The sequence below is a fragment of the Budorcas taxicolor genome, chromosome 22, assembly GCF_023091745.1.
Source record: "Budorcas taxicolor isolate Tak-1 chromosome 22, Takin1.1, whole genome shotgun sequence".
NCBI classification, from domain to species: Eukaryota; Metazoa; Chordata; class Mammalia; order Artiodactyla; family Bovidae; genus Budorcas; species Budorcas taxicolor.
The window spans coordinates 42342639-42413865 of record NC_068931.1 but is presented as its reverse complement, the minus strand read 5'-3'; the positions used below and the strand labels follow the sequence as shown (position 1 = coordinate 42413865).

General features: G+C 46.3%; 1 protein-coding gene across 3 annotated transcripts; it reads left to right on the top strand.

The window, feature by feature from the left end:
- Positions 1-20792: 20792 nt before the first annotated feature.
- PPP4R1 (protein phosphatase 4 regulatory subunit 1) lies at positions 20793-69906 on the top strand. 3 transcript variants are annotated; one of them, XM_052660286.1, is made up of 20 exons: positions 20793-20863; positions 20956-21000; positions 39365-39449; positions 40258-40364; positions 44516-44658; positions 45102-45248; positions 47761-47868; positions 47999-48064; positions 48706-48864; positions 49440-49567; positions 56265-56776; positions 59420-59568; positions 60367-60462; positions 61820-62005; positions 63015-63176; positions 65410-65510; positions 67280-67400; positions 67511-67645; positions 67963-68104; positions 68813-69906. In XM_052660286.1, the coding sequence occupies exons 1-20, from the start codon at positions 20857-20859 to the stop codon at positions 68974-68976; spliced, it is 2763 nt and encodes a 920-aa protein (XP_052516246.1). In that variant the 5' UTR covers positions 20793-20856; the 3' UTR covers positions 68977-69906. The 3 variants fall into 3 exon arrangements, with proteins under 3 accessions (XP_052516246.1, XP_052516244.1, XP_052516243.1); XM_052660284.1 differs by having other exon boundaries at positions 20815-20863; positions 39314-39449; positions 56268-56776; XM_052660283.1 differs by having other exon boundaries at positions 20815-20863; positions 39314-39449.
- Positions 69907-71227: the final 1321 nt, after the last annotated feature.

Genomic DNA, 71227 nt, shown 5'->3' with positions numbered 1-71227 from the left:
TTAATTTTCATCGCGGTTCCAGGAGCTGTGAGATCAGGAGCTGTCCCAGAAAATGTGCCGTTGCGCTGCTGCTGGTTGCAGCAGAGATAAGGTGCTCTTTCTATCAACTCCTAGTGTCTCTGTTACCAAAAAATAGAAATAGGGCATGGAATTCTCTTCTCAGAGAATATGACTGGTAAACCATTTATATCCTGAGTGATTTTGAAAAGTAGTGTAATATGGTAAAATTTTGTCCAAGAAAGGGAACCAAAGAGGAGTTTTTCTAGTCAAAATGCAACTTGTATATCAGCTTGAGGTTGTAACTTAAATGATGGATATTATGAGACAGAGACATTCATAATAGACCTTCACATCCAACTGGGAAACATTAAATTTTTCCTACAGGTTTGGGGCTTATTTATTTTTAAAATGACACTTATATTTGAAATGATACTTGCTAGCATCATATCCAGAGAAGGCGATGGGACCCCACTCTAGTACTCTTGCCTGGAAAATCCCATGGATGGAGGAGCCTGGTAGGCTGCAGTCCATGGGGTCACTAAAAGTCAGACACAACTGAGTGACTTCACTTTCACTTTTCACTTTCATGCATTGAAGAAGGAAATGGCAACCCACTCCAGTGTTCTTGCCTGCAGAATCCCATGGATGGAGGAGCCTCATGGGCTGCTGTCTATGGGGTCGCACAGAGTCGGACATGACTGAGGTGACTTAGCAGCAGCAGCAGCAGCAGTGTCATATCTGCTCACATGATAACATTCTATGAGAGGCCAACAGTACGACTGTGAATTTATAGAAACGTTTCTTGGTCTTGTTTTCTGTACAATGTATGTTTTTTGACTTTGGAAGGATTGATGAAAGAGAAATCTAATAGGTTTATGGAAATGATTCCAAATGCTGAAGTGCTGCTGCTCATTCTTCATCCCTTAGGTCATTTTTATATAAGTGTATAAACATATGGGCAACACCCTGGCAACCACCACAGACACGTCAGCGGAGAGTCATCCGACGGCATTCCACAGGCCAGACCCCTCCCTGAGCGGGAGCCCGGAACACTGCCCTTCCTCTTCATGAAGGTGGAAACAATTAGACTATTTCTAACGTGCATCTAACTTATTGTGTAAGGGGAAACAGAGACACGAAACACAAACTCTGTGGCTTTAATGGAATTCGATTTCTCTACAGTTATAAGAGGCTTCCCTGGTGGCTCAGAGGGTAAGGAATCAACTTGCCAGCCCAGGAGAAGCAGGAGGCATGGGTTTGATCCCTGGGTCGGGAAGATCCCCTGGAGAAGGGAATGGCAGCCCACTCCAGTATTCTTGCCTGGCAAATCCCATGGACAGAGAAACCTGATGGGCTAGAGTCCACGGGGTGGCAAAGAGTCGGACACAACTGAGAGAGGAACAACACAACTCAACAGCTACAAGGGCAGAATTGATTATGGATATTTCTGAATTGTCAAAACTGAGAAAAGTCGTCACAAAGGAAACAAATGTGAGACATCTACTAATTGCTGAGTCAGTTAATAGACTGAGTGGATCCCTGCTGAAGGACCAACTTGACAGTGTTCACATATTATCCTAGTGAAGCATTTGCATCTTGATTGAGCATGCTAGAAAGTTAAATCCTCTCAAGATTTAAGGAATATGCCCCAAATAGTGGCCCTTCAGGAATTCTATGCCCTGAGATGACATGGAGCTATTTTTGGAAAGTCAGCTCCACACCCTCTACAGTTAACCACTATGAAGTCCAAAGGCTGGCTCTGAGAGTTCTCACTGAAGACAGATAGATTATATCAGTGATTGGAATGTCATTCCATCCATGTGAAAGATTCCATGCAGAACATACTTGAAGAGGATCTTCATATTTTACCTAACAATTGCTACTTCAATAACCCCTGGTCTTCAATGTTCGGGCAAGCAGTAAAATGTTTCAGATTAAACTGAAATGGAATTTCTGCTATGCATGTGGACTGCAGCCAGATTTGATCCTAGAAGCTATCCATGCAATATCCTGATGACACTTTACTAACTGCCCTTCTGATACCTGCTTAGTCCTCTCATCATGGATTCCCTCAATATAGTCTGTGGAGAGCACTTCCTCTGTCAGGCACTGCCCTTGTTACCAAGGCTACAGTTACCACGGTTACAACAGTGTGGGGACAGAAGGACCCTTGTTCTCATGGGTCTTACATTCTCATCTTGGAAAACAAGGAATTTACTATATTCTGTTTAAGGATAAATTTTCGATAAGAAGTTACAGGAAATGAAAGTGAAAGTTGCTCAGTCCTGTCGGACTCTTTGCGCCCATGGACTATAGAGTCCATGGAATTCTCCAGGCCAGAATACTGGAGTGGGTAGCATTTCCCTTCTCCATGGGATCTTTCCAACCCAGGTATCGAACCCAGGTCTCCTACATTGTAGGCAGATTCTTTACCAGCTGAGCCACAAGGGAAGCTACAGGAAAGGTGCCAATTAAATTTAGGTGCATATTTCTAACCCCTAAATATTTCTTGCGAGTTGGAAAGGTACAACATTGAATGACTCAGAATGGCACAACAGTAGGCCAATTTTAGGCAACTGCACAGAATTGTACAGAGCAAAACACTAGCTATCTCTTTAATCAATTGTTTTTGAAACATGGCAATGGTTAATTTTATGTGTCAATCTAGTTAGGCCCCAGTACTCAGATACTTAGTCAAACATTATTGCAGATGTTGCTGCGGAGGTATTTTTTTAGACAAGGTTGATGCTTAAATCAGTAGATGGAGTAGAGTAAATGACTCTCCAAAATGTGGTTGGGGCTCATCCAACTAGTCGAAGGCCTTTTCAGAACAAAACCTGAGGTCTTGCAGAGACGAGCGGATCCTGCTAGTCATGGCCTTCCACCTGCAGGACCATCTCCTCCTCAGTTCGCCAGCCTGCCAGCCCTGCAGACGTGGGCTTGCTGGCCTCCATAGCAGCCAGTTTTGTAAAATCTCTTCCTCTGTCTATTTGTTTCTCTGTGGGTCTCTCTTGGTCTTCATAGATAGATAGAAGGATAGATAGACGGATGGATGGACAGATGGGTAAATAGATAGAGTAGGACTAGACAGGTAGATTGACTGATAGATCAATGAATGGTAGGTATATAAATATATCCTGTTGGTTTTCTTTCTCTAGAGAACCCTGGTTAATGCAAGCACCTGCATCACTTTGAGAGATGCTGAGTCCTTTGCAATCTGGAGTTTATTTCAAGACTTTAAAAAGCCAAGTGCATAAAAAAGAAGGAGCAAAATTTGTGAGCTTTGCCCATTTACAGAGCATTTTTACATATGTATGATTAAATCTTCATGCAACTTTGAATTTCTCTTTATCACTAATTTTCTAATGAGGGACCAGAGCCTCAGAGAATTTAAATAACTTGGGTAGGCTCATATGGCTAATGTATCAGAAAGCTAGGAAACTAAACAAAATATTAAATCTAGTATGTTTTTAACCTTTTGAGAAAATTTCAAACATCAGAAAAGTGCAGAGAAGAATATAATGCAATCTATGCATTACCTAGATTTAACAATTAATATTCAATACGTTTTGGTCACCTGATGCGAATAGCTGACTCATTGGAAAAGTCTCTGATGCTGGGAAAGATTAAGGACAGAAGGAGAAGAGGGCGTCAGAGGATGAGATGGCTGGGTGGCATCACCGATGCAATGGACGTGAACTTGGGCTAACTTTGGAAGACGGTGAGGGACAGGAAAGCCTGTCTATGGGGTCCATGCTGCAGTCCATGGGGCGGCAAAGAGTCGGACACGACTGGGCGACTGAAAACAACAACTCAATACGCTTGCTGCATCTTTTTCTTTTCTTTTGTTGGAAAGTTTTCTTTTTTTAATAGACGTGTCATTTCACCTTCAGATACCTAGAATGTACTTCTGAAAAATAAGGACTTTGGGGGACTTCCCCAGCAGTCCAGTGGTTAAGACTCCATACTTTCAATGCAGGGGGCATGGGTTCAATCCCTGGTTGGGGAACTAAGATCCCATATGCCACGCAGTTCAGCCAAAAGATTTTTTTTTAAGAAGTTTTTCTTACTTGACTGTAGCAGCATTATTACACCAAACCTAATTAGCAATAATTCTCCTCTGACGCACTAATACTCACCCTATAATCAAATTTCTACAACTGCACCAAATTGTCTTTGACAGGTGATTTATTCAAACCAAACTCCAACTGAGGTCATACCTTACATTTGGTTGCTCAGAAAATCTTTTAAAATTTCCTTTAATCTAGAACAGTATTCCTCCCCCTGCTCTTAACCATCACATTCACCTGTTGGTATGAACTGCTGCCCCATTTAATCTTCCGCTTTCTAGAATTCTGCTTTCTCCAGAGGCTGGGTAACCTGCTCCTTCATTCCCTGTAATTCCAGTAATCTGGAAGTAAGATGTTAATATCTGCTTATATTTAGGTTAAACACCTTCTTGTTCTATTATGTCACCCTGATTTTTCTACAGAAAGGTGTTACCCACACTAATGAGACATTTTGCTTTGTCAGTGACTTTTCTGTTTAAGGAAGTGGAGAAACCAGGAAATACATTCTTAGTGAAGGCGTTGGGTGACTCTGGCATGTCCAGTGCTCACCCAGGTTCACATCAGAAGGGTTTCTACCTCCTGCTGGGTCACCTACTGACTGAAGACCACTCAGGTCCTAATCACTTTGTATAATACATGAACGAGGCTCCACTTATAAGAATACAAAGTAAGTGCTACTAGTCTGCCAGCCAGACTTTCCCCAGACATTCCCAGAGGAAGCAGTGACGGACAGCTAGCTGCCTGGGATGAAGGAGCCCTTGTGGCTGCAGATTCGAATCCACACACCCCAGGTAGGGATATACTTGTGGTCTGGCTCTATTATAAGCTGCATTGACCAATCAGCTGAATTGACCGCTATTTGCAAAAGAATTTACTGAAAAGATAGGATTTCTGGAGTTTAAGGACTTTACCTTTCACATCTTTCTCAATTGTATGTGTGTGTTAAGTCGCTTCAGTTGTGTCCAACTCTGTGCAACCCTGAGGACAGTAGCCACCAGGCTCCTCTGTCCATGGGCTTCTCTACGCAAGAATATTAGAGTGGGTTGCCATGCCCTCCTCCAGGGGATCTTCCCAACTCAGGATCAAACCTGTGTCTCTTATGTCTCCTGCATTGGTAGGCAGGTTCTTTACCACTAGCACTACCTGGGAAGCTCCTCCTTAATTGTACCTCTACCAATATTTTCTTTTCTATGGAAATAAATTGTAATTTCACTTCTAAAGACTGAGTCAGCATGAGATGGAAAATGTTCATTCCATGCTTAACTCAAGAGACATTTTTGCTTGTTTCAAATATTAGGGGAGACTAGGCCACAGGAGAGAAAACTAATACGTACCTTCTTTAAAAACAGTTGCAAATTCCTCTGGACAATAGCTTCCTGAAAGTGTTAGATCTGAAGGTGCTGAGTTTGAGTCAGTAAACAGTAGAGTGCCCCCAAAGTGTGAGGTAGTTCATCAGGGGCTTTGTGGGGACTGCAGGAAGGCCTTCCCTTTGTAATCATGCCTGTGACCAACCACGGAGGACAGGATGCCCTGCCCAACACTGCTGGGGTGTGTTTCATGCAGGAAGTTCTTTCAAGTGGCTTTGTGAGTTGATGTCTGGTACCCAGGGAAGCCATTCCCAGACACTTTCACAGCTTTGTATCTCATTGGGCTCCCCAAACACCTAAAGTTCAGAGGGCCATGCTGCGGGAGGTCACAGCCATGGGGTGGCTCTTCATCAGGGGGCAGAGAGAGAAGAGCATGTGTATCCAGAGACTCTGGAGGTTTTCAGAACTTGGTCCCCGACAGCAGGGGCACCATGACCCCTATTTCACAAAGAAAGCTTGTTAAGTCCCTTTTATAAACAATGTTCCTGGCAGATACAAGTCCTTAATGCTGCTGCTGCTGCTAAGTCGCTTCAGTCGTGTCTGACTCTGTGCGACCCCATAGACGACAGCCCACCAGGCTTCGCCATCCCTGGGATTCTCTAGGCAAGAATACTGGAGGGGGTTGTCATTTCCTTCTCCAAAGCATGAAAGGGAAAAGTGAAAGTGAAGTCACTCGGTCATGTCTGACTCTTAGTGACCCCATGGACTGCAGCCTACCAGGCTCCTCTATCCATGGGATTTTCCAAGCAAGAGTACTGGAGTGGGTTGCCATTACAAGTCCTTAATAATGATGTTTTCTCAGTTAACCAACAGGTGAATTAAGGTCACACAACTGACAAGTCCCTGATGCTGGGAAAGATTGAGGGCAGAAGGAGAAGAGGGGGTCAGAGGATGAGACGGCTGGATGGCATCACTGATTCAATGGACATAAACTTGGGCCAACTTCAGGAAATGGTGTGGGACAGAGAGGCCAGTCCATGGGGTCACAGAGTCAGACACGACTAGGCGACTGAAGAATAACAAAGCTGATAGGTGGCAGACAGGGTTAGGGCCCCGCTGTTCTTTCAAGCCCAAGTTTCATGTGTTGATTATATATGGCCACAGCAGGTTGCTTGTGGTATTTAAACAGCAAGTAGCTCAGCCCCATTCCTTGATGTGTAGGACTCAAAGGAAGGCTTTTAATTCAGGGTGAGACCAACAACGTTGGGGATCTTCCAGGGAATTTTCTTCTCCTTTGACTTGAGATTACGCCCCATGACTGATGGATTCAATTCAGACGCTATGTCTCGTATATGAATCTTACCAGAAAGAGCACTAGCATTGTTCTTTAATTTGCAAAAGCAGATTTATTTGCTCCTCCCCTGCAGGGGAGGTGAGAAAGGCCAGATCCTAGATGTCACCTCAGCATCCCCACAGGTACAGATGCTTTTTATTTTTTAACGATGCTTTTTGAGAAGGGCTAATTCAGCATCTTTCATTTGCTGTATTTTTCATCTGCATTCTTTTTTAAAATTTTATTTTATTGAAGTATGGTCGGCTTACAATGTTTAGTTTCTACTGTATAGCAAAGTGATTCAGTTATAAATATATATATATTATTTTTCATATTCTTTTCCATTATGGTGTATCATAGGACATTGAGTATAGCAATATACTGTGCAATACAGTAGGTCCTTGTTGTTTATATGTTTCTGTTCTTAACATAAGGCTATAAACCCTGCTGTGAGATAGGGAAGAAGAACTTGGACCCTTGGTTCTGAACTAGGCCTGCAGCCTCTCCCAGCCTTTCTCATTCCACGGCTGCAGAGCTGGGTCTGAAAGAGTTCAGCTCATGGGCCTTTCGGTTTGTTGGTCCCTTTTCTTGAATTCAAAGGTGTCTCCTATGGAAACAAGCATACATTCTTATGACATGAAGTTGTGAAAATCTCAAGGTGCCCCTCCTATTTTTAAACTTTTTCACTGCACAGTAGTATGTGCTCAGCAGAGGAAGTTTGAAAATCTGTAAAGAAGCCATGGCTTTTAATAAGATAAGTCCACGCTTTCACCACAAGCTTTCTGTGTGTCATGGGTCCTCTAAGTGTGGCCTCTAGACCAGCAGTGTCGGAAATGCACATCCTCAGGCCCCACCACAGACCTAGTGACTCAGAAACTCTGGGGTGGGGCAGAGCGCTCTGAGCCTTGACCAGCCCTCCAGGGGATTCTTAGAAGTTACAGGGCAAGACCACTGATGAAAGAACCACGAAAGGCACTTAGCAGGCAGCAGGGCTCCCTAACCTGAGAGAGAATTCCTGTAAACCTAAGCATGTCAGTTGTGTACTCTACTCAATAGGATACTTGTCAAAATAGCTAATGTCCTTAAATAATCATCTCTTTAGTAAACAAAGAGGGACTAAATGCTGCTGAAGGACTGATGCTGAAGCTGTACCTCTAATACTTTGGCCACCTGATTCAAAGAACTGACTCATTGCAAAAGACCCCTGATGCTGGGAAAGACTGAAGGCAGGAGAAGGGGATGACAGAGGATGAGATGATTGGATGGCATCACTGACTCCATGCACATGAGTTTGAGGAAGCTTCTGGAATTGGTGATGGACAGGGAAGCCTGGCCTGCTGCAGTCCATGGGGTCACAAAGAGTTGGACACGACTAAGCGACTGAACTAAACTTAGTCAACAAAACAATTTAAATAACTACGATACAGAAATCGCTCACACCTCCTGGTGCTGGTCCTCTGGCCCAAGACAGATACAGCAGCGTGGCTGGCAGACGAGAGGAGCAGACACGGAAACACAGCCCAGGAACCCTCTCACTGAGTGGCCAGACCTGCAGACAAATGTCAGCTGTGCCGTTTGAATACGTTTGTCACAACAGGTTTTGACTTCGGTCAGTGATCACGGATTAACCAAAATATGCTGATAAGGAATCTCTTCATCCTGCCAAACTAGCTTTCCCTGGAGGCAAACCTATAAACAGACAGAGAACCAGGCCCTCGGTGAATTTCACTCTCCTTAAATCAGCTCCCATAGAGATGTTTATGTAAAATAAAAGGGAAAAGAATCACGCCAAAAATGTGTACCAGTCAGTCCAAAGACATTAAGCACAGATTGAAAGTAAGTCAGAAATGATGACCACTATTTAAAATTCAAAATTAAGAAATTCCTTCTTGCTTCCACATCGTCTATACACCTACTTTTGAACGTCTGCACCTACCTTAAAACTTTCGACTGAGTGGGAAGGGTTGGGTTTGTGAAGCCCAGAAGGACTCGGCTTTTTATGAATGATGCAGCTATGAATGTGAGTATGCAAATATCTGTCTGAGTCCATGCTTCCAGTTCTTTGGGGGTATATACCCACAGGAAGAATTGCTGGATTATCTGGGGATTCTTTGTTCAGTTTTTTCTGAGGCACGGCCACGTCGTTTCCCACAGCAGCTGCATCACTGTATATTTTCACCAGCAGTGCATCAGGGTCCCGCCAGTTTCACCATGCTCTTGTCAGGGCTCACATTCCCTTCCTCCTTCCCTTCCTTCCTAATAATAGTCATCTTAGTAAGTGTGAAGTGGTATCTCATTGTGGTTTTGATTTGTATTCCCCTAGTAATTAGTGACCCTATGGACTGCAGCCTTCTGGTGGGCTGCTGTCTATGGGGTCACACAGAGTCGGACACGACTGAAGTGATTTAGCAGCAGCAACAGCAGTAATTAGTGATTGGAGAAGGCAATGGCATCCCACTCCAGTACTCTTGCCTGGAAATCCCATGGGCGGAGGAGCCTGGTAGGCTACAGTCCATGGGGTTGCTAAGGGTCAGACACGACTGAGTGACTTCACTTTCTCTTTTCACCTTCATGCATTGGAGAAGGAAATGGCAACCCACTCCAGTGTTCTTGCCTGGAGAATCCCAGGGATGGGGGAGCCTGGTGGGCTGCTGTCTACGGGGTCACACAGAGTCGGACACGACTGAAGTGACTTAGCAGCAGCAGCAGCAGTAATTAGTGATATTGAGCATCTTTTCATGTGCCTATTGGTCATTCATGTATCTTCTATATCTGTTGCCCACTAAACATGTAAAACAAGTTTTATTTACTGTAAATCAAAGGAAGAGTTATGACAAAGCACTCCAATATTCTTGCCGTGAGAACCACATGAACAGTATGACAAGGCAAATAGATATGACACTGGAAGTTGAGCCCCTTCAGGCTAGATAGCATCATCAATTCAATGGACATGAGTTCGAACAAACCCTGGAAGATAGTGAAGGACAGGGAAGCCTGGTGTGCTGCAGTCCACTGGGTCACAAAGAGTGGGACACAACCTAGCATATGAACAACAACAAGAAGAGAACTCATTTCTTATAGCTCTTTAATACATAGACCATATATTTTCATCTTATCAGAGGCTATTGCCTCTTATCAACCCACATTGATTTAGGAGATGTTGAAAAATATTAAGAAACTGTAGACAATCAAATGGCACACGTTAACAGGCACACACACACCATGTTTATTCATAACGTACATTTGAGCAATCTCCTCAATATATATCATGGTCAAACACCCAATGACCAAATCTTAAAAACAACATTTTTAACCAAAAGTAGGGGAACTCCAACTTCACTCAAATGTGAATTGTTCAGTCATGTCTGACTATCTGCAATCCCATGGACTACAGCCCACCAGGCTCCTCTGTCCATGGGATTTTCCAGGCATGAATACTGGAGTGGGGTGCCATTCCCTTCTCCAGAGGCTCTTCCCGATCCAGGGACTGAACCCAGGTCTCCTGCATTGCAGGCAGATTCTTTACATCTGAGCCAACAGAGAAGCCCTAATGCCAGAAGATGACTATCACCATCACAGACTGAGTTTCTGAAATCCAAAAATACATGGCATGTTATTAAAAATTTAACTAGGATTATAATTTTATCCTTAAATAGTTTAGTAACCTGTATTTTAAACTTTGACACTTCAGCGTAGAAACAAAACTTGTCAGTGTCATCATCTGCAAAGTCACTTTCACAGTCACTCTGCTGCACATTTGAGACAACACTACTTTGTGCATGCGTATCTGTGCTCAGTCACTCAGTCGTGGGATTCTCCAGGCAAGAATATTAGAGTGGGTTGCCATTTCCCACTCCAAGGAATCTTCCTGATCCAGGGACTGAACCTGCGTCTTCTGCACTGGCAGACAGATTCTTTACCACTGCGCCACGTAGGAAATCCAATCTTTGTGCATAACAGAATTATTTCAGGAAAATGGTTTTCAGTGACATATTTGCTTGAAGGTATTGACTACCTAGGAAAATCTTAAAACTACCTTATATCTTCAATTACCAAAAAATGGCTGGCACACCATAGCAAATATTTTGATAGGCTTTTTGTTTTAATGTGTAGTTTCTATAGGCTTAAATCTATAAGGAATTGTTGGAAGTATTCTTGTAGCATCTATTTTTAAGTTTATTAGAAGAAACAATTTCATGCTGCCATGAAATGAAAAGACGCTTGCTCCTTGAAAGAAAAGCTATTACAAACCTAGACAGCATATTAAAAAGCAGAGACATTACTTTGCCAACAAAGGTCCATCTAATCAAAGCTATTTCCAGTAGTCATGTATGGATGTGAGAGTTGGTCTATAAAGAAAGCTGAGGGCTGAAGAATTGATGCTTTTGAACTGTGGTGTTGGAGAAGACTCTTGAGAGTCCCTTGGACTGCAAGGAGATCCAACCAGCCAATCCTAAAGGAAATCAGTCCTGAATACTCACTGGAAGGACTGATACTGAAGCTGAAACTCCAATACTTTAGCCACCTGATGCAAAGAACTGACTCACTGGAAAAGACCCCTGATGCTGGGGAAGATTGAAGGCAGAAGGGGATGACAGAGGATAAGACGGTTGGATGGCATCACTGACTCCATGGACATGAGTTTGAGCAAGCTTCTGGAGTTGGTGATGGTCAGGGAAGCCTGGCCTGCTGCAGTCCATGGGGTCACAAAAAGTCGGACACCAACGAAACTCTGAAAAGTTTGGAATCGCTGTATCATCACTACTACCCTGTATTAGTAATCAAATGTTTATAAAAATTTGTTGGCTTCAAAAGTATATGATGTTCTTTCTCTATCTAAAACAGTCTTTATAAAATAACAGCTTTCACAATATTTATTAACATTGCAGCATTGATTCTGGCAGTTATAAATGTATGCATTAAGAGCTCTTTGACAGAATTTCAACAGAGGAAGCATATAAGATTTTCCTCCATGTTTAGGCTGCTTAATTATATTTGAAACGGCATCTTCTGATGATAGTAACAAAACCAGGTCACCGTTATTCCAATTATTGACAAAGTCACACCCGATTGGAGGCGCACACGTGGTCACTGAGCAGCGCAGTCTCGGGGATGCCGGAAATGACGTAGGAGCAGCGAGGATTGCCCAACCCCCACCCTCACCCCCGCCCCCCATGCTGCAAGCCAGCCGAAGTTAAACACCACCAAGGCTGGGGTCAAGCGCCGTGACCTCCCCGAGATACGCTTCATTTATGTCTAAACCGGCAGAAAGAAGGAAGTGAGAGTTATGCCGTCCCCAGCTGCGTTAAACTGGGGGGCTAGGCGTCCTTTCCGTACGCGCAGAAAGGAAGCCCGGGCGCTCCCCTGGGTAGCCTCGGTGCCCCCGACGGCGGCGACAGGGACGCGCAGGTGCACTCAGCGGACGGGACCCGGGGCTCTCTGTGCGTCTCACCACGTGTAGACGAGGTCTCCGCACATTACAGGGATTCACTGCTGAGACCCTCACAATAGCCCGCGTGAAAGGCACTTGCAGGTTACCACTTGCACTTCGCAAACCTGGGAGCCACATCGGAAGGGGGTGAAGCGACCGATCCACCTCCACCGACCCAGGACGCGGAGCCCGGGCCTCTGGATAGAGGCGCGCGCCTCTCTCTCTCCAGTTCAAAGCTCGCGGACTCTCACCCGAAGGGCTTGTGGGGGAGGAGCGGGGGAGAGCGGAGGGCTGAGCATCCTAACGGGCGGCTGAGGGTCCGGACGGGAGGGGAGAAACTAGGGGCGCACGCGGTGCCTCTCACCTGCCTGGGAAACAGGCTTCAAAATCAAAAGTAGCACGAATAATCAAATTACATCAGGTAAAGGCTTCCTCTTTCACTTTCCCCGCCGTCGCCCCCACCCCGCTCTTCTTCCTGGTTTTCCTCCTCCTCCGCTCCCCTTCCCCACCCCCTCCCCGTTTCCTTCCTTTCTCTCCCTCCCCTCCACTACTTTATTTCTGCCTAAAGATGAAAAACTGAGAATATTTAAAATTCTTAGGTGCTGGGTTAGATTTTGTGACCCAAATTTTTCAGGAAGAGGCAAATTCTTTAATAACATTTTTTAAAATTGTGTGTAAGGGGAAGATATACAACGTTAAATTTACCATCTTAACCATTTTAAAGTGTACGGTTCTGAAGAGTTCAGTGTATTTAAAAGTAAATAAAAGTAAAGTGCTTTTAAAAGTAAAACATGCATACAGAAAAAAATGGCCCAAATCATAAGACATGGCATGAAAAATGATCACAAAGCATTCATGCACAGGCAACCTCCATGCAGTCTAAGAAATGGAATATTACCAATACCTGGAAACACTGCTCCCAGATCTGCTGTTCTGCTTTTGTCTTTCTCTTACTACCTTAGATTGCCACTGTTATCAGGCATCCACACACGTGGACCCACTGCTCAGGGCACAGGTCCATCCCTGGTGGGAAAACTAAGATCCTTCAAGCTGAAGGGCAGGGCCAAAAAAAAAAAAAAAAAAAGTGGAAAGATGATGAGTGAAAGTCGCTCAGTTGTGCGGCTTCCTTGCCACCCAGAATTCTCCAGGCCAGAATACTGGAGTGGGTAGCTGGTCCCTTCTCCAGGGGATCTTCCCAACCCAGGGATCAAACCCAGGTCTCCTGCATTACAGGCGGATTCTTTACCAGCTGACCCACCAGAGAAGCCCAAACAGTCTCTAATGAAACATGGGAGATCTGGTGGCGGGTCACTACTAAGGCACAGAACTGATACAAGCAAAACATTACATAAGAAAGATAATTTTTTGCATCCTTGGCCAGAAGAAATCGTAAAAGGCTAGTTAGGAAGTTGCTAGTATGGTTTTCAAGCAGCTTATCCCTTGGTTAGGGTGTTAGGTGAGAACAAAGGGAAAGAGTGACTTCTAAAATGTTTCTGTGGTCAAAATCAGCAGGGGACAGAGAGACGACCCAACTGGAGTTAAGATGATCCCAAGACTGTACATGTGAAATGACAGAGGCTTTCCTGAGGCTTTCCTTTTCATTCTCTTGACCAGCTTCTCTGGCCGAGAGACAAATTTGATGGAAAAGTCATGAACATGATGACATATAGATCCTATTAGCATCATTTAGAATTAGGATTCCATCATTTGAATTCCAACTCTGCTATTTTCTATCTGACTTTCATAAAATTGTAACATCTTTGAGCTTTGATTTTTAAAATGTAAAATAGGTAAATATCAATACCGACTTCGTAGAGTTTTGTGGATTAAATCTGAAAAGCACTTGGCATAATACCTAGTACATACATCTCAAGAATGTTTTAAGATGTACTGTTACCATTGGGGGAAGCTGGGGAAAGGGTACACAGGACCATCCTGTACGTGTTTTGCAACTTCCTATGAATCTGTAATTATTTCAAAATAAAAAGTTAAAAAGTGGAGTAGCTATCTTTTGTATGAATTGCATTGTGTTATGGCGCCAATGGACTTCCCTCCTGGCTCAGCCAGTAAGGAGTCTGCCTGCAATGCAGGAGACCTGGATTCAATCCCTGGGTTGGGAAGATCCTCTGGAGAAGGAAATGGTAACCCACTCCAGTATTCTTGCCTGGGAAATCCCATTGACAGAGGAACCTTACAGGCTACAGCTCATGGGGTTGTAGAGTTGGACACGACTGAGTAACTTCACTTCTGTCTCTGTCAGTCCAGTTCAGTTGCTCAGTCGTGTCCGACTTTTTGCGACCCCATGAACCGCAGCACTCCAGGCCTCCCTGTCTATCACCATCTCCCGGAGTCTACCCAAACCCATGTCCATCTAGTCGGTGATGCCATCCAACCATCTCATCCTCTGTCATCCCCTTCTCCTCCTGCCCTCAACCTTTCCCAGCATCACAGTCTTTTCAAATGAGTCAGCTCTTCACATCATGTGGCCAAAGTACTGGACTTTCAGCTTCAACATCAGTCCTTCAGTGAACACCCAGGGCTCCTTTAGGATGGACTGGTTGGATCTCCTTACAGTCCAAGGGACTCTCAAGAGTCTTCTCCAACACCACAGTTCAAAAGCATCAATTCTTCAGCACTCAGCTTTCTTCACAGTCCAACTTTTGCATCCATACATGACCACTGGAAAACCATAGCCTTGACTAGACAGACCTTTGTTGACAAAGTAATGTCTCTGCTTTTTAATATGCTGTCTAGGCTGGTCGTAACTTTCCTTCCAAGGAGTAAACATCTTTTAATTTCATGGCTGCAATCACCATCTGCAGCAATCTCGGAGCCCAGAAAAATTAAGTCAGCCACTGTTTCCACTGTTTCCCCATCTATTTCCCATGAAGTGATGGGACCGGATGCCATGATCTTTGTTTTCTGAATGTTGAGCTTTAAGCCAACTTTTTCACTCTTCTCTTTCACTTTCATCAAGAGGCTCTTTAGTTCTTCTTCACTTTCTGCCATAAGGGCGGTGTCATCTGTATATCTGAGGTTATTGATATTTCTCCCGGCAATCTTGATTTCAGCTTGTGCTTCATCCAGCCCAGTGTTTCTCATGATGTACTCTGCATATAAGTTAAATAAGCAAGGTGACAATATACAGCCTTGATGTACTCCTTTTCCTATTTGGAACCAGTCTGTTCCATGTCCAGTTCTAACTGTTGCTTCCTGACCTGCATACAGGTTTCTCAAGAGGCAAGTCAGATGATCTGATATTCCCATCTCTTTCAGAATTTTCCACAGTTTATTGTGATCCATGCAGTCAAAGGCTTTGGCATAGTCAATAAAGCAGAAATAGATGTTCTGGAACTCTCTTGCTTTTTCCATGATCCAGCGGATGTTGGCAATTTGATCGCTGGTTCCTCTGCCTTTTCTAAAACCAGCTCGAACGTCAGGAAGTTCACGGTTCACGTATTGCTGAAGCCTGCCTTGGAGAACTTTAAGCATTACTTTACTAGCGTGTGAGATGACTGCAATTGTGCGGTAGTTTGAGCATTCTTTGGCATTGCCTTTCTTTGGGACTGGAATGAAAACTGACCTTTTCCAGTCCTGTGGCCACTACTGAGTTTTCCAAATTTGCTGGCATATTGAGTGCAGCACTTTCACAGCATCATCTTTCAGGATTTGAAATAGCTCAACTGGAATTCCATCACCTCCACTAGCTTTGTTCGTAGTGATGCTTTCTAAGGCCCACTTGACTTCACACTCCAGGATGTCTGGCTCTAGGTGAGTGATCACACCATCACGATTATCTGGGTCACTAAGATCTTCTTTGTACAGTTCTTCCGTGTATTCTTGCCACCGCTTCTTAATATCTTCTGCTTCTGTTAGGTCACTACCATTTCTGACCTTTACTGAGCCCATCTTTGCATGAAATATTCCCTTGGTATCTCTAATTTTCTCGAAGAGATCTTTAGTCTTTCCCCATTCTGTTGTTTTCCTCTATTTCTTTGCATTGATCGCTGAGGAAGGCTTTCTTGTCTCTCCTTGCTATTCTTTGGAACTCTATATCTTCCCTTTTCTCCTTTGCTTTTTGCTTCCTTTCTTTTCACAGCTATTTGTAAGGCCTCCTCAGACAGCCATTTTACTTTTTTTATTTCTTTTTCTTGGGGATGGTCTTGACCCCTGTCTCCTGTACAATGTCATGAACATCCATCCATAGTTCATCAGGCACTCTGTCTATCAGATCTAGTCCCTTAAATCTATTTCTTACTTCCACTATATAGTCATAAGGGATTTGATTTAGGTCATACCTAAATGGTCTAGTGGTTTTCTCCACTTTCTTCAATTTCAGTCTGAATCTGGCAATAAGGAGTTCATGATCCGAGCCACAGTCAGCTCCCGGTCTTGTTTTTGCTGACTGTATAGAGTTTCTCCATCTTTGGCTGCAAAGAATATAATCAATCTGATTTCGGTTTCAACCATCTGGTGATGTCCATGTGTAGAGTCTTGTCTTGTGTATGGTACCGATATATATATATATATATATTTTTTTTTTTTTCAGTCAAATAAAGGAACCAACCACCAGCAACAGAGGACTTTTGTTACAAAGAGTTACACAGAAGTGAAATTGGAATGGAAACTCTTTCCTCTGTATCACAGAACCAGGGAGCAGCCATAGTATGAGAAAGACTTTAGAATTAAGACATAGTTTAATCATTGAGCTTATCTGGGTTTGAGTATGCGGTTTGCTTATGATTTTTTTCTGGCTCAACGTGACTCATCCATCCAGACTCAGAATAATAAACATTTCCTCAAGCACGTACTCCACCAGTCACCAAGGACAGGTTCTTCCACGTTGCTCTGAGCTTGATTGCCACTGGTGCTTTGCGCATTTTGAGAGAAAGTCATAAAGAAAACCAATACTGCCATTAATGCTCGCTATTTCACATCTTAGCTTTCCTAATGAAATTAAAATGTGTGGAACAATCTGGATGGGTGCCATTCCTTGGCTGGAATAGCTACAAAATTCCTTGATGCAGAATCCTTTTGGTTCTATTCATCTGGAGCGTGGTGAAAGAAATGGAGTCCTTAACATGGTGGATGAGAAACAGGGTTTACTTTCCTTTCTACTTGGTTACAGTAGTGGTTCCAGGTTGCACTGTTCTGCTCAGAACAAGCCTAGGCTGGGGAACCTGCGGCCTGGTGACCGTGGACAGAGCTGAAGTTCTGTGCATCTCAGGGCAGCCTCGGACCCCTATAAACAGGGAAAGGACAGCCTGAGTAGAGAGAACTCTGGCTCAGTTTTGTGGCTGTTTCCTCCCTCTCTTCTTTATTCTTTCTTTTCCTAAGGTGGTGTGAAAAAATGTGAATAAAAAGAGACCAGTGTCTTTGAAAAACAAAACCAAACTATGAAAGCTCTAGGAAAAACCAAGAACTCACAATTTGGAATTTCATCTTGACACAGAGCTTAAATGGGACTTAAAAGAAGCATAGAAAAGAAAGATAACAGAAACTTCACACAAATACTTATCTTTATACAATTTGCCAAAATATGTACAGGAGGCTTTGGGTAAGAGATTGGAAATTAATTTAAAAAAAAAGGAAAATATTTGTTCTTCAAATAGTTTTTGAAGAATAAACCTGGCTTAAAAAAAAAAACTCAGAGATGAATGAAAATAAAGGTTAAAAAATTTATTTAAAAGCCATTTTTATTGTAAAAGCATGTCTCCATTATCAGATTGATTCATTTATTATTATTCAAAACTAACTAAAAGATCTGCCTTTTACATACTTTCCACTTTAGGAAGGACCATCCTGAAGAAAAAGTAAACCGTTCAATTACCAATTCAAAAATTAATAAATGACATAGCAAGCAATGTCAGGTAGGTTTTTTATTAGCAATATTTTCCCATAATACTTATGTCTGCAATAATAAACATACTTATTAAGTTGTTTTAAGAGCCAAGTTTATCAATTTCCAAGGCTCCTTGGCTACTCATAAAAGTCTTCACTATCATTTGGAGGAGGACTTCTGAAAAATCCAGGTCTTAGTAGCCATGATTGGATAATACTTTTGAAAGCAGTGACGTGAATTCCCCCTGTTTTGCAGATTTTAGGGGCAGAGCAGGTGAAGGACGCAGACTCTGGGTTGTGCTCTGACCTCCAAACACACAGCTCGGCATCCACCGTCTACACTGTAAGTGCAGCTGGGGTAAGGCCATAGCACAACAATGACTGTTCTTTAAATGTCATTTACTATGAGGAGGAAGCACAGCACCCTTTACAAATACTGGCGTAAAAACCATTTATTGTATCTTTGAGCAAGGACTAGAGAGTGACAGAAAAATCACATGTGAAAAACGTGCTTGTGCTGAACCATGAATAAAAACGTCCTCACTGAAATGTCTAAACACTGAGCTGCCTCCAGGGACCTGCCCTAAAGTGGGATGCAGGTAAGATGATAATCAAATGCACAGCTCCTGCACAATTACACAGCCCTTCCTCCTTGGCTGCCTTCCCAGAGAAAGTGAGATAAAATTCACTGTGCAGCCTTGCTTACCCAAGGCAGAGTTTTAGTCGACCTATATATCCCAGGCTAGCATTTGGTTGTTGTTCACTTGCTCAGTCGTGTCCGACTCTTTGCTGACATGAACTGCAGCATGCCAGGCTCCTCTGTCCTTCTCTCTCTCTCTCTCTCTCTCGGAGTTTGCTCAAACTCATGTCCATTGAGTCAGTGATGCCATCCAACCATCTCATCCTCTCTCTCGGAGTTTGCTCAAACTCATGTCCATTGAGTCAGTGATGCCATCCAACCATCTCATCCTCTGTCACCCCCTTCTCCTCCTGCCCTCAATCTTTCCCAGCATCAGGGTGTCTTCCAATGAGTTGGCTCTTCACATCAGGTGGCCAAAGTATTTGTAACATAACATCTGTTTTATCACCATCACTGAGTCTTACTCTACTGGGTGGATCGCCCAGATGGTCCCCTTCACCTCCAAGTGTGTCTGGGGGCCAAAGCCTAGCTGGCACTGTAGAGTCTGTGCTGCTGCAGGGAGACCCCAAGCTAGTGGAAAGACCCCAGTGCCCTGCCCTCCCCTTTCCACCCAGGATTACTGAAATGGTAGCATTAGCAGGGCAAAGCTCTGATAGACTGAGTCAAATGACAGTTGTGAATTTCTAACTCCTTGTCATTTTGAGAGTATCAGCTGTATTTACATAATAGTGTCCTGCAAGGAAGGAGAGAACTAGATGGTGGCCATTTGGCTTTTAGTTTTAATTATTTTGTTAAACTAGACAGACACTAGAAAACTAGACACTAGAGTTAGAGATGCTATTCCAGTTTTTCTTGCTCTAGCAAAATATTAATAATACATACTATGGAATGCATGTTTCCCCAGTGGCTCAGACGGTAGAGAACCCGCCTGCAATGCAGGAGACCTGGGTTTGATCCCTGGGTTGGGAAGATCCCCTGGAGAAGGGAAGGAGCAACCCACTCCAGTATTCTGGCCTGGAGATTTCCATGGACAGAGGACCCTGGCAGGCTACAGTCCATGGGGTTGCTAAGAGTCGGGTCAGGACTGAGCGACTTTGACTTCTCTTCTTGAAATCCATATTGCAACCTGTAACATCTGAGAGAGAAGTATTTTGAATAGCTACGTGGGACCCATTTTATTATCCAGAATTACGTTATTTCAGAGGCTTTCTTTCACGGCATTAAATGTAATATAATGTCCTTGGTTAAGATCATCGTGCAGACCATTCGGAATTCCGTCTCCTCCCCCGAGGCCAGACCCCCAACGTGGCGTCATTTACACACGTCCCTGTGTAACGGTCATTCAGGGCATGACCATCCTGGAGGCCTTGGGGGACCGGGAGGTAGGCTTGAGTCCTGGACAGAGGCCAGTGGGCAGTGGGCCAGGGAACTGGGGCTGAGCCCCCCTCCATACTGGGCGGTTGCGTGCATCCCTGAGCACTTGTGGAAAGACGGAAGTAACAGAACGCGTGCTGCAAATTTCAGCCGAGCGCCTCGAGTGCTACGACAATTATTTAAATTATTTACAGACAAAAGCTAAGGCGAGGCGCTGTTCCCCAGCACCTGCGGGACGCCCAGTACTCGGTGCTCGGCTCCTGTCGTTCTTCCTTAATCCCAACGATCCCGGGGGCGAGGTTCGTTGGTCCTCCTGCAACCGGGCCGCACGCCCACCGCCGGGCCGGAGCCAGCGCGTGAGCCGGGCCGTCCCCGCGGCTTTGTTCGCCGCACCCGGCGGCCGGCGCGGAGGCGGCGCTTCACGCCCGGAGGTGGCCCCGGCGCGCGGCCGAGCAGACGGGCGGGCAGGTGCCGGGACCGGGGCCCGCGGGCCGACGGGCGGCGCCAGTGACCCAACAAAGCGCGCGGGCGGCCCCGCCCGGCTGAGCCCGGCACACTGCGCGGAGCCCCGGCGGCGGCGGCGGCGGCAGCAGCAGCGCTCGGACTCGGCGCACCGAGGGGCCGGCCGAGCCGAGAGCGCGCCGGAGGGCGGAGCGAGCGAGGCGGGAGGCGGAGCGGCTCGCAGGCGGGCGGGGCGGGCCGGGTCCGCCCGGCGTCCGGAGCCGCCCCCGGCCCGCCGCCCTCGGCCCGCCCCGCGCGTCCCCGCGGCGCCGCCCCCCGCGCGCGTCCACCGGCCGCCGCGCGCGCCGCCCCTGGAGCCCCGGGTCCCCGGGCGACGGCGGAGGAGGGGGCGCCGCAAGATGGCGGGTACGGGCCCCGCGGCGGGCGGCGGGCGGGGACGCGAGGGCGCGGGGCGGCGGGCGGCGGGCTCACGGCCTTTCTTGTCTCCCTCGGCGCAGACCTGTCGCTGCTGCAGGAGGACCTGCCGGAGGACGCGGACGGATGTGAGTGCGAGCCGGGCGGGCGGGAGGCAGGGCGCGGGCGGCGGGGAGCCCAGGCCTCGGCGGCTCGGGGCGGCCGTTCGGGCGGAGCCGCGGCGGCGGAAGCAGGAGCGCGGCGGCTGGTCGGCGGGGCCGGGGCCGCGGCAGGCAGGGCTCGGGGCGCCGCCCGCCGCCCAGAGCCCCGCCGAGGCCACCGGCCCGGGTCCGGCGTCCGGGCTGCGGGGTCCGGGGGGCCCGGGTCTGCGGAGGCGGAAGGGGCGGCCCGGGCGGGACGGGCCCGCAAGCATCGACCGCCTTTCTTCGGCGCAAAGGCTGGCGGCTTGGCCGGGCCTTCCCGCGCCTCCACGCTTGGCTTCCTGGGGACCGTGAAGTTTCCGAGCGGAGGAGTCTTGTGCTTCAGGAAAAACAAAAAGTTTGACATTGTTCCCGGAGGAGCGTCGGGAAGGAGGCGTCCCGCTCGCGTGCTCTGCTCCGGGGTCGGAAGGGAGCTGGGAGGCGGCTCCAGCGGGGGCAGCTTACGGGGACGTGGGGGCTCCGGGAACAGTGAGGTGGTCCGGGCCGCCTCGGGGGTGCCCCGGAGGCTGTACCTGGGCGTCCCTCCTGTAGGTGCCGGGAGCTGATCCCTAGCGTTGTCTAACGTGGTTTCCTTGCCCACATTAAGCTCAGTAAATTACGGGGTATTTTGAGTGACGTGAGGGAAATTGACTCTTTATAAGGAGCTTTTAGGAAAAAATATTTCTAAAGTGAGTGAACCATTCGTAAACTCGTGTTTGGTGCAGTCTGGGTTTACGGTTTTTTTCTTCTTCAGTAAAAAGGCTCTCTGAAGGCAGCAGTGCTCATGTAGTGAAGGCCGGCTCTCCCATCTCCTTTCGTGCTGTCCACTAGGACGCGCGCACCTGCTAAGTTTCAGGTGTCGGTTACCGCAGCTCTGGGGCTCCTGCAGGGTTAGCGTTGGAGAGGTTCGGAGAGTTGACTAAGGACTGTCCCCATGCGGGGCCTTCTCAGGCGTGTGTTTAGGCCCAAGGCTTTTTCTCGGTGGAAGACGCCCCTCTGCAGCAGGTGTCGAGGACTGTCTCATTCATTTACTGTCACTTGGGTACCCTGGATAATCAAAGCCTAAGAGATGAGCTGCAGTTTTCTCCTTCACCCTTAAGGAGCACAGTCTGAAAGGGGCAGCCCACCAGTGTGGAACTTGGCCTGATTTCTTCAGGACTCTCCAGACCGCTGAGGGGAGAGCAGCAGAGGCACTCACGCTCTGTGTCCTTCTAGCGGTTCCCAAGTAGCTTTGATGATATGTGACAGTGAGGTGTCCGGGCATCCCAGTACGGTCTTGGACAGACCGGGCTTAGGAGCAGGACTGCTTAGTTCCAGCCTTGGCGTCCTCAGTTTGAGCAGACTGCAACTCACTTGAACTTCTCAGTGCCAAATGTAGTCATTTATAAATAGGCGTAATTAACGTTAGCTACCTTAGAGAGCTGTTAGAGCCTTTCATAAATTAATTCACACAAAACACTTAGAATAATACCTGGTAAATAGTGACTACAATTTTTGGTGGTGTTATAAGGGAAGCTGGAAAGAGAGTGCAGGCAGGGGATACTGATGTTGAACATCACGCCACAGAATTTACATATTTACAGGTGCTGCTAGTGCTCTTAACTTTTTTAAGATCCTGTTTGTTCCCTCCGTGTGTGTTTTATTGAAGTACAGTTGATTTACTGTCGAGTGCTGTCGAGTGTGTTTCAATTTAGGATAAAATGTTCAACCTTAGAAGGTACAGGTAGCTTATTTGCATATTTATAGTTTGGTGGACGTCTTTGTTGGAATAATTGCTTATTTTTCTTAGTGGCTGCAGTTTCTACAGGTGATGGCTTTACTCAGAATATTCAGGAACAAGCCATCTTGGAACCTACCTATGGCCAGTTAAAGGACCCCTCACGGTGTGTTGTGAAGGCAGGGGGTGGGTGAGAGGGGAAGCTAGCCATGGGGCCTTGGTCCAGGGTGAGATGGCTGGGGAGGAAATGGAGAGGCTGGGCATGTCCTGGACAAGGGAGTGGACCAGAGATGTTGGGGTGGAGGAGGTGGGGGTTGGGCTGCCTGCACGGCTGGACTATGTCTCCGAGCCAGGTCTTCTGCCTGGGGCAGTGCTGGCGGAGGCTATCTCGGGGCTTGCCCCTTCAGCTACACCAAGGGCTGAGTCAGCTGCTTGAGCTCCAGATTCTTGGTGGCCTTTCCTAAATGCAGGTCCTAGACTTAAAAGAGAGTCAGTGCTGTTGTACAGGTAATGAGCAGCTGGGGAGCCCGGGGGAGGCCCCAGGTGAGATCCAGATCTTGAAAAGGGGCCTTCACCAGATCCTGAGATGAGAGTCTCAGGTCATTCATTGATTTGTTTCATTTTAAGCCTCTAGTCTCTATGTAGAATCAGTAGAAACGTGAGTAGAACAGGAAAGGGTTGGTCAGAGATGGACTTGACTGATACTCTTGGAGGAAAAAAACCCCTAATGTGTGAAAAATGGTACCTTGTATGTACACCTCAAAGGATCGTAGAGAAGAGAGAGAAGTAGAGTCTGTTAGTTGTGTCTGACTCTTTGCAACCCCATGAACTCTGGCCGGCCAGGCTCCTCTCTGTCCGTAGTATTTTCCAGGCAAGAATACTGGAGTGGGTTGCCAGTTCTTTCTCCAGGGGATGTTCCCAAACCAGGGATCGAACCCTGGTCTCCTGCATTGCAGGCAGACTCCTTATCAGGGTAAATAAATAACATCTTTGTACGGTATTATTAAGTTTAGGAGACTTGCCCATTGAAAAACTCAGTTTGCTTAAAAGTGATATTTCCAGTACTTAACCGCTGATGAGAGGCACTTTGAATTTCAAAGAGAAAGCAGAGCGACTTCCAAGCTAGGGAACCCTTTGTGTTCCCGGGATGATGGGTTCCAGTGTGGAGTTCCAGATAGACTCTCGGAGGAGGAGATTTTAAATTTCTGTCATCAGTTCTTCACAGACACAATTCTGGTGTACAGTTAAGTTGCTGTATTTCTAGGGTAGGTAAGATGGGACTTCAGATACAGTAGGATTTGATGAGTTAGTGTTTGTAAAAATAATTTCACTGAAGGAGTTTCATTAAAGTTTAAATTTTGGTTCAAGTAATATGTTGAAGAATATTATTCTAAAAGAAAGATGACATCGGGTTAGTGGCTTCCAGTTGCTCTCGTACGTGAGTTCTTCCTAGAATCGATGGGGTTTGTAGACTCTGGTGTTGTGATAATAATAAATATGTTAACTGATATGCATAGAGACTAAATGATTCTCTCCGGGGACAAAACTCCTCCAAGTACCAGCCAGAATTTAAGCCAAACCTCCTAATTCTAATATTTAGAGTATTTTTATATTAAAGACCATTTTTCCTTTAGATTCCTGAGTTTGCACCATCGAGCAGCCCCAGCTAGTGTAGGCAGTTTGTTTGAACCTGTACTTAGAATAATACCCTTGAAGGTGCATGTAGCATGCTGCCTAAGGTTTAATTTAACCTGGTAGGGAGGGGTGATTCGAATGAGGCTCGTGCGTAATACAGCTAATCTAGTCTTCATGTTAATTTCTCTCAGCTGTGACTAGCGTGCCTCGGACGGGCCTCGGAGCTGTGTTCTGGAATATGGCATAGCATGACTTTTTCCTGTTAAAGTTTTGGAATCCTGTTGCCCAATGCTGTTTTTCTGGTTTGAAGCAGTTAGTGATAGAACCAGGGCTGATGGGGTGTAACTACCCCGCCTCACTCCTTTCGGAGCCTCTGTGCCCACGGCTACTTAGGGAGACTGGGATTGATAAGCTTCTTGGGAGTCACATTGCCTGGGAAGGTTCAGAGTGTGTGTCCCCAGGTGGCCAGTCAGTGGGTCGCAAACCCCGAGGAAGGCGTCCTTGAAAACCATGTTTAGAAGAGTTGTTAAATGGGGATTTGGGAGAGTGAGTCAAGAGACTTGTAGCATGTTTCGACTGCTACCAACAAGACTGGACAGGAGAAGTCTCTATTTGGAGATAATATAGTTGATGTCCTAGGAAAGGGGCTTAAACATGGGTTTAGTGGCACCCATGTGCGTATGGAATCGGTCAATGATGCCTTGGATCATGATCCCGTTTGTGGAATTTCTCAAAGAAAGAGTCCTCTTGGGAGAGTCGTCTTTGTCCTCTGTAACCGCGCGCTGTGCCGGCCTCTTGGGCTGGTGGCTGCAGGATTTGGGACCCAGACAGCTACACGCGGGGCTTTCTGTTCGTTCTTATGCCCGGGCCTTGTTCCTCCTCTGGTCCAGACAAAGGTGTTGTATTTGTTTATTGAACTGTCGTTACTTCACAACACGTGCCTTATATTTTGGAATTTCGGATTTCTCTCTCCTGGTGACTGAGAATGTTTGCTGTCAGCTACGTGATAGGGTGGGCAGTTCCTACCCTTGAATTGGGAAGTTGTTGGGCTTTGAAGTTGGGTCTGAAAATACAGCTGTTTTAATGTTTTGAGAGAAGGGCAGGTGACACATCCCTGCACCTTGGGGAAGGTGGTGGAAAGGCCCGCGCTCCCTGGAGCCTGTAAGAGGGGACTTGAGCACAGGCCTGTGGGCCACCTCCCCACAGTCCTCCCCTCCTGAGTTGGTCTTTTTAGCCCCCTTCTCCCCAGACCTAGGGGCAGACTCGTTTTCCTGCCTGATTGGTACCAGTGTGGGTAGTCTTTGAGCATTTATCATGCTGCGCTTATAGCTGAATGTAGGGTAAGAAGCACCCGGCAACATAAAGCTCAGAGCTGACTCCAGGCTGCAGCCGTGGACCTTCACCTGCTGTATCACGATCCATACCATCTGGAGCAAGTGCCTACTTTCCTCAGCTGTTTCCTGACTTTGCAGTGTTGCTAGGCTTTGGGCTGGCTCCGCCACGCTGCTCTGAGCACTCAGGAGCAAGTCTCTTGGTGGACATACCCATTCCCTTCTCTCGGGTGTGTACCTGGGGGTGGTTTGGCTGCTGAGCTTTCTAAGGAGCTGCCAGCCTGTTTTCCAGAGTGGCTGTGCAGTCTCCCCCTACCTTTCCCCCCGACCCCAGTGTGTGGGAGAACCCAGGTGCCCTGCACCCTTGCTGGCACAACTTTGCAGTTTGAGTTTTCATCTCCGTCAAGTCTGATAATGCTCATTTTTTTCATGGCTCTTTCAGCATCTGTCTTTTTGGTGAAGTGTCTGTTCAGATCTTTTGCTCGTTTATTTATTGGGTTATTTGTTTTCTAAATTTTGAGAGTTCTTTGTATATTCCAGACACAGATCCTTTCTCAGATACGTGATTTGCAAATGCCATTTCCCATTCTTTGATTTTCCTTTCATTGTCCTAACAGTGTGTTTTGAAGAGCGGAAGTTTTGAATCTTGATGTTCAATGTATTATTTTTTCACAAATGCCCCTTCTCAGGTTGAGAAAGTCCCCTGAGTCTCCTGAGACCTTTTGGGAAATTAGAATTGAACGTTGGACTTTTTCAGATGCTTGTTCTGCATTTATGATTTTTTCTCTAGTCTTTTAATAGGATGAATTGCATTTTTTTTTTAAAGTAAGTACTGTTACTATTTTTAACAGGATATTTAAAAAATACACAAAAGCAAATGAACCATCATAAACCCACCACTCAGCTTTCACTTATCCACCTTCTAACACCTGAACTTTTGTAGGGGAGGCAGTAGAGTGCTTTAAGGCCATCCCAGGTGTCATTTATTTTAACTGTAAATCTTTCATGAGTCTGATGTTCTGCGGACAGAATGACATCCAAGGGTGTAGTGAGGTGTGATAATTTATGAAAGTTTAAGTGGTTAAATTCTTAAGACATTTTTCTTTGCATGTTCTACTGTAATAAAGCTCATGTCTATAACTACTAAATTCACTGTCATCTAAATACTGACTACCAGATTAAAAGAAGCAACATTTTGCTTGTTTGCTTGTTTTCGTCTTGCTAATAAGCACATTTCGCCCTTTGGGGTCAGCCTCAATGGTAACAAGAATATTGTAAACCTTCATGTTTTAAATTGGTTTGCTGTATCATTCAGAGGATCACATGGACGTGAGTTGTGCTGTGTGTCTCCTGAGCCAGTGGTTCCAGGATTATAGAAACCAGGAGCTAGAGGGCCGGTTATGTGTTCATTCTTTTCATGTCAAGCATGAAAAAGTGTAGACCCAAGCTCTTGCAGATGGAGATGGTGTGGAGGCAGGCTTTGCTGTCTTTCAGTCGATAAGTCGCGTCCCACTCTTTTCAACCCCAGGGACTGCTGCGTGCCAGGCTCCCCTGTTCTTCACTGTCTCCCGGAGTTTGCTCAGATTCATGTCCGTTGAGTCCATGATGCCATCTAACCATCTCATCTTCTGTCACCCCCTTCTCCTCCTACCTGGAATCTTTCCCAGCATCAGGGTCTTTTCCAGTGAGTCAGCTCTTCACATCAGATGGCCAGAGTACTGGAGCTTCAGCTACAATTCAGACCTTGTAGCTTTTAAAAGTTCTTTTCCTAAATATCATCTAACATAGCTCTTTAAATTTTTTTTTTTTTTTTTTTTTTAAGTAGAGCTGATGAGCAATGTTGTGATAGTTTCAGGTGCTTAGCAAAGGGGCTCAGCCATACCTGTGTCCATTCTCCCCCAAACTCCCATCCCATCCAAGCTGCTTCATAGCACTGACATAGCTCTTTAACTTGCTGCAGGAGGGAAGTGGGAGAAATTTCTGGAGTTTGTTCATTTTTGAAATCACCATGGATTGTCATATTGTGTGTTGGGCATTGTGCTGTAACCTTGCTGTCACTCCACCTGTGAGGTGTGTAGCCCCTTAAATTACTCACCACGGAAGTGGCACCTGATGAGGCTTATCTGAACAGTTAAGTGATTTGCTCTGTCACCTGTCTTGACAGGGTTAGGTCCCCTCTAGAGCTGGCTGACAGTCCTTTTTTTTTTCTTTGTCACAGGGCAATTGTATCTTGCTTTCAATCACCAAATGCCTTTTTTCTTTCTTTCTTTATTTTCAGTGGAAGGATAATTAAAATATTGTGTTGGTTTCCGCTATACATCAGCATGGATCAGGCATGGGTATACATGTCCCCTCCCTCTTGAACCTCCTTCCCACCTCCTGCCCCGTCCCACCCCTCTAAGTTGTCACAGAGCACCTTTGAGTTCCCTGAGTCATAGCAAATTCCCACTGGCTGGCTGTTTTACACGTGTTCATGTATGTGTTTCCATGCTACTCTCCATTCACCGCCCCCTCCCCATCTGCCTAAACCCCGACAGTCTTTATTATTGTGTTACTCCTTATTACTGTGCCTTTCCTGCCTGCCAGCTGTGACTTCCCTTCATTTATCACTAATTTAGGTCATCTGCCCTCCTGAAGGTTCTGGAGGATGTGAAGGTCATAGCATGTTCCAAGTATTTGGTGGGTAAACTCATTTGTGTCCAAGTAGCACCTGTCTGTCATGGGAATGTTGGAGGCACAGTATACCCTTTTTCTTTGTATTTTAACCCACTCGTGTGTAAGGGAGCCAGTCGTTGGAGCAGAGGTGGGAAGAGTGCTGTGTGATCCGATGTGTCTGGTTATCAAAGCGATCAGTCCAAACTCTTGTGGCTGGATTTATATTGAAATTTATATACAGCTTGGAAGTTGTATTCAGAGTCAGATTTGACATCTGTCAAGTTAGTTTTTGGTGGAAATAAACTTCAAGACGCAAGTAGATTCAGCGCTTCATTTCTGGGGATTGGTGGCAGTCTGGCCCTGGATTAGCTCGACTTTTGCATTTGGATTACATACAGAACGAAAGTATCACTAACTGAGCAATTGGGTTAGCACGACTGCAGGTGACACATCTGCTCGTGGAGGAACAAACTCCCCATCTATAATGCATGCGAGTCCATGCCTGCGAGCGCTCTGAGTGCCGCATCGCTGACCCGCAGATGCCGCACAGACAACGAGGTCTTGGTACCTAATTGCAGAGCAGGCAGACACACCCCTGCTTCTTTCATGTGTGTACTTTAGGGAAATGTTTTTTGAAATATTCATAGATTGAACTTTGGCTCAGTGTTGTTGTTGAGTCATGTCCGACTCTTAGCGACCCCACGGACTGCAGCACCCCAGGCTTCCCTGTCCATCACTGTCTCCCGGAGCTTGCTCAAACTCATGTCCATTGAGTCGGTGATACCATCCAACCATCTCATCCTCTGTTGTCCCCTTTTCCTCCTGCCTTCAGTCTTTCCCAGCATAGGGTCTTTTCCAGAGAGTCGGCTCTTCACATCATGTGGCCAAAGTATTGGAGCTTCAGCATCATTCCTTCCAGTCGATATTCAGGGTTGATTTTAGCACATTATTCCAGCTTAAATTCAATTGTTAAATTAAATATGCTCTAGGACAGACTTATTCTTAGGAGTAAAGATCATTTCTAAGAACTTTAATATTCGAAGAAAAGATTTCTGATAAGCATTATATTGTCAGAAATTGATACTGGATATAGCAGGTGCTCAAGGAGCTACATCTGGAGCCTTTAATTCTTCACCCATCGCAGTGCGCCCCCACACTGTAGGACTTAAGTATACACTTGCCGAGATAAATCGTGATTTTTCTGGTCCAGCCGAATAAGGCTGTAAACCTGACTTGCAGTAAAATAATGAACCGCTTTATTTTTAAATCAATTACTTGTTACTTTGAGAACTTTCAGATTTACACAAAGGTTGCACAGGTGTCATAGTTAATTCCTCAAACTCTTCACCTCTATTCAGCATTGTTACCATTTTGGCAATTTGCTCTTTTTCTCTCTACAGTTGTAATTAGACACACAACTGTAATATATACTTAATCTTCTTTGTTGCACCTTTTAAGATGAAGTTGTCTCAGTTCAGTTCAATCGTTCAGTCATGTCTGACTCTGTGACCCCATGAATCGCAGCACGCCAGGCCTCCCTGTCCATCACCAACTCCCAGAGTTCACCCATGTCTAGACCTGATCATTAGGCTGTATCTCCTGAGAGTAAGGCCAGGCTCCTCTGACAGCAAGTTCAGAAAGAGTAACTTTGACACTGATCAGTTATGTAATATGTAGTTCATTGTCAGATCTCAGCAGTGGTCCAATAATATCAATTATAGCAACTGTCTTGCCTTCCAGGCCCCTGCACTGCATTTAGTTGTCTTGTCTCTTTAATTTGGAAAAAGTTCTCAGCCTTTATCATTCATTATAGCGAGTTTGGAGGAGTCAACTTGGTTTTAATGTTTCCTCGTGATTTAATTCAGGTTTTGCTTGCTTCTTCCTCCCTCCCTCCCTTTCCAGGGATGCTATGTAAGTAATTCCCTTGTTTTCCCAGTGCTTGTCTCAGAAGGCACCCGATGTCAGTTCTCTGCTCTCGGTTAAAGTGTGATGCCTGCCAGCTTTCTCTACTTTAAGATTCTTTCCTTTTCCTTCTGTTGTTAGTAAGGGCAGTGATTTGACTCCAGGGGATTTTCCATCCCCAGGCAAGCCTTACACACCTCTTGGCATTAGTGTGTGTTGGTGACTCTCACCTGAATCAGTTTCCTCGCTGGCTTTCTGCTTTTCAGAAGATTTTGCCCTTCCTCTCTGTCTGTAGGTTTATTTGTTAAAATGTGTAAAACCCTAAATGTTAAGGTAGTTCTTATAAAAATGATTAAATCTGCATGGTTTGTCTTATCTTCCATTTTCTGATATAAAGGACTTGGGAAACAACAAAATTGGGCAAGTTTATCGTGGCCTTAGCATTATCAAGGGGAAGATGGAAGGGGAACAGTTACGAGTGAACAGGCATTCTTCAGGAGCATGAGACTCCATTGTCTGGGTTTGTTTGTTAATAAAAAGATTAGCAAACAGGCTTTGTCTTCTGGGACTTTATCTGTGTTTGGTTTGGAGGGCAAAAGGAAAGAAGAAGAAAATGAAACACTGCGACTGCTGGTGGAGAAAAGCACCGCCCCCCCCCCCCCCAAGAATGGGGGCAGTTCATGGGAGGAAGAGATCTTTATCAGAAGTAGGAAGTACTTCCTGGATGATATTTGTGAGTAGGTGAGTTTCAACTGCAATGAGGAAAAAGAGGGCAGACCAGGAGCAGCTTAGTACGGTAGAGCTTGCGGCACCTGCAGAAAAGAGCCCCCAGCGTGGGCTGTGGGGGGGTGGGGTGCATCCAGGTGGGTGGGGGAGGGGAGGCCGGGTAGCCTGGTTAGAATGAGGAGGCGAGTAGACACTTGACTGTTGTGATGGTGGAGGGCAGTGGTCTTCACACTTAACTACTGGATAGCTTCTAAAAATAATTTAGAAAACTCACATTTTTTAAGTTTAAAGGTATTTTCAAAATGAAACTGTCATATCACTGTTAAAAATGGAATTTAAATAATATAGCACATATATACACTATTAGCCATTTTCAAAAATCTAAGAATAAATTCTTCAAATTGCGGATTTTCCATTGTTCTTTGATCTATTTCCTTAACAAAATTTTACCTTAATATATTTTTATGCTTGAAAGTTTTATTGATTACTCCGTCACTTATTTTTGGCACCAAAGATATAAGGAAAAATAGAAATTTTTAATTTCCTGTGGGCATAAAAATCTTTAAAACTTTGTTTTTGTTATTATTATTAATACTCAGTTGATCCACCAGAATGTATTACAAATTATAATAAACAATTGGTAAACAAAATTTTATTGAATAAGCGTCTCAATAAAGTGGAGCTTTTAAAAAATAACTTATGTATTCATGGGTGAGTATAATTTATTGCTCAAATGAGACTATTTAGCATAAGTTTTACTTTTGATTTTCAGAGCTGTAAGCACAGAGAAATTTTGTTGATGTAGATAAGTGGATGGAAAGAGTTTTGCTAGTAGTGCCACTAATTTTCTTGAATTTCTCCCAACTTACATGTCAAAAATCTGAAAATTATTTTTAATGAGCTACCAATCATTGTGGAACAAATACCTGACTTGTGAAAGTAGGTATTACAGCCTTCAGAGAGGCGGTATCTTAACGCTTTTGTCCGTGTGTCAGAGGGTCCCTGTGCTGTGCAGTTGGAGGGTTTTTGCTCAGGGGCCATGCAGTCTTGAGCTCAGGGAGGTGGGAGATTGTGGATGGGAACACCTTGGGTCCACACCCTTGGTGTATGTCTGTGGTGGAGCATTCCTGGAAATAGGTCTGAAATAGCCCTTAAAGTCACCCGCTTGACTTACTCGTCGGGAAAGGTTCATGTACCTCGTGTGTGCGTGTGCTCAGTAGCTTCAGGCGTGTCCCACTCTTTGTGACCACACGGGCTGTAGCCTGCCAGGCTCCTCTGTCCGTGGGATTCTCCAGGCAAGAATACTGGAGTGGGCTGCCATTTCCTTCTCCAGGGGACCTTCCCGACCCAGGGATCGAAACCATGTCTCTTAAGTCTGCTGCGTTGGCAGGCAGGTTCTTTACCACTAGTGCCACCTGGGAAGCCCTCCTACACCTTATGGGGTTCAGCTACCTCAGTCTGTTCTAGGCAGACGGTATCAGAGCCTCTGGGTTAGGGTATTGGGAACTGAGAGGTATGGGAGTACAGAAGACTTTTTAGAAGTCGAATTCATAGTTCTTAGTGACCAATTCGGAGAAGGCACTGGGGACCCACTCCAGTACTCTTGCCTGGAAAATCCCATGGATGGAGGAGCCTGGTGGGCTGCAGTCCATGGGGTTGCTAAGAGTCGGACATGACTGAGCGACTTCACTTTCACTTTTCCCTTTCATGCATTGGAGAAGGCAATGGCAGCCCACTCCAGTGTTCTTGCCTGGAGAATCCCAGGGACAGGGGAGCCGGGTGGGCTGCCGTCTATGGGGTTGCACAGAGTCGGACACGACTGAAGCAACTTAGCAGCAGCAGCAGCAGCAGCGATCAATTAAATAATGGGGGCAAGAAAAGGGCTTTGAAAAGTACCTGCAGGCCTCATGCCTGAGAACTCAGGTTCCTGGGGAAGTGATGGTCATTAGAGAGTCTGCAGGAGAAACTGATTTTTTATAAGACTAATTTGGACAGTTGGGTTTTCAGAAAACACATGACATGGATGCAGAGACCCTGAAGGACCTGCAGTCCTGGACGCGGGGATCAGAGCAGGAGAACGTTGGGGTCCTCTGCATTGTGAGTGTGGTTGAAGCTGGGGGTTATCCAGCGGGGAAGAGCCGTGTGTGTGAACAGCATCCATATGAGGACAGAGTGGGGGAAGAGAAACCACCTACACAAAAGGTTGTGAAAGAAGCAAGGATGGTCTAGAAAGGTGGGAAATACTAAAGATGGAGTACGTACTCCCAGAGAATCCAGGAACTAGAGAGGAGGCTGTCGGGATGAGGGATGTTGAGTTCTGCCCCCAGGCCGCAGGTAGGAGGCCTCAGAAGGCCACAGAATCGGAGCCCAGAAGCAAGGTCACCTTCAAGCTGGCTGAGCCCCTTTGTAACTGTTGCCAAAAGCCCCTGATGATCACCAGCAAGCTTCCTGACTCCCGGCTAGGCAAAGATGCCCACTCCAGTGAACAGCCTACAGCGCCCAACCAATCATCTAACGCCAGCCTTCCAGCAGGGATTTTGTTTGTCTTCAGGCTCTGGTGCTCTTGGAATACCCTGCCCTTGGGAGAGACATGACGAGCTCTGCTTCTTTCCAAATGAAAAAGATGGTTTTAATTAACAATTGATCTTTTAAAATCACATTTAAATCACTTATTCATATAGTTGAATATGTCCACTGCTCAAAGGACGTAATGGTTGAATTTAACTATGTTGTTGCTTAGAAAATCTCAAAGACAGGTTTTCCAGCCAAGTAGGAAGATTTTGCAAACTCTTTGAAATGCAGAAGGCCAGGTTGATCTGGGCCCCTCCTCTTCCTCCCGCCTCACTTCTGTGTGAACCCTGTGCCCTGAACGTCTTCTCATCTGTCTTGATGTGACTTGGTTTTCCTTGACACCCTGTCCCTAGGCTTCTTGGCTTAGGACACTCTTCCACCCTCTGTCCTGCGGGGCCCCGTGTCCTCCCAGGACTGTGGGCTGTGAGGCCTTCTCTTGCTCTCCGGGCACACCTAGCCGTGTAAGGTGAGTGTGCTCTTTGGAGCATGTTTGTGTCTGTGTCTGTGCATGCCTGTATATACATGTGTGCTCATAGACACTTCTGTGTGTATACACTCTGTCTAGGTTTTGTATCTGTGTTCTCCGTTGAGTGCCTGACACTCACAGTAAACAGGAGACAGCGTCCTGCTTACTGGTTGAATGAGATGGGTGAAGACTTTTAAAACTCAGGGAAACCGTGCTGAGGTTGTCTCAGAAACACGTGAATTGTAGGTTTGAGGGAATATTGATGTCCTAGCTTGACACTGTGTTAGGTGCGTGATAGATATTATCTTTGTGTGTCTGAAAGTCTTGACAACAAACACGTGTTTGTGTGAGGAAATGCAGCCAAGTTAATGAATGACCTGCACAAGTTCACAGGCAGAGTCCGCGAGGAGCAGGACCTGAGATTTGGACTCAGATTTGTCTTAACTTTAATGAGCCTCTGTCCTTGTCACGTCACTCTCGCTGTAACCATGTAGGGACCTCTCATCTTTACATTTCAAATGGGTCCAGCTTTTAAATTTTTACGTTTTAAGACGTTGTTTTCCTTGAATTTAAAATGGCTGGAAGTTGGGGTGTTGGTTCCTGTGGTTCTGGGTTTCTGCTGGTGCCCAAGCGGGGTTGGAGCGGATGGAGCCTTCCTGACCTGCAGGGGTGTCGACAGCCACCTCTGCTGTGTGGCCCCTTAGTTTCACACAAGGGGAGGGATTCACTTTTATAAGTAACAAGATGAAGGCCCTTGTCTTAGCATTTCTTTCTCTTGTTCCCCTTTCCTGGATGTTCTCTTTATTTACACTGTAACACATTTGATTCTGGTCTGATTTGAACTAGAAGAATCTGTTGACTCTGACTTGAGGCAAGATGCACTAACCCTTAAGGACAGGGCTTCAGTCCATATCCCAGGTTTCTTTTCCCATAAGGAATTCTGTTAAAATTCACTAAGAAACACAAGTTTTTGTTGACACTTGTATCATTTAGCTTCTTCATGGGAGCTTTTATTTTATAATTAAATATTAAATTTTGAGAAATGAAGGTTTCCTGCACAAGTGTAGGAATTCTGTCTCGTGTTGACCATTCAAGTCATCTTCATTTTTCCTTTCCATGCTGGTCCCCTTTCAGCTACCCAGGATGGGTTTACAGGGGAAGAGGAGCCTTGGGATTTGGGGAGTATAGATACAATTTGAAAAAACATTTCAGAATGATCATTGTTTTCATTGCTTTTGAGTCATTTTGAAATTTCAAATGACATTAAAAGCCAACATGATTTTTTCACTTCTTCAGTGGAGGAAGTTGGATGTTTAAAGCAGTGAGCACTGTAAGGGGCTATTACTATGTAGTGTCCAAGAATCCAGAATCAAGTAAGTGTTCCAGAAAGGAGGGGCAGCCTTGGAGCACACAGGTCAGGTGATGAAAGATCCTCCTCCTCCTGAGATGCTCCTTGCCTGTTTTGTCTGATGATAAAATAGCCACGCTGGCTTTCTTGTGCTGTGTCATGTTTTATGTCTTTTTTTCTTAATCCTTTTCTTTTCAATCCATGGGTTGAAATTTGGACTTTAAAAATACATTTCTGATAAACAGCTTATAGTTGAGTAACATCTGTAGTTTTTACCTTGTTGCTAGTTTGTGATTCTCTACCTTTTGACTTATAATGTTTAGTCTATTTACAAGTAATGTAATTATTGATCTGATTGCGTATTTCTCTTCATGTCTTTTTTTCTCTGTTGCTCCTTTTGTGAGTTTCTTTGGGGATATTAACTCATTATTTTTTAGCATTCTATTTTAATTCCCAGTTGGCTTTCTAGCCATCCTTTCTTGCACGTTTCACATTGGAATTGGAAATATTGGTCGCGCAGTTGTGTCTGACTCTTTGCAACTCCGTGGACTGTAGCCCACTAAGCTCCTGTGTCCCTGGAATTCTTCAGGCAAGAATACTGGAGTGGATAGCCATTCCCTTCTCCAGAGGATCTTCCTGACCCAGAAATTGAACCCAGGTTTCCTGCATTGGAGGCAGACTCTTACTGTCTGAGCCAGGGCTCCTCAGGATTGTAATTTGCATCGTTAACCTACCATAATCTATTTAAATTAATGCACCGCTTTGCATAAGCTATTCACAGTCCTTGTAGCAGCATAGCTACGTTCACGCTCTGTGTTCTGTCTTTTTTATCTAGGATGTTACTGACTGTACCATCATTTATGCTGCAGGATTTCTCTTTTTTAGTGGTGAAAGCTTTATTGATTATTTGTGTGCTTCTCCTACTTGTCACCTGCGGCAGGCATTTGCAGGATGGCTAGGTAAAGACTTAAGTATGCAGTCTGTAGCCACAGTAATTAGATCATTGCTGCCTCCATAAAGAGGAGATCCAGAGCCACTTAGTCCAGTCAGGAGTTGACGAGGAAGTCCTGACCCTGGAGAGGATGTTCAGGCAGGGGGCGTCCACCAGTGCTGGCAGGAGGCTGCAGCGCTGGGGAGCGTATGTCTGCCCCAGCGCCCTGTTGGGACACAGCACTCCCTTCCATGTAGAGACGAACCTCAACCACGATGTGAAGGCAGACAGAAACACAAGTGGAGGCAGAATATGGTTTGTTACCCTCTTGGCATTTCTCAAATATTGTTGTTCAGCAATCTGTGTTTAAGCCTGTTGGGGGTATTTATTAAAAACGATCGCTTCTGAGGCTCACTCCACACCTGCACAATCAGGGTCTGAATATGAGACGTGGGGGTCTGCCTTTTAGGGTGAGTGCTCCAGGCTTGTCCTAAACACAGCCATACGTGACTATCACTGTTCTGGCACTCTTCCCAACAGCCCCTGCCTTTTTAGGGACCAGAACCTGCAATGTTCATGTTTATCTTTAAGATTGACAGGTGTGCGACTGATGAAACAGTTTGGTCATAGTCATAGAATTCTAGAGCCTGCATAAAGGCACCTTCCAGGTCATGCCAGCCAACAATCCTAGAGGAGGAAACAGGCCAAATGGTAGTGCCTGGGTGGTTTTACAACTGATTCATAACGCATGAGGTACTTTGCTGTAACTCGTAGATCAGAACAACCTGGTAAAATCTTTCTGTATGTAAGAAATTATTTTCATGTTAGGTGTTATTTTTAGTCCAGTTTGACAATTCTCTACCTTTTAATTGGGGGTGTTTAGAGTGTTTGCACTTACTGTGATTACTGATACGGTTGGATTTTCCTCTCATATTGCTATTTCCTGTTTGTCTTCCTTTCCTTCTCTTTTTCGTCTGAGTATTTTCTGTGATTCCATTTAATGGCCTTTATTGCCTTACTTGCTGTATGTTTCAGGTGGGGTTTTTGGTGTTTCGTAGCTGCTGCAAAGTTTATGATGAGTGTGCTCCTCTGACTCATTACCATCAGTCTTCATGTATATGTATACAGTATACACTCTTTCTGCCTTCATGCTGTTGTAATCTTATGTTTTGGGCTTCCCACGTGGCTCAGTGCTTAAGACTCTGCCTGCCAGTGCTGCAGATGCAGGAGACCTGGGTTCAGCCCCTGGGACAGGACGATCCCCTGAAGGAGGAAATGGCAACCCACTCCAGTATTCTTGCCTAGAAAACTCTATGGACAGAGGAACCTGGTGGGCTACAGTCCATGGGGTCACAAAAGAGTCAGACATAACTTAGCAACTGAGTACACACAGTCGTGTATTTTACTTCTGCACATATTATAAACTTCACAGTATATTTTTCTCTTTATTTTACAGTGCATAGTTTTGCCCTAAGCAATTATCTTTAAAGATTTTTTTTTTTTTTTTCAGTAAGAAGAGGCGTTTGTGTTTGCCCACACATTCGCCTTTTCTGATGGTCTTCATTCCTTTGTGTAGGTTCCGATTTCCATCTGGGGTAATTTTCTTTTTGGTTCCAGGACTTCCAGTATTTCTTGTAAGTTTGCTGCTACTGATGTCTGTCAGCTTTTGTATGTCAGAAAAAGTCTTTGTTTCACCTTTACGTCCAGTTCAGTCACTCAGTCGTGTCCAACTCTTTGCGACCCCATGAACTGTAGCACACCAGGCCTCCGTGTCCATCACCAACTGCCAGAGTTCACCCAAACCCATGTTCATTGAGTCGGCTATGCCCTCCAGGCATCTCATCCTCTGTCGTCCCCTTCTCCTCCTGCCCCCAATCCCTCCAGCATCAGGGTCTTTTCAGATGAGTCAGCTCTTCTCATCAGGTAGCCAAAGTATTGGAGTTTCACCTTTAGCATCATTCCTTCCGTTGAACACCCAGGACTGATCTCCTTTAGGATGGACTGGTTGGATCTCCTTGCTGTCCAAGGGACTCTCAAGAGTCTTCTCCAACACCACAGTTCAAAAGCATCAATTCTTCGGCACTCAGCTTTCTTCACAGTCCAACTCTCACATCCATACATGACCGCAGGAAAAACCATAGCCTTGACAGGATGGACCTTTGTTGGCAAAGTAACGTTTCTGCTTTTTAATATGCTGTCTAGGTTGGTCATAAGTTTCCTTCCAAGGAGTAAGCGTCTTAATTTCCTGGCTGCAATCACCATATGCAGTGATTTTGGAGCCCAGAAAAATAAAGTCTGCCACTGTTTCCACTGTTTCCCTATCTATTTGCCATGAAGTGATGGGACCAGATGCCATGATCTTCGTTTTCTGAATGTTGAGCTTTAAGCCAACTTTTTCACTCTCCTCTTTCACTTTCATCAAGAGGCTCTTTATGTTCAAGAGTCATGAATTTCAAAGATACCTGAGCGAGTTCCGTTCACTGGATCTGGAGGTGTAGGTTGGCGCTTTCGCTTGCAGTCCCTTGCAGGCCTGCTCTGCTGCCTCTGGCTTGTGTTCTTCCTGGCGAGAAGGCTGCTGTAACTCTCGTCTTTGTTCTTCTCTATACAGCGTGGGTTCTCTGGCTGCCCGGCAGGATTAACTCTGTCAGTGTCTGACCCTTCGTTTATTTACAGGTCGGCAGTGGTCTGGTTGGGCGTGTGGGCTCTCAGGCCTGTGGGGTCACCCTTTTCTGGTCTCTCTGTTAGTTGGTCACACGACGGAGCATCTGCGGCCTCTGATCCCTGTGCTTCTCGGGGCAGTTAGAATGCACCCATCGAAGGAGGATAGGAGGCCCCTTGTCATCCGTGGCCTCCGACCCAGCTCCTCCTGTGGCTGTGTGCCCTCCAGACACAGCGAGGGGCGGGTTGGCCTGTGCTGCCCGGGAGGCCCGGGTGCCTCTCCGTGCGCGGTGTGTGAGGACTGTTCTCATGTCTCTGATAGTTGGTCTGGATGACTGCAGCTCAGAGTCTGATGTGATTGTTGCACCTTCAGCCCTGGACTTCATCTCGCAAGATGACATGCTGACGCCGCTGGGGAGACTGGACAAGTATGCTGCGAGTGAGAACGTATTTAACAGGTGCGTGCATGTGTTCGCCCCTGGGGGAGGCGGGAGGGTGGCTTTTATTGCACGAATTTCAGTTCACAGAAGTACCCAGTTTAAACCAGGTGTCACTGCCACAGGCAGTGAGAGTCACCCAGCTTCACTACTGGTCACAGCTGTGGCCGCTTTTACACTCGTTACTCCTCCATCCTGTAAGAAAACGCATTCTTTCTTGGCTTTTTGGCAAAAAACAACCAAAAAACCCCACTACTTTTTTGCTGTTAAGCATCATTTTGCTGTTCATGTGCAGTGGCTACTGAGTCTGTTATTCCTCCAGCAGGGGACGGTGTGTCCCTGCCATGGACCAGGTGGCTGGCTGTCGGGGAGGGACCTGTGCTAACTCTCCCCAGTTGCAGTTTCTCCACCTGCAGCCCCCAGACCACCTGGGAAATTCTCATTTTCTCTGGGAAATTGAAAAGTTTTTCTAGCATCTTCTGAGTGCAGATGTATGAAACTCATTTAATCAAATATGTAAAGATAACATTTTATATATGAAAAATAATTATACTTTTCCCCTATCTGTGATAATTGAAGGTATTAATAGTTACTTGAAACAAATTTTCAGTGACCTTAGAAATTTGTCAGATAAAGGTGAAGCATTCTGGTAAATGTTCAGTCTCATCTTAATTAAAATAAAATCCATACCAGTATTTGTCACTTAGAAAATTGTCACTTATAAAATGTGTTAAGAAAAACTTTTTAAATCCTTATGGATTCTGGCTTTTAAATTCTGAATACTAACTGTTGGGTGCCACTGACCAGGGTATAACCTTCTTCTGTGCAGACAGATGGTGGCCCGGAGTCTGCTGGACACGCTGAGGGAAGTGTGCGATGATGAGAGAGAGTGCGTTGCTGTTCTGGAAAGAATCAGCAGATTAGCTGATGACTCAGGTGTGTGTTTATGCAGAATAAGGTTTCTTTTATCAAATTTAAGTTTCTAAAAACTAATGAAAAACTTAAGTGTAACATGAGGTTTCTTGGAAATATTTCCTAACTAAATTATCTAACCCATGAGTGACAAGAAAATAAAAAACCTGTTACTAAGATCCAGACATTTTATATACCAGGCCCATTTAGTTTGACTTTGGAAATTTTTCAGAAGAATCTAAGAACATTGTTTTGCATCATGTACATTCATAATAACTTTTATTACTGTAATAAAAACTAAACTCTTTTGAATAAGTAAAAAGGGATGAGTGGGCTGTAAAACTTTTTTGAAAAAAATGCATTCTTAAAAAATGTTAATCATTTCGTTGTAAAACTAAAGCTGTTTGTCTCTAAAGTGCAGATAGGAGGAGAGTCTGCTTACGAGGTAAACTTGTTTTGAGACTTAGAATACAGTTTACTACGTTTTTAAAAAATACTTTTCACTGAGGCAAAACATAGGTAAAATTTACCATTTTAACCTAATATTGCTTTGAGCATATTCCTATATTTGATTTTAGAAACAATTCAGAAATAAATGTTTTTCTTAAATCCATGATCTCTTTATTGAAATGGGTTATTTTTCCATTTCTATCAAACTTTCTGGCATGTCAGCATTCTCATCCTTTTATTTTTAGATGAGCTCATTTTTTAGTGAGCATCTCTTTTTATGGAAAAATGTTTACTATTCACATCAGCCTTAGATAGTTTTATTTTTCTGTAGGAAAAAAAGTGAGTAAGCTCACTAATATTCCATTATTATCTCATATGATGTTCTGTGTAATTGCTCATGTATATGCCTGTTCCAAAGTGCTTTTAGGGGAGTGTCATGAATTATTATTTTTACTTAAGTTTATTTTTGATTTGGCAGAGATAAACAATTTAACTTAAAATTTTGGCATTGTTGCATTCCATTGTATTTATTCCTTTCTTAGTAGAGACCTAGATATTCTTTAAGGCAGAATTTGTATTTCTTCTGCCTGTTTACCAACTGCACTGCTATTTTTTAATATGTGAAAGTGAAAGTGCTAGTTGCTCAGTTGTATCCGACCCTTTGCAACCCCATGGATTGGAGCCCGCCAGGCTCCTCTGTTCATGGGATTTCACAGGCAAGAATACTGGAGTGGATAGCCATTCCCTTCTCCTGTATGTGTTCTAAAATGTATCTCAGGTTGTTGAGTTCCTGATAAATATCTCTATTGACATTTATACTTTGGATATGTGTAAACAGTACATACGCTATGCCAGGTTCTAGGTTGAATGTCAGAGCCATTACCAAGATACATAAGAATTCCTGTTATCAAATTAACAGTTGAGTGAGTGCAGCCGACATACTATCAGTAAGCCGTAACAGGGAGGATTGGGGCTGGCTTCAGACAGCTGGAGGCATCTGAACTGGGTCTGATGGCACAGAGGGGCGAAGAAAGGAGAGGTGTAGGGGCCTGGGGAGCTTAGGACACTGGCCCATTTGGTCAACAGTGGGTTTACTAGTCCTGCAGTTTAGAAAAACTAGGCTTAAGCGAGGGGACTGAGGGCTAGATGGTAAAGATTTATACTGTTCTGGGCCTGAGAGTTCACACCGCTTGTGATTTGAGACAGTAATGCAGAGAGCCTTGCCTTGAGGAGAAGCTGGGTTGGCAGGAAGGCCTGCTGGGCAGCTCCTCTGACTGTTAGGAGTCATCTGGGAGCGGTGTCAGGGCCAGAGGGTTGTCAGAGCCACGCCGTCGCAGCCTCCTTGAGTTTGAGGGTTCTAGTCTCTCTGTCAGATATCAGGAAGTTTTGGTCTTAATATTTTTAATGTTACGTTTCCTCCATCTCAGACTCCTATATTTTTTTAAGTTTTCTTTTGTCTAAGTAGATGTTTTATTGTTGATGTTGTTCAATTGCTCAGTCGTGTCTGGCTCTTTACAACCCCATAGACTGCAGCACGCCAGGCTTCCCTGTTCTTCACCATCTCCCGGAGCTTGCTCAAACTCATGTCTGTTGAGTCAGTGATGCCCTCCAACCATCTCATCCTCTGTCATCCCTTTCTCCTGCCCTCAATCTTTCCCAGCATCAGGGTCTTTTCTAATGACTCATTTCTTCGCATCAGGTGGCCAAAGTATTGAAGCTTCAGCATCAGTCCTTCCAATGAATATTCAGGACTGATTTCCTTTAGGATGGGCTAGTTGGATCTTCTTGCAGTCCAAGGGACTCTCAAGAGTCTTCTCCAACACCACAGTTCAAAAGCATCAATTCTTCAGTGCTCAGCTTTCTTTATAGTCCACCTCTCACATCCGTACATGACTACTGGAAAAACCATAGCTTTGACTATATGGACCTTTGTCGGCAAAATGTTTTATACATTTTATACGTGGTTTAAAATACAGAACTCCTATCAGATACATCTTTTGTCCATAATGAAGTCTTTGTAAGGTGAAATTAGCTGGTCTTAGTTTGGGGGTTTTATTTGCCTTGAAGGGCTTCACCTGAAGTTGAACAGTTCTATGAGAAACGCTGGACTGGAAGAAACACAAGCTGGAATCAAGATTGCCAGGAGAAATATCAATAACCTCAATATCAATAACCTCAGATATGCAGATGACACCACCTGTATGGCAGAAAGTGAAGAGGAACTAAAAAGCCTCTTGATGAAAGTAAAAGAGGAGAGTGAAAAGGTTGGCTTAAAGCTCAACATTCAGAAAACGAAGATCATGGCATCCGGTCCCGTCACTTCATGGGAAATAGATGGGGAAACAGTGGAAACAGTGTCAGACTTTATGTTTTTGGGCTCCAAAATCACTGCATATGGTGATTGCAGCCAGGAAATTAAAAGATGCTTACTCCTTGGAAGAAAGGTTATGACCAACCTAGATAGTATATTCAAAAGCAGAGACATTACTTTGCCGACTAAGGTCCGTCTAGTCAAGGCTATGGTTTTTCCTGTGGTCATGTATGGATGTGAGAGTTGGACTGTGAAGAAGGCTGAGCGCTGAAGAATTGATGCTTTTGAACTGTGGTGCTGGAGAAGACTCTTGAGAGTCCCTTGGGCTGCAAGGAGATCCAACCAGTCCATTCTGAAGGAGATCAGCCCTGGGTGTTCTTTGGAAGGAATGATGCTAAAGCTGAAACTCCAGTACTTTGGCCACTTGATGCCAAGAGTTGAGTCATTGGAAAAGACTCTGATGCTGGGCAGGAGAAGAAGGGGACGACCGAGGATGAGATGGCTGGATGGCATCACTGACTCGATGGACGCAAGTCTGAGTGAACTCCGGGAGTTGGTGATGGACAGGGAGGCCTGGGGTGCTGTGATTCGTGGGGTCAGAAAGAGTCAGACACGACTGACCAACTGAACTGAGCTGAAGGGCTTCACACCTCAAGATTCAACTTTTTTTTTTACCTTGCCCTACAGCTTACAAGATCTTATTTCCCCAATCAGGGATTGAACCCTCTGCAGTGGAAGTGCGTAGCCCTAACCTCTGGACCACCAGGAAAATCCCTTAAAATCTTGTCTTTTAGTGCTTTTGATCTTAAAACAAAAAAAAAAAATTTGGATCTCTGATTCACCTAGAATTTATGTGTAGAGAGCAGTGTAGGAATCTCACCTTTTTTCCTCATGTAACCAGCTTGCTTTCTTACCGTTACTTGGGACAGTGGTCTTTTTGGAATGCTGTCACATTTAATTTGCCATATGCACTTGGGTCTTTTCAGATTTTTGTTGTTGTTATTTTCAGTCTGTCGGTCTCCTTTAGCATTTGCTGACCCTCTATCGTCGTCGTTAAGTCTGACTACAAACCCTGCACTCACTGGCTGCATTCAGGTTAGGACCCAGTCCTGATAGCCTGTCCTGGGGGCTCTGAGAGAGCAGAGTTTGTGGGTGATGCCATGTACAGTTGACCTGAACTCAGGTGGACAGGTCCAGTCCTCACAGGGAGTGACCGCAGGCTCCAGGCAGGCTCTGAAGACAGAATCTGGGAGGGGGTGACCTTGCCGTGACTGTGAAGAGCATCACAGAGTGGAGTGTGTTCCCCGAGCACTCAGGATGCCAGGAGGAGAGTCTGGGGCTCTTCTGACTGCCCGCCTGGCGAGAACCCCGTTCGGGCAGGATGCATCCACTCACCTTCCTGTCGTTTCCACAGAGCCGACCGTGAGGGCAGAGCTGATGGAGCAGGTGCCTCACATTGCCTTGTTCTGCCAAGAAAACCGGCCAGCAATCCCGTACGCCTTTTCAAAGTACTTGCTGCCCATTGTGGTTCGATATCTCGCAGATCAGAATAACCAGGTAGGAGGGCCCTGTCCACGTTCCCACAGAAATGTGTGCCATCTGGTGGTCTGCTTAGAATGTTCCTTCCACTTAGATCTGGTCATTCGGTTTCTCAGAATGACAAAATGACATCTCAGAGGAGGTGGGGCAGAGTCTAGGAGATCGCCTTAGTGCTGCAGCAGACAGCGCCAATGGCTGCTGCTCACCTGCCACCCTTCCAGGCGGCCCCCAGAAGTTTGTCACTGGGAGACCTCTTTTCCAGGAGTGGCTTTTCTGTTCCCCTTGACCTGTTACGACACAGTCTGCTGAGTTCTGTCTTTGCAGAGCAGCCACCAGTTTTCATCTGCAAAGTTGTGCCAGTTGTGAACCTTTGGTGAGGAGTCTGCAGATTCGTGAACTTCATGCCTTAAGGTTTCATCATACTGTAGACGTGCCTTGTTGACGTGTTTGTTTTTTCCCAGGTAAGAAAAACGAGCCAGGCAGCTTTGCTGGCCCTGCTGGAGCAGGAGCTGATCGAGCGCTTTGATGTGGAGACCAAGGTGTGCCCCGTCCTCGTGGAGCTGACAGCCCCCGACAGCAACGACGACGTGAAGACGGAGGCTGTGGCTGTAAGCAGAGCTCAGTTTTTCAGTTCAGGGAGATGAGCTAGTGTGTGACCGTAGGAGGTGACGTTAGACACAACGCCATATTACATGTGGTAGGGTGGGTACGTGTTGGGTATCAGAGTAGCCGCGGGTCATGGAATTTGAAACATAAATGCTGGGCTCGGAGCGGACACAGGCTTCCGAGGGCAGAGGTGTCTTTCCTGGAGGGCTTGTGCTGCGTGGAGCTCCTGGGATGATGGTCCTTGCTAGGCTCAGAGAGGCCAGGATGAACGGCAAGAAAATAGTGAATCAGCTGTGAATTCATCTCATCAAAAGGAAAAAGTAAGGTGGCAAAGATAGCCAGGATCCTTTTAAAAACCCTGTATTGAATGAAGACGCATTTGAGCTCCTCGAGTTGCTGTTGAGCACTTTTCTAGGCACTGTGAGTGCGCAGTAAGAAAAGAGAGGGATGCTGCTTGTTGCTCCTGTCCTTGATGGCATGCTCTTTGCAGGGAGGAATATATGATACAAGTTACGATTACTAGAAAAACACACAGATTAAGTCGTCATGCACATAATAAAGTCAAATATGGTGAGTTCTCTGGTTTGGGGACATGGTTAGCAAATAGTTTGATTACTTGAGAGCCATTGCAAGTTGGGCTTGAATTACACGGATAGTATGTTATCATTCACATCTGTGGTTCCTCAGTTTAGAAAGTAAGAATTCTTATAATAGAAAAGTGATGAATCCATCTGAAAAATAATTTAAATTATTTAGGTAGTGAGAATTTGCTATTTAAACCTAATGCAATGGGATTTGTGTTGATGTGAAAGAAAGTTACACTAGAAATGATTTAATAGTGCTTCTGGATCTTGTGTAGGATGAATTGTATTTTCTCTCTAGTGCCTTTCGTTGGAAGTTCCGTTATTTTGTTTTTAGATACTTAGGTACCAGTTAACAATGAATTTAGATAGTTTTCAGCAATTGCATTTTTATTGGAGTGAAGTTCACATAATATAGGATCAATCATGTTAAAGTTGACAGTTGAGGAGCATTTAGTACGTTCATGGTGGTGTATCACCTCCGTCAAGTTCCAAATCAGATTTTTTCTTTTTTTTTTTTTAAATTTCTCAAACTTCTCAAGAAAAAGGAAATTGATTTTGGTGTAACTGTTGGTTTATATTGAGCAGAGCTTAACTTGCTGTGTTATGATTTTTGATGTGATTTACGAATAGTAAAACATTGTAATTAAAATAAGGCTACACCCAGTGCTAATGAGAAGCGTGTGATTCTCTCACAAATGGTTTGTGTTTATTCTGTTATGTTTTGCATTCCTTGTCTTCCCAGTTGTTTTGTTTTGGGAATAATTCATCCTAAGAATTTAATTATGCCAGATTGGTGATCGTTAGCTTGGGCTTGGAGATGCCTGGAAACAGTCTGGAGTCAAGAAACCACGTTGCTTTAGGGGATGGGGGGTGTCAGTGCCCCCCCCCCCAGCCCCCACCCCACTCTGAGGGTCGTGGGTCTGGTAGGGATGGGCCAACCTGACAGTCTGTGGGCACAGTCTGTGGACACAATAGATCATATGTGTACTGTGTTAAATTTCATGTTTGTGTGTTTGTTTTTCATTATTGTGAATATTTGTATACATTTTTGGTTGTTCGTTGATAATTTACAGAAATACATGTTTTTTTCATTCTGTCCTTTGTCCTGCAAACCTCCTAAGCTCACTTGTTTGTTGCAGTGCTTCTTGTAGGTTCCTTGCGATGTGGTCTGTAGACAGCCATGCACGTGTGGGTAGAGTCCCCTTTCTACCCAGTCAGTTGCCTGTCCTCCTAGTATTTGCCTGGGCTGGGGGTGGACGTAACATACAATGATGACGGACCGTCAGATTTCCTTGTATTCTAACTCTGTGGGGAGGGTATTCAAATACGTTGAGCTGGTTTTCAAACAGTTCTGTCCTCACTTTGCCTGGAATGGTGTTATCCAAATCCTGTGTGTCTCAGGCCTCTGTCCATGCCTTCCTGGAGCCCTGGCTTTGCAGAGTAAGCGTGTGGTCTTCCCATTTGCGAGTTTCAGAGACAGTGGGTGCTTTGCACAATGAGGACTTGCTGTGTGCAGGCTTTCCTTAGCAGTGCAGGTGTCCCGCGTCCAGACCTTTTTGTGGATGGATAGTCTTGCCTTCGAGCAGTCACCATTTATTCTCTTATCAGGGAAATATAGGCGTTTGTTTTTTTTTTTTTTTACTTTTATTAGGCAAAATGATTAATAAGGTTGAAACTATAGGTAAAAATGCAATTTTTAGGATTTTCTCTGGGTTTATTGTACCTTTAATAGTCGTTGGGCTGATTCTGTTGGTAGTAGTTAATATCTGTTTTTCTGTCTTCAACTTGGACAAGTAAGATGAATTCTTTTGTGATGTATAAGGACATCATGTCATATTTTATACTTCCTTAGGTTACATACTTTTAATAAATTGACAGAAGTCTTAGTGTGAAGGTGCATTCAGTATGTCTGTGCTCTCATTTATTTTAGATAATGTGCAAAATGGCCCCCATGGTTGGCAAGGACATCACGGAGCGTTTGATCCTCCCTCGGTTTTGTGAGATGTGCTGTGACTGCAGAATGTTTCATGTTCGAAAGGTATTGTGCTGGTGGTGCTTAAGATACTTGGTTCTTCTCGTGGTTACTGTATTGATCTGTGGGATTTAAAAGATTTTTTTTAAAGAACGCTTACGATATTTTGAAATGTCAATGATGCTTTCATTGTCAGGTCTGTGCCGCCAATTTTGGAGACATTTGCAGCGTCGTCGGCCAGCAAGCTACTGAGGAGATGTTGGTAAGGCCTGCAGACAGGAACCGAGGAGAAAGCAGTGCGTCACAGAGCGGCTCCTGAAATTTGAAATACATGCAGCGGCCACCAAATTGTGTTAACATAGTTCCAGAAAGATATTATGATGCTGAGAGTTTAAGTTTCTGTAATCTGGGTTGTATTGTGTTGTGTTTAAGGACAGTTTATTAAAAGTGTGGATGTGTTAAGAATCATCAATCCCTTTTTAATTCTCATTTCTATAAAATCAGTACTTATTTATTCAAATGAATCTTTCATTTTATTACAATCCTAGAATATTTTACTGACCAATTAGATTTACAGCAGGTGATTTTTAAATGGTTAGTTCATGGGATGTAAGGGCTTAATGTACAAGTTAATGTGCTCGAGTTTTGGAAACCACCTATTATGCAGAGAGTCATTAAGTACAAACTCGAGCTGTATTTGTCAGGAGTGTCTTTGCTTTTCCACAGTCAGGAGTGGAATGAATTGGGTGTGATTTATTTAAAGCTACTAATTGCTAATATTAAATGAGTCTTCTAAATTTTGTTAAGCTAATGTTTTAAATGCCGGGAAAGTGAGCAATGAAGTAAAAGTAACAACTGAAACCCTCGTGTCTCTGCCTAATGATCGGGGCCCCTCTCGCCCAGCTGCCCAGGTTTTTCCAGCTCTGCTCAGACAACGTGTGGGGCGTCCGCAAGGCCTGCGCGGAGTGCTTCATGGCCGTTTCATGTGCCACATGTCAAGAGATTCGACGGACTAAACTATCAGCACTCTTCATTAATTTGATCAGTGATCCTTCACGTTGGGTAGGGCTTTGTTTGATTACCATTTTTGTAAAAGTGCGTTTTACAGAAAATAGGATTTTAATCCCATAATTTGAGAAATAATTTATCATTTAAGTTATGTTACTGGTGATGACTTCCCTGGTGGCTCAGAGGATAAAGCGTCTGCCTGCAATGCAGGAGACCTGGGTTTGATCCCTGGGTTGGGAACAGCCCCTGGAGAAGAAAATGGCAACCCACTCCAGTATTCTTGCCTGGAGAATCCCATGGACAGAGGAGCCTGGTGGGCTACAGTCCACGGGGTCACAAAGAGTCGGACACGACTGAGCAACTTCGCACACTCAAACACACACGTTACTGCAGATAACTTCTGGGAGTAGACGATGGACTCTGTATTAACTTTTTTTTTTTAAACAGGAGAAAATTTGTATTCCATGCAAATATTTTGTAGGGTCTCATATTCACATCCTCACGGTTTGGATATTCAAGCCAAGATTAAAAAGCTTAAAAGTAAAAAGGAGAAAATGATTGAGGGGGAATTGTAGCTCCTCGCTGAGGATGGACTCAGGGTCTTCTCCTATCCTTTCTTCCCTCCATAGGTTCGGCAAGCAGCTTTCCAGTCTCTAGGACCTTTCATATCTACGTTCGCTAATCCATCCAGCTCGGGCCAGTATTTTAAAGAAGAAAACAAAAGCTCAGAAGATACATCAGTAGAAGACAAAAATAGGTAAGATCTTTAAAAACTTTGCTTTCAAGTTTTACTTCTTGTGAGCAGTTTTTTCATTTTCACTACTTTTATTATGTTCTTTTGGGAGAGTTTATTATTTCTCTTGATTATAAAAGTTGGCAAATATTTTTTATAGAATCTTTTTGTAAACACATTTGTTAAACATCTCTTTGGTTAATTGTGTATTGAAATGAGAAGATGAAGATGCATATAACACAGCTAGCTTGGTGCTGGACACATGGAAAGCTGTCATGATAGATTTGATAATTTTTGCGTAAGTTTAGTTAATAATTTACCTAGTAAACCATCTGTTAACACTTACAAAGAATATACAAAGTAATGGTTATACAATTTAAAGGGTTTGGTTTTTCAAGGAGTAAAACCTAATTTAGGTTATGTGTTACTCTAAAGTCAGTTTCTTACCATTATTTTCCTCTTTAGTCAATTTCCTTTTGGATCTTCCATTCTGTCTCAGAATAATGATTATGTCAGTAATCATAATAATTATTTGTAAATAATTATATGGGGGAAATATTTTAATGATTAGCCCCAAGTTTGTGTACTTATTGGAGCTTCCCTTATAGCTCAGTCAGTAAAGAATCTGCCTACAATACAGGAGACCTGCATTCGATTCCTGGGTTGGGAAGATGCTCTGGAGAAGGAAATGGCAACCCACTCCAGTATTCTCTCCTGGAGAATCCCATAGACAAGGAGTCTGGTAGGCTACAGTCCACGAGATCACAAGACACATGACTTAGCCACTAAACTACGCACCACCAGTGTACTTATTAACTGGAATATCAACTTTTAAGAGCATTTAATAAGACAAAAAACTAAGATCATGGCATCTGGTCTCATTACTTCATGGCAAATAAAAGGGAAAAAAGTGGAAACAGTGGCAGATTTTATTTTCTTGGGCTCTAAAATCACTGCAAATGGTGACTGCAGGGATGAAATTAAAAGACATTTGCTCCTTGGAAGAAAAGTTACGGTAAAGCTAGACAGCATATTAAAAAGCAGAGACCACCACTTCGCTGACAAAGGTCCATATAGTCAGAGCTGTGGTTTTTCCAGTAGTCACGTATGGATGTGAGAGTTGGACCCTAAAGAAGGCTGAGCACCGAACTGATGCTTGCAAGTGGTGGTGCTGGAGAAGTCTCTTGAGAGTCCCTTGGACAGCAAGGAGATCAAACCAGTCAGTCTTAAAGGAAATCAACCCTGAATATTCATTGAAACAACTGATGCTGAAGCTGAAACCGGTACTTTGGCCACCTGATGCGAACAGCTGACTGATTGGAAAAGACCCTGATGCTGGGAAAGATTGAAGGCAGGAGGAGAAGGGGACGACAGAGGATGAGATGGTTGGATGGCATCACCAACTCAATGGACATGAGTGAACAAACTCCGGGAGTTGGTGAAGGACAAGGAAGAGCCTGGCATGCTGCAGTCCATGGGGTCAAAAAGAGTCAGACATGACTTAGAGATTGAATGACAACAATAAGGCAACTAAATTTTAAAGCTTAAAGAGGACACCTATGATTTTTACTTAAAAAATTTTTTTTTGCATTTAATTTTAAATTGAGTTTTAGTTTTTACGATTTAGAATATCCTTGGGGGAAAGCAGCCCAGACCTAACGTAACCTAGTGCACTAGAAACACACACAGACTCTGACAGGTGTGCCCTGGGCACCCGCCCCCCTTGTCATGATGCTGATGGACGTTTTCTTCTGTAGGTCTTGGTTCTGGGGCATTTCCTCTCTTGATGTTGTGACTTGGCACTCCTTCCTCTCGTCTCTGCTGCCTTGTTCTACCTTTCTGCCCGTTCTCCTCCTGTCCTGCTAAATAGTCAAACCCAAGGTACTGTTCTCTGTGAAGGAAGAAAAATCACCCTAAAGCTATCTTCCTAGCCAGGAAAGTTAGTCACTGCTTTTGAAAACCATTGCTGCAGGACGTTTTTCAGTGATGATGGGCGGTGGGGGTTCTCTACTCTCACTGTTAAGATCAGCAAGCTTTTCGCTAGTGGCACTAATTGTATGAAGACTGTTGCATAGCTTTTATTTATTTATGAATCTGGAAAGAGTCTAGGAAGTGATAATGTAAATTTACGGAGAATCGTATAGGACAGGGGTGAGTAGACTTCCCATAAAAGACCTGCGGAAAATACTTTAAAGTCTCTGTCAGAACTACTCACCTTGCCTTTGCAGACAGTCGGTGGTGTGTGGGCTCAGCTGTGTTCCAATAAAACTTTATTGACAAAAACATTGGTGTGGCCAAACATGGCTGGTGATTTTGCTGGACTGCCTCTATAGGATCTTGTTGGAAGAGCTGTTTAAAGACTGTTGGTCATCTTTTGGCTACAAACCTTAACTCCCCTTCCATTGTAATGAGATCTGTCTTAGTGTCAGGTCAGTGCTATTGTAGCATTGGACTTTCACTATATTTTTAGACTTTGTTGACTCATGTTAATGATGTTGGTGGAGGGAGGAGGCAGTTCTGGCTGCGAAAAGAGTTCTGTTAGATATTGTAAAAGCCGTCATGTAGTTCCATGTAGTATTTATCTCAGAGCCATTAGCTGGATGGCCCACTCTTAAATACGTGTTGAGCTGCCTTAAATCTAGTTTTGGTTTTTAAGGTTTGTTGATTGGTTCATTTAGCAAAACCTAATTGAACACCTACTATGAACCAGTGACTGTAGCCAGATACACAGGACTTGGTTCTTGTTCTCAGGGTCCTCTCAGTTTCCTAGAATTCAGATTTCTCAAGCAGATGTCTTACAAAGCAAGTTTTTAGCAATATGTTTCCACTGCTGTTTATTTTGTTTGTATTGTTTTATCTGATCCTGGAGCTACTTAATATCACTTACTACTCTTTGAAGCATGTTTTGGTTATAAATCTCTGACTTTATAAAATGCCAGGTTTCTCTCTCACTCTCCCTCACTCACCCTGGATCAGGCTTCTTTGAAGGTGTTGAGAAAGGTGCTTCCAGAGTGGTTAAGTGTTGAGATTTGCACTGTTATCTGAAATGAGCACCCCGTCTTCCATTTAGCTAAACCAGCTATTAATATCACATTACTCTCTGCACACTGCCTTCTTTTGGGTCTCCCTCTTCCCGTCTGGGACGCCATCCTGTTCTGCCCACGCCTCATTTCACAGAGAGCTGTCTGGACGGACGACCTCAGTGTCTTGGAGGAAACCCAGAGCGTTTGCATCCTGTCTGTCTTGAGCGCTGGAGAACAAGCGCTGATGTGGGCCTGTCTTCTCATCCTGTGCTTGCACACGACATCCACAGACTGCGGTCCCTTGCACGGTAGCCTGGGTTTATCTTGTGTTCTCATACCATCACCAGCCCTGGCATGCCCTCAGCACGTGATAAATCTCAAATGAGTTAATGTAAGAAAGTAATGGATTTTATCCCAGAAGCCTTAAGTAACGGAATCGTTTTTGCTAGTCTTTGTCAGTTTAGCATAAAGCTAACTTCGTGTAAGTAAAACTGATTGCTGTTGTTTTAAATCTGGAAGTATTTCTCTGATGTCGAGACTCCATTAAGTGAGCACATGGAGTCCGTGTCTGCTGCCGCCCAGCTCGCCCATGCACTGCCGGGACCAGCGGTTCCCCAGTCACTTTCCTAGGCCAGGGTCTTGGCTCACCTGGACCCTAAGGATGTTAGCTGTCAGCCAGTGTAGATCCCAGGGGACGTGGGTGCTGGTGGAGACGTATTCCTGGCTGACCCTCTGGCACCTCCGAGGAGCTGGGTGCTCTGCTCACTGTGCCAGCCCCTCTCCTCCAGTGTGTTTGCACGTATGGCGGTGTTTTCTCGTATGGTGGTGTTTGCAAGACTAACTATTAGGAAGGTCAGAATCCTGACCGTCTTCAGCAGCTTGATGGTGCACTGGTTATTACTCAGCTTCAGGAAAAAGCATATTTAGAGAATTCATATTTTTGACAGTTTGAAGCAACTGGTATTCATACAGAATTTAATACTTTGCAGAATTTCATGTGAGGGAAGATGTTTTTCTCTCTTGAAAACCGTGGTAGGAGTTTGAAGTCAGGCCAGATTAGTAATTTTCATTAGCAGACAGAGTGACTTGGCTGGTGACTCTGCTTTTCTTGCTGAGAATATTAAAATTTAACTTTAATGCTGAGATGAGGCAGTGATAAAGGAGCTTCAGGCCCTTGGAATAGTTTTCCAAACTAATTGGCTTTGAATAAGTTTTTGTTTGTGAATTTTAAATGGAAATTTATTAAGTTCTTCAGGTAACAGATGATGTCTGAAGTTTCAGTCATTTGCTCCCCACCCCCACCAAGCAATGTCCTGTTGCTTTGATTTTTAAAATTTAGTTTGCATAATATCAAAAAAGCTGTAAAAATACCACAGAGAATCCCATAAACCCTTCTAGATTTCTTCAAATGTTAAGATTTTACCATAGTTGCTTTGTTATTATTTTTCTGAGTTCTTTGAGATAAGTTTTAGACATGATATACTTTCTTAAATATTTCACTGTGTATTTTCTCAAAACACACAGACATGAACACATAAGCACAGTCTCATTACCGCAATTGAAAAGTTAAAATAGATACAATACTGTCATCTAGAGATTTCACTCAGATATTACCAATTATCCCAATCATTTTTTAAAACAAAAGAAAAAATATCTTTAATAGAGAAGATGGTTGGAAAAACGTCATGCAATTCATATGTACATGGAGGACGTTTATTACACACAGGAGCACTGGCTTGGAGGACTGCTGGGGGCCTCCAGGGTGCTGTAGGCCTCGCAGCCAGCCCCTCGCTTTCTGAACAGGGTGTGAGCGTGGAGCCTGCAGTGAGAATGCAGGGTGAGGACCAAGCTCTTGCACAGTTTGCATGTGGCCTAGTTTATGGTTTATCAGGACGGAGGAGAAACACCAGAATTTTAAATGCTGTCACTGTGTGGTCTGTTTTCAGATGACTTTTTAAAATGTTTGTATCTGTATCTAAAACAGCTTTGTAAAATAATCATGCTGTGTTTTCAGAAAATCGTTTCTGAAGACTGTAAACATTCCTATAAGACAAAACCTAATCCGGGAAGGGAGTGACCTCCCAAGACCACGCACGGTGGCCGGGGTATCACATAGGTGGTGCCGTCACCTGCCAGGGTGCAGGCTGGGGAGCCTCCTGTGTAATGCCTTTTATTCTGTGTTTCAGGGGAGCACCTTTAGCTTTCCCCCCACACTCAACGGGACATGTGTCCATCCTCACCTCCCTGTCATGGTTCTTAGAAAGAGGTGTCTCGTCACCTGTCTCATCTGCCCGCCTGGGTTCTCAGCCCCCGTCTGTCCTCTCGAGAAAGACGTGGCTTTGCCAGCTGTTCCATCAGCCTCCTGCATCTCCAGTTCTTCATCTCTTCTGACCTTTCTCCCTACGCCTCACACACCCTTTTGTACAAGAAGAATGCCGCACTCTTGGTTACTCTGCACGCCTGGCGTGCGGACATTCATGCCCAGCCCACACTCATCCTCCTGAGTCCCCTCTGGTCTGGCTCAGGGTGTGACCACCCTCCCAGGGCGTCACCACCTGGAACTGCGTGTAGACCCCAGCGCGGCCCATGCAGACGTCAGCGTCTCCTCTCTGAGCCATCACACTCGCATTTCTGCTTCCTGAAAGCGCTGCCCCTCTTCTGTCGCCCCTGCCTTCGCACGCCTGTCTGAGCTCGCTTCCCCTCAAGGCTCGCAGACGCTGACTGCTTCTTCAGACACGACTCCTGTTGTTCCGACTGAAGCCTTTCCTCCCAGCCCCGCCTCCCAGGATCATGGGCGTGCTTCTGTGCGCACTGCTTTGCCGGTGGTCACCTGCTTTGTTGCTGTTTGCCTCTAATTACAACCTCAGGAGCAGGACCTGAGTCTCATTCACACATAGATCCTCAATACAGTGTCACCTCCTGGCTCCTAGGAGGTGCTTAGTACATGTTTGTTAAATGTAATTGAGTCAAATAAACTTTAGGGGATAAACTTAGCTTAGGTGATGGATGTAGTGACCAGTGAGCTTTAGGTGTAGTGGCTTGTACCATCTCTCTACCAGTTAGATCATGACTCCATTTTGGGGAAACATCTGGGAGTAGAGCTGAAAGTGCAGAAGTAGAATTAACTGTATTTACACCTAAGTGGACTTGAATGTATTTTGTAAGAGTGAATAAGGATCTTCTCTAATGTTGTGTGGAGGGGTTTGTTTCTTTTCAGTGTGGGCAAGGTGGTTTTACTTCTGAGCTTGTCAGTATGTCACTGGAACACAGTGACAATACCATAAAAATCAGATAATTTAGAAGATGTATTTAGCTTAAAATGCCCTGTGGGAATTTATCTTCCTACTGTTCCTTTTTAGTTTCTTTATTATTGAAATTAGCATGATATTTTATCATCACATCTTAAATATTATCTCCTCCAGCTAATACCTAGTAGTTTAATATCTAGACTTAACTGATGTTTGCTTCTCTAAACAGAGGACACCTGATGAAAAAAGAAGCATCATCAGTGATGTACACAAACCATTGAATTTGTATGGATAACTTGTAATCTTTAGTATTTAACATTTAAAGTTAATATTTCTAAAAATAAAAATCTTTAATATTTAATTTTAACTCTAAATTGTTTTAAGTAGTATCTTTATTTGGTTTTCTTCAGGAATTATCTTGATACTTTGACTTTCTTTTCCCGAACGAAGCAGTGAAAGGACCAGGGGTGCAGATGCTCCAGAGGACATGGAGGCCAGGCCCACTGGGGGCGATTCCAGCGTCCACCTGGAAGAGGCGCTGGCGGACGGTGCCGAGACCCCGAGGCAGCCGCCGGGCGAACTGAGCGCTCCTGCGGAGAGCTCCTCACCTCACCGGTCTTTCTCGGAGCCTCCCCCAGACGCGGCTGGCAGCGAGGAGGAGCAAGAGGCCTGCGCCTGCAGGTTAGCATGCCAGCCAGAGGCCGGCACCGGTGCACAGGACTCAGCTCCCTTGGACCAGGAGCTGTACAACTCCTTCCACTTCTGGAGGACTCCTCTCCCCGAGATAGACCTGGACGTGGAGCTGGAGCAGGGCTCCGGGAGCGAGCCCAGCCCACAGGGGCTGGATGTGGAGCCCGAAGTGCCCGCCCCCGGCCCCACCAGCATCACCATGGCCACCAGGAAGGAGCTGGAGGAGATGATAGAAAACCTGGAGCCACACATTGACGACCCCGATGTGAAAGGTATGGGAGGGAGTCGGTTCTTTGTTCTGATGAAATGTTACTTTCTGAGTTTTTTCTGCCAGAAAGATTACCTTTTAAAAATTGCTATCAACCATTGTCATCATGCATTCTTATCTTGAGCATGATTGGTCTGCATTTTAGGGAGTTAATTTTAGAGGAGCTTGTCATTGTCTGAGTGTAGCAGGTTCCAGTGTCCTGGTTCACAGATCGCTCTGATGTGTTCACACACACTCACTGGTCTACAGGTTAAACCTTGAGTCCTGCCTCTGCTCGTCTGCCCTGGGTCTCAATAGACAGTGCTTTGTTTTACAGAAGGAGGACTGTGTAGGAAGGCCCATGACCTGTAAGCGGGGATGAGATGCCCGTCTTCCTGTGGAGCAGGATGTGGTGCTCATTGGCGAGGGTCCCACTGGCGTCTTCGTGCCTCAGTTCGGCCCTTGTTCCCATTGGGTTACACATGTGTCACCTGGGTTCTGCCATTGTGAAAGGCAGCCTTGAAGGTCGCTCTGTGTGACTGTTTAAAAACAGCAAGCTGCTCTCACATCGTGGAGTAGGGGTGTGGGGAGAGGGCCCAGGCCGCCCCATTCCGGGGGTGGGTGCCGGGGGTGGTTTACGGTCTGAGCGTGGGCATCTGACGCCGGTGACATCAGAGCATCATCAGGGTTCCTGACCACGCTAACCGTCAGGGCAATCTGGAATGTTACTGTGAAACAGCAGTTTTGAAAAATCCCCAAACTGCAAGTCTCCAGATCTTCTGTGGACTTGGCTTTCCTTGTTTGTTGCAGAAGCTAAACTTGTAAACTGTCAGTTAGCTCAGTGCTGGCAGATCCCTGCTTTTAAAGCAGACAGAGCCATACCTTCAGTGTCCTTCCAGACACACAAAATCCAGTTACATTGAACTTGGGAAGTGTCGCCAGTGGAGGGGAAGTCAGCAGTTGTCTTCGCTGGGTCTTAGCGTCTGTTGTCACTGTATGGTCACTTGTCTGGAGGACGCACCTGGCGCATACAAGGTGCTCGGTAAGGGACGCTGGATGATTTAGTCGATAAATGACTGTGTTCTCAATCATCAGCATTGCGGACAGAGAGAATGGGGTGACACGTTTAAATTGTAGCAGGTTTAAGAGCTGAATTAGAGAAATAATTAAATCGTAATACAGTATTGCTACTAAAATCTCAATCACAGGCTGTAAATTTTAGGTCAGACAGTGTTAGTCACTGTTTCACGATGGGAAACACACAGTTATATCCTGAAACTCATATGTCCGTGTAGCTCTTTTCAAAAAGCAAACTACACAAATTACTTCTAGCTTATTTGTTTAAAAAGCATTTAAAGTAGCATATTCGATATTCCCATTAATGTTTATTAGGTGTTAGAGAATTGGCTGACTAGCAGGTGTGTACAGAGCGCCCCCTGGAGCAGGCTGCCTGTGTGAGGCGTGCTCTGTGAAAGGCTTCCCGGGACAGGGTCATCAGGGGTCAGGGACACAGACCCCACCTGCCGTGTCTACCAGGGGCTGAGCACTTGCCCAGTCCAGAGCATGGACCGGACAGTCGGCCTTCTCTAGTTCTGCGGTGATTTCCTTGTGGGCACTCAGAGGATTCTGAAAGGGGAGCAGAAGTGACTAAAGGATTAGTACAGATAGCCACCGAGATTCCCGGAAGAGTGGGGATACAGTCCACGAGTAAGCTTTCATGATTGGACACCTCAGTGTAATGTGTTCAGTCAGCTCATCCTGTACATTTCCTGTGTCTCTGCTGCCAGTTACTCGTAGGAAACTTTATAGTAAATTTTATAAATGCTGTAGCATGGTAATAGGCTATCTTAATAAAATGCTGATTGCTTTTTAATCATCTCTAAGTAGAGCAGGAGCCCACTTTCTCATCTTTGTACTAAGTAAATTTGCAGTTAAACTTTATAAATTCCTATGTTTTGAGCATCCAGGGGGATTGTTACTTGAATTAATGCTAAACAAAATTTTTTTTTTTTTGCTAAATTCCTCATTTGGGGCAGAGGAGGAAGAATGCTTGTCTTCGCTTTGAACAACTTTTATACAGAAGATATAACTCAAAGTCGTAGACAATGCTGGTTGTCAGACTTCAGCACTGCTGCTTGGCGATCTGTTGTTTTGCTTTCCTGAGAACAAGACAGTGCTTGTTTGGGATCCCTGTGTTTGGGGCAAGTCACTGATTTCACTTAAAAAAATTAGAGGAAAATATAAATAAACCAGAGTAAGATGTGAGATGTTTAAATGTGACTGCCACAGACGTCTTTGTAATTCCCGTGTTTTATGTTGGCAGGGTCTGTGTGACTGCTCTCCTGCTAAGGTGGCTTAGTAAGTAAGCCAGTCCCACTCATGGTCCCCGAAACATAGTTCACTGACCTTGAAATTGACTAGATAGCACCTCTTCTCGTACTAACGCAGAATAATGCACAGTAGTGGGTAAACACTTTAATCTCATGAAAGCGTGTTAGTTTTCTACTTCTTCCCTGGGAAAACTAATGATTGACCACAGTAGTGGTCTCTTCCAGCTTCTCGAGGGTAGTGTCCCCAGAACACTGCGCCTCGTTGAGCCCATAACAGCGTCCGCGAAGGGGTAGTCCCGCACAGCGGCCTGGCTCACAGCCTGTCCTTCCACCCACAGCACAGGTGGATGTCTTGGCTGCTGCTCTGCGCGCCTCCAGCCTGGACGCTGGCGACGAGGCCGGCGAGGCCGCCCGGAGGGCCCCCCAGGACGAGCTCCCCAGCTGCCGGCTCGACCATGACGCCACTGGGCCTTTGATCAGTGAGGAGGTGAGGGTGCCGCGGGGCGGGCACATGTTCTCGGGCGGCCGTGGGGCTCATCCCGGCTACTTAGTGCCCCCCTTCTGCATAAAGTCGCTGCGTGTCATCTCTGTGACACCCGAGGGTCACGGCTCCTTGCTTGGAGTTAGCAGTTGGTCCATCCTCCCCACCTGCCCACTGCAGCCCAGGTGAAGGCACCGCAGGGGGCAGAGCCCTCTGTTGGGGTGACGAACTGCCCCCCTGTCTTTCTGGAGAGGCGCTGGGTCTCTGACCGGCCTCTCCCTGCAGCGAGCATGGTGTTGAGTGAAGATCGAGACTTGAGGCCAGGAGTAGGTGTGGGCTGAGCTGGCCCCCGGCCTGTGTCCTGCACTGGCTTTTCCCGTGCTACTGTGTCATCTGTGACAAGAAAAAAAGGTGTCTTTGTGAACTTAGAAATAGCCAGAAATAGTAGAAGAAAAACTGCGTACGACATACCGTAGAAGAGTTGACTGTAATACCCTCTAAGTACTGTTTTTATTGATTGCTAATTTTAGATATTTGGGCCTTTCCAAAATTACTTCTAAATTTGCTTTTCAATTACATTTCTTCTGGAATTTATTTTTAAACCTTAAGTAGCTTATTCTGCAAATTTGATTTGAGGCAGGGGAACTCTTAGGAGGTCTTACGTCTGTTTATAAACGTTGAGAAGCATGAAGACTTCATATGCATTCCTCCTTTGGAGGTCGTGAAAGGTGAGCAGCTTAGATGGTGTAGGAGCAAGGAGCTGCCTGACAGGGGTGGCTGTCTAAGTGGCTTTTCTCCCAGCAGACCGTGGACTCTGCCCTGCACTCCATGCACAATGGCTCAGACGCGGGCCCCGGCAGTGGCTTCAGCCCTGAAGAGGAAAGGAGAGCTAAAGTCCAGGTCAGCGACCCCAGACACGTTACTTTCACCCCACTTTCAGCCCATTTCTCCCCGAATCGGGCCCTTCTGATAATGTTTTGGAAAGCAGTGCTTGCTTGTGTGTCCTATTTTTGATGAGAAGATTCAAGCAGTGGAGTGGAGGACCAGCAGAGACCTTTCCTTTCTCACACCATGACCCCTCCCCCCAGGGTGACCACAACCACCCTCCTTCCATGTTTCCTCAGAGCGAGTCTGCGGGCACGTGAGCACAGGCGTGCGCACCTTTGTCTTTCAGAGACAGACAGGCTGTCACGCCTGATCTTCATGCCTGGGTTGTGTGGCTTGTAAGGTGGAGCTGGGTTTCAGGGAGGAGAACGTGGACGCAGGGCCAGAGCCGCCATGAGGCGCCGTCGGCCACAGGGTGCCCTGAGACAGAGGCTTCAAGTGTGGGGCCGCTGGGGTGTGGTGGTGCCTTTCTTTCTTTTCATTTTAAAAACATCGTGTCTTAGAGCTCTTTGCACAGGAACACAGATCCACCTCCGCCCCCACCCCAGCACAGCAGCACCCCCACCATGTGGGCAGGGCTGTGGCGGGGGTGCAGGTGTGCTCTGACATTGCAGGTGAAGCCCATGCACCGTGTTGGTGCCTGGGCCAAAGGGGTGAATCCTTGATTGTTGTTTGTTCTGTTGATTAAAAATGGAGCCCACATTCACAGTGTTTTAAAGCACGCTTTTCCAAGCTAGTACATACAGACTGGCTCATTGCTTCCATGAACTTCCACTTTATTTTTTAAAAATAGAGACTAAGTTTATAAAGTTCAGAATTGCGCTTCCTTCACAGTTTTCTCCAGCACCCACTTGGTTTTTCACCCAAGGCAGCATTGTGCCTTTATCTTGTAGCTCCCTGCAAAGCTGTATCACCCAAGATCATTGATACTAGTTGTTAGAGGTGTGCACACTTTGAGTTTCCATAGATAATTGCTAAAACTCCCCTCTGGAGGTGGTGGTGGTGGTTTTAAGATGCTGGCTGGTTGGCGGCGCGGGAGCAGCCCCGTTTCCCCTGGGTCTCTGGGTCACTCCAGACTCTGTAATCTTTGCCAGCACTGAACCACCTGCTCTTGTTCCTGGCGTCTTGTAAATTTAGTGAACAGTTCTCATCGTCATCTAAGCTGTTTTCTGTTTTAAGGTCTTGTCTGTCGTCTTTGTCCTAGAGGTACTTTTATTCACTGATACATGTGTTTCCCTTTGCATGTTTTCTTCTCTCTCAGTTATTAGAGACGTAGAGACAGGTTTTTTGCTGCTGTATGAGATGCTGCGTTAAATCCAGGTATTTAACATAAGCATGCCTAATCTACAAAGTCTTACCCTGTCTCGTTTAGGACGTGGTGCCCCAGGCCCTGCTTGACCAGTACCTGTCCATGACGGACCCCTCGCGGGCGCAGACCGTGGACACCGAGATCGCCAAGCACTGCGCCTACAGCCTGCCGGGCGTGGCGCTGACGCTCGGCCGCCAGAACTGGCACTGCCTGCGTGAGACCTACGAGACGCTGGCCTCGGACATGCAGGTGCAGGGCCGCCGGCCAAACCTCGGGGCCGGGGCACGGGGCGGCGCGCAGAGGGTCTCCCTGCGGGTCCAGGCTCCTCCCTCCACTCGCACATTGCACCTTCTTTTGGACTAAACCCCTAAAATCCACCTCCCATTTGAACTGCCGATGTCCCCAACTCACAGAGGTGCTGGCGCTGTGGTCTGAAATGTATGTGCAGATTAATTGTTAAGAAAGTGGGGCCCTTCCCCCAGAAACAGTAGCAGAAATGCTTCCTCCACACAGCCGGTGACCCTGAGCGGTTTTCCACCTTTGTTCCCCGGCCTCTCATGGCTGTGGTGACAGTGACGGGAGAGCTCTGAGTGGAGCACCCTGCCCTCCTCCATGGTGGGGCACATCGCTGCAGGCACAGCATTCTGTCTCAGGAAGAGGTCCTGGTGTTTGGGAATGGGGATAAACCCCTTGTCCTAACCAGCTTCTCAGCAAGTAAAGTTTTAAGCAAAATAAAAAAGTAAAATTTTAAATCAAGCCCACATGAAGATAAATAAGGTTTTGACATAAAATTGCCTATAAAAGCAGGGCATTCCTGTTCAGTGGTTCTTTTCCAGGGCTGCCTTCAAGAGATTTCCCCAATCTTGTATTTCTTTAATGGCCAGTTTCTTAAGAATATGTTTTGGGGTTGTTTTGAATCCAGGGTAGACCGTGTGGAGCCAGGAGGGGGGCACCAGGAGGTTGGGCCCCCAATGCTCCGAAGGCACGCAGGCGGCTCCACCATGCTCGCCAAGCGTTGTGTTTCTTCCTGAGTGAAAGGGGGAATGATACATACTCTGAGGGACTTGACGTTTTTCTGCCAGTTTTTGATAGAAAGTGAGCATTTTAAACTGGGTATCTATTATTACTATTTTATTTTGATTTCACTTGAGGTTAATAACACTGTTCAGATATAAATTAGCCTTCATGTATTGTCTGGACGTCAAAGCACCAGGACTTTGTGTTCGGCTCACTAATGCCGTCGTCTTCACTCGTGCAGTGGAAGGTTCGAAGAACGTTAGCCTTCTCCATCCATGAGCTCGCCGTCATCCTGGGAGACCAGCTCACAGCTGCAGACCTGGTCCCAATTTTTAATGGATTTTTAAAAGACCTCGATGAAGTCAGGATAGGTGTCCTGAAGCACTTGCACGACTTTCTGAAGGTAACTTCTAAGTCCTTTTACATTAAAACACTGGCCTTGCACTGTAGATTTAGAGTCTTGACTCCACGCTGCCATCAAGATAGGTTCCCGTGTGTTCCGTGAGAAGTGTTGCCATGAGCTTGATGGCAAAAGGTGACTTAGAAAATAGTCCCACTCTGATCAGTTTTGCTGATGTCACTTTAGTGTTTAATTTAAAAATCACGCTGAGTTTCATTTGGAAATGATGTTAGATCACGGTTACAAACATTAGAACATTTTTTTCTCAAACGTTACTGAACTGAATACACAGAAAGTCCCGTAGACGTTCAGCCTTCTGTGTTGTGTGGGAACTCTGAGAGGCCCCCTTGTCCTCCCCCTCTGACGTGGACCGTGGTCTCCAGTACGAGAGCACTGACCGTAAATGATTTAGCCCTGGGCAGCTACCGTAGTCCTAAGTCTGAGGTGCAGGAGAATTGTAATCACAGTTTCTCAGAGTGTCCCGAATTGTCCCCTCGACTCAAACCCCAGTGGGGAATCACGTGTTGCATTGAAGTGTCTCTTCAGTCCCTTAGATCTAGATCAGCCTCCCTGACTCCCACCTTCAGTGGCCTGGGCCTGTTTGAAGAGGCTGGGCTGGTGGTCTTGCCGAATGTCCCCAGTTTGAAATGTCTGAGCGCTGTCAGCTAGTCAGATTCAGTGTCACAGGTGGTGCGTGCAGGGGCACGGCCTCTCTGCATGGGTCCTGGGTCTCCTCTCAAGGGTAACATGGTGTGGGCTCCTGGGGCCCCGGTGGTGCTGAGTCCAGACTCCTGGTCATGGGTCGGCACCTCTCAGTGGGCAGTGCATTCAGGCTCTGAGCATCTCTCCCCGCTGCTTCTGTGCTCGTGTCTGTACCCAGCTCCCCGCTGAATCACTTATGACCGTGTGGATTGTAAAATACCAGTGTTCTGTTTTTGTAACTCTTTCTATAGTTACTAGTATCTCCTGTAAAGATAACCTTTTCCTTCTCTTCCTCTGCCTTTTTGGAAGTTTTTTTTTTTTGATAGTATCAGTGTGGACTCCAGAATTACCTTTTTATTCTGTGTAACAGAATCCATTTCTGTTGTTTGTTTGAAGTGTAAATTTGGCAACTGAGAGCCCTTGAAGCCACCTCCTGTGTCCTTTCTGCCCCTCATTTCCAGGCCTGTCTCACTTTCAGGCCCGGCTTCTCCTGTCTCCCCGGCAGCCCTGGTCCTTTCTGGGGAGCCTGGGTGTCTGGAGCTGAGCTCCAGGCTCTCGTTCTCAGGGACAAGAGCTTGGGGAGGGGGTTTGAAAAGGCATTTTGTTTATATGGTGTCTTCACTTCCAATCCAATACCATTTCCTCTCCTTTCTTCACACTTTTTCTTTTCTTGTGGTAAAAGCTCTGTTTTTTGGCATCATTACCATATTTAGTCATTTGCTAATTTAGTTGAGCAAATGAAAAAGTTTCAGAATTGCTCCAATAATAAGTCCAACATGAAACCAGCCACATAATGGTCAGGACTTCCTTCAGCACATTGTCGTTAGAAAGTACTCTGTGAAGCTAGAGAATCAGAATACTGAGTTTAAACTTAGACTGTTTCTTTGTGACTCAGATGGTAAAGAATCTGCCTGCAATGGAGGAGACCTGGGTTTGATCCCAGGTTCAGGAAGATCCCCTGGAGGAGGGTATGACAACCCACTCCAATATTCTTGCCTGGAGAATCCCATGGACAGAGGAGCCTGGTGGGCTACAGTCCATGAGGTCTCAAAGAGTCGGGCACAACTGAGCGACTAATAGACACGTCAACTTTTAGAGGTTGCCCCCTCATTGACTATGAAGCTACTTTCAAATATTTACAGAACCATTATTGGGGTAGATTAGTTTTTTTCAGTCAAGTATTTATGAGCACCTACCATGTGCCGTTACAGTGCCGTGCACTGGGCACAGACGTGTGAGCAGGAGCACGGTGCCTGCTCGGGGGTGGCCCTGGGGTGCTCCTGGGCCTTGCCTGGGGTGTGGGCAGGGCGCAGCGGAGGCCAGAAGAGGCCATGCGCTGGCCCAGGAAGCAAAGACGAGGAAGGGAGAACTCCTGACGGTGGGTGGCGGAGTCAGGAGCGGCAGGCTTCAGCCGGCGCTGGAGACGGCCTCTGTCCTCCCCCAGGACTGGCGCGCGGCTCGCAGCTGCTCAGCAGCGGGCGAGGGAAGCCGCCTCCGCCTCGTCCTCGTGAGCGCTCTTGTTTTGTTTCTTCAGCTTCTTCACATCGACAAGAGAAGAGAGTACCTGTATCAGCTTCAGGAGTTCTTGGTGACTGACAACAGCAGGAACTGGCGCTTCCGAGCCGAGCTGGCCGAGTGAGTCCTCACGACCGAGCGACCTTTGGGGTGTTTGGGGGTGGGGGTTGCTCCCCCTGCCTGTCCTGGGTTTACTGCCTCATCACCGCGTGGATCCTCACTTCTGTCTGGCGTCCAGCTCTTTTCATGAGCCATGTGATGTGGGGTCTGACTGGCAGTGAGTTCTCACAGATTGGTTTTTTTTTTAAGACTCTGTCACCTTCGTTTTTTAAAATTGTGGTAAAATACACACAAGCACCTTTGCTGCTGGCGCGGTGCCCCCACCGTCCCGTTTAGAGCGTCTCTTCATCCGAGAAGGACGCCCCGGGCACCCGCAGCCCAGTCAGTCTGCTGTGTCCGTACACTTGCGAGCAGCTCCTCCGGGGCGACCGTGTGAGCCGCAGGCGGGTGTGCGGCGCCTTCACATAGCCATGCTGTCATGCTCTTCGCGGGCAGCTGTCGGAATGCCCTTCCCTGTGATGAGTGTGCACCGCTCTCGTGAACACACCACCTTTCAGTCCGTTCCCCTGGCCGGGTTCTGCGTTTTAGCTGCTGTGGGCGCTGCTGCTGTGAACACCCATGGATAGGTGGTGGTTTCAGGTTTTTGAGGTGGACGAGCTGGGTCATCCACTGATTGTGTGTTCATTTGATCGAGGAACCGCATGGCTGTTTCCACAGCGGCTGCCGGCTCTTGCATTCCCACGTGACGGGGGTGCCCAGGTTAGGGGCGCGTTTCCCCACGCTTCCCTTTTTCCAGTCGTAGCTAGTATCGCCGCAGGTGTAGAGTGCCACCGTGGGTCTCGGTGTGCGTCTCCTCAGTGATTAGTGATGCTCACCTTCTCACGTGCTCTTGGCCACTTGCACCTGTTCTCTGGAGAGACGTCTTTTCAAGTCCATTGCCTGTTTTTCAATTGGGCGTTGTCAGAGGTCTGTTAAATAGTCTGGATTCTGGGCATCGCCTGCATTTTCAGAAGACGCCTTTGCCTGGGTGTGGGGTTGGGGTATTTATTTCAGTGCATTCCAGGGTTGCTGACCCGGGCTCTGTCCCACCCGGTCTCCTCCTCTGCAGCTGGTGTGGACGCAGGGCATCTGTCCAGGCAGCGGACACCATTTCAGGTGGTGTCGCCGTGTCACCTTTGTGCCCAGGGCGCTTCTACACAGTGTGGGCTGCTGTTGTGTTTTGCTGAGGGTGGGAACTGGGGACCTCCTCTACCCGGAGCCCTCCCAGCCCTGGGCTCGGGTTGCCACCTGTGTGGTAGAGGCTGCCCAGTGCAGGGCAAAGGGAGGCCCTCTGCCCCCTTGGTTGGGCCTCAGTCCTGGGGAGGCCTGTGTGCTGGAGCCCTCACCCTCCCTGGGGCCACGTCACTGCCTGGATCCATGCTCCATCTGGGCAGTGCTCCCCACCCCTTTCCAGCAGGACGAGACTCTTGCTTGGCATCAGCCAGGGGTCTCGGCTCAGGAAGCTCCGCCTGGCCTTCCAGGCCAGCTTCCACGTGGGGCGCTGACAGGCTTTGCTGCCTTTCCATGGAGTTGGGGGCTTGAGGCTTCTGCTCACGACATGGCCTCCTCCACTTTCCCAGGCTGGGACAGGGTCTGCAGGGCACCTCTCCCGGGGTCTGTGTGCCCTTTGGTGGGGCATCTCGTCGCTTTGTTGTTCACCTGACTGTGCACGTGACCTGCCGTGCGTTCCACTCAGACTCAACCAGGACGGCATGTGCTGCAGGCGAGCAGCCGTCTTTCATGCTGGCGGAGGGGTTGTGACTGCATTTTTGCCTCTCATCGTTCTGCAGGCAGCTCATCTTGCTCCTAGAGCTGTACAGCCCCCGGGATGTGTACGACTACCTGCGCCCCATCGCCCTGAACCTCTGTGCGGACAAGGTGTCCTCCGTGCGCTGGATCTCCTACAAGCTGGTAGGTGGTCGCGTTATTCAGTGATGAATTCCAAAGGAGAAACGGGGCCCTGGAGCAGCGGCCTCGGTGAGGCCGGGCAGCGGTGTGGCTCACCCGCGTGTCCCCCGCAGGTCAGCGAGATGGTGCGCAAGCTGCACCGGGCAGCGCCACCCACCTTTGGTGCAGACCTCATCCAGGAGCTGGTGGAGAGCTTCGGCCGCTGTCCGCGGTGGTCCGGGCGGCAGGCCTTCGTCTTCGTCTGCCAGGTGAGGGCCCCCTTCACTCCCGTCCTGTCCCTGAGGGCAGAGCTTTGCTATCTGGGCACCCCACCCCCACCCCGTCCCCCGAGCTCCCCATTGGTGCCTGGAGTTCCCAGGTTTGTGAAGGTGAACGTGTTACCAGGCCTCCGCTGTGCACCTCTCGGGGACTTACTGCATCACGTCGAGTTCCTGAGTGCCCGGGATGTTAGTTTAAAGGTAGTCACGGGACTCTGAGGCACTTCAGCGGTTTCTGAAGGGCTTCTTGAGCTGGCATTCCAGCCTGGTTGATGGAGCCAGCAGCTGACGCAGGTCTCTGTCCCCAGACCGTCATCGAGGATGACTGCCTGCCCATGGACCAGTTCGCCGTGCAGCTGATGCCACACCTGCTCACCTTGGCAAACGACAGGGTTCCCAACGTGCGCGTGCTGCTTGCGAAGACACTGAGACAAACTCTGCTGGAGAAAGGTGGGCCGGAGGCCTGGGGTTGTGGGAAAGTCTGACACTGAGTCAGGGGCGAGGAGAGGGACAGTGAACTTTCACCCGCCCGTTGCACATGGCCTTGTCTTCATACTTTGAAGTCAGTAGTGTGGCCAGTAGGGTATCCAGCGAGGACCGTGCCTTCGGCACCCACCTGATCTTCATCTCAGCTTCGGGGCTGGAGGCGCATGTGCGTCAGGCGGAGGACGTGCCTTTAGTGTCTGCTTTGCTGCAGATTATAAGCTCCTCCCTCAAGACTCAGGCTGTTGGACTGCCCCCACCCAAATGCCTAATAAATGTCCCTTGAACGTGTGAATTCGTGAGTAGGGACAGGTAGAGTTTTGCGTAGACAAACTTTGAAATAGAATGCAGGGGACTGTACGTTGCTCCCCGTTTCTCCTTTGGAATTCATCACTGAATGGTTGGAGAAGACTCTGGTTCTCTTTGTGTAGGTAGTTTGTATTTGGAAAAGTTTTTCCTCTACCTAAGTCAAGTAATGGCTGTAACAAGCACCAGTTTTAATATATTTATTAGCATTGCTGCCATTAGATCTCACAAGATTTAGTCTGTTAGAAAAACAAGGTAAATTTTTGATTCTCTTATATTCGGGTGTTTTCCATAGAACATGAGTTAGTCTGGATCACTGTTGGTCATCCAACAAAGCTAACTCTGATTATCTGCACTTCCTGTTTCCAGAGCACTTCCTGACCTCCGCCAGCTGTCACCAGGAAGCCGTGGAGCAGACCATCATGGCCCTGCAGATGGACCGCGACAGTGACGTCAAGTACTTCGCCAGCACCCACCCGGCCAGCACCAGGATCTCTGAAGACGCCCTGAGCACAGCCTCTTCCACCTACTAGTTGGCGTGGTCCCGGGGGCCTCCCGCTCCCAGGGAGCCGAGGTCCCACTGGCGCCCACGCGTGGCCAGGACAGCCTTGGGGCCCGTCCTCCCGAGACACTCGGCTGCAGGTGCAAGTTGCCTACACCAATTCCAGGGATTCTCAGAGTCAAGAGAAAGTGCAGTCAACGCCGTTGTCTCGTCTTGACTTGAAGGGAAAACACTTTTCTCAGAGGATTATAATTGTCACCGAAGCCTTAAATCCTTCCGTCTTCCTGACTGAACGAAACTTGAATCGCCCAGCGTTCTCCTCGGAAGGGATGCGACGCCGAGGCCTCTTTGCTTCCCGCTGGTTGATTTCACCACCGCGAGACGGAAGCGCAGCCAGAAGGTGGAGACCGCCATCCGGGCTGGGCCGAGACCGCCAGCACCAGGCCTCGCCGTGTCCACGCGGGCAGGGTCCTGCGGGGGCTGCGGCCGCCGCCCCGTCCAGCCCAGAGTATGACTAGTTTAGCCGTGCATCAACGGGGAGGAGATATTTTTTGGATTTCTCCTGAGGGCTCAATGCTAACACTACGTGGAGCTGATTGTGACTCTTAAATGCAGCATATTGCTGTGCACGCTCACAGAGTCTGCCGAGCATCCGTGTCCTGGTTTCTTCATGCTGGTCATGACCCGGAGGAGATTTATTAGCACGTATTCTGTGTGTCAGGTGTTTTTAACTTGATCATGATCGGCTCTGAGGTGCAACTTGTCTCACATACTGTATACCACCGTGCCCCCGGGGAGGGCCGCAGTCTGTAATCATGCTCTTGGACTGTTGTGCACAAGTTCTCTTGTCCAAATAAAATTTATTACTAAGATCTATACAGAGATGGACACACTTCTGACTGCTTTCTAGAATAAATGCAATTTGTGACCTGTATTAATGATTTTAGTATAAAATGGGAAAACTGGATTAAAATATTTGTCTTTTAACTAGTTTGGTAACTTCTTTGAAACTTGTGCACATCCTGGGCCGGTAGCAGGGCCTCCCCACTGAGGGCGAGTATGCACCCCGGTTCCCACCCCCTACACCGCCTGGGGGGTCTTCACTCCCAGGAAAGGCCTCTGAGCCCAGGTCTGTGCGTGCGAGGGGATGGTGAAGCCTGCCCACCCCACGTCTGGCAAGTGAGATGCCGCATGGACAAGCTTCGTGAAGACTGTGAGAGATGCTTGCTCGTGGTTTCCGTTCTGCCTTCTCAGCTGGTGGGCACTCCCCAGGCGTGTTGTGAGCCCACTGTGACCTCAGACCTCGGGGATCCACAGGCTGCTTCCTGCACTTGTCATTACAGATGAGCCTCTGGTTCCTCCTCTTTCATTATAACTGGATGTTTGTGCTCTGGGAACGTGTGTGGACAGATTCACGGAGACGAACAAAAAAGTAAACACACAGGTAATGTGTGACGCAGGTAATAAGGGCAGAGCCACAGAGTAAAAAGTGATGGGGGTGGCGGGCAGGCGTTAGGGGAACACGTCTGTGAGTCAATGTAAGAGTAGAGATTGGAAGGAGGTAAGGCCTCTTGATGTCAGCCTAGTTTCTGAGATGCATGTTCTCTGCTATTAGGCTATAAAGATATACTGTCCCTTCTCCCACATTTCAGTTCTGTAAATTAATTAGAATTCTACACTAGATCAAACCAGTCAGTCCTAAACGAAATCAACCCTGAATATTCATTGGAAGGACTGATGCTGAAACTGAGTCTCCAATACATTGGCCACCTGATTCAAAGAACTGACTCATTAGAAAAGAACCTGATGCTGGGAAAGATGGAAGGCAGGAGGAGAAGGGGACGACAGAGGATGAGGTGGTTGGATGGCATCACCAACTCAACGGACATGAGTTTGAGCAAGCTCTGGGAGATGGTGAATCAGACTCGACTGAGCAACTGAACAACAGCTATACTAGTAGCTGCATTTTTTTTTTAAGCAGTGGCAAGAATAACAGTCCGTTTAGGGGTGAAGAACCTGGATTTAGGGTCAGCTAGAGCATCAGCCAGCTCCTCCCGTGGCACTGGGCCATGTCCTCACCGTTGGGTCCTGAGCTGGATTCCAGGGGCCTCCACACAGCGGGCAGGGGAGGACGCCTGAGTGATGGTCAAGGCTTCTCGGCGTGGGCCGCCTCCGGCAGAGCTCAAGAGAAGGTGAGGTTGGCCCGTCAGCTCCTGATCGCGGCTTTCTCTAGTCACCCTTAGGGGTGAATGGAGCGGCAGGTGGAGCCTCTGAGGACGGGA

Excerpts from the sequence above, each read along its gene's own strand:
- PPP4R1 (XM_052660283.1), top strand. Across the intron at positions 47,869-47,998 it reads GAATGTTTCATGTTCGAAAG|GTCTGTGCCGCCAATTTTGG; the intron begins GTATTGTGCTGG and ends TTTCATTGTCAG. Across the intron at positions 48,865-49,439 it reads TCAGTGATCCTTCACGTTGG|GTTCGGCAAGCAGCTTTCCA; the intron begins GTAGGGCTTTGT and ends TTCCCTCCATAG.